Raw genomic sequence first — 72,089 nt, 5'->3', positions numbered from 1 at the left:
CTGCACACAAGGTGCAGGGTGTAGTGTGAGTACAACCAACTCAGTAAGTAACATGACTAAATAATGAACTGAAAGTAGTGACGAGCTTCACAATTATAGTTCAATTATAGTGATTTCAACATAGGAAAGTAGGCATGCTCTCAAGTTCGATAAATTAGATCAAACTGTTACACCATGACAAGTTTAAGTTAAACAGAGTGTAATATCTATCAGAAATTTCAAGACAATGATATATGGTAGCTAAGTGCAATGAAATCAAATGCATTCTCTCAGGGCCAGAATCACTCAGCCCACCCATTCCCTCAGCACTCGGCACTCGCACTGAGTAGGTACCTGCGCTCACTGGGGGTGTGTGCAGACTCCGGAAGGGCTCCTTCAGCCCAAGCGCTATAATCCACACAGACAACTCACATGATGCACGTACAACTCATGTGCTATAGTATAATATCTGGATCTGCACGGGTAGCTCATGTGCTATACGGACAACTCACATGCTATAGTATAATAACTGGATCTGTACGGACAACTCACGTGCTATAGTATTACTATCTCACAATCAAGCCCTCTTCCTCACTCAGTCATAAATCTCTCTAGTCTTCCGGGCTCTCAGTAGTCATGAAAGTCAGCCCCAACAGAATTGATATAATGTATCAGTAAGGAACAATAAAGAATGAGATCTAATAAACAAGTAAAACTGTGACTGAGTACAAAACAACAATTTAGCAGATAATTCAACATGTACACGACCTCTATGGGTCCCTACAATGCCAACACATAGTCCAAACATGATTTCTAGCATGATTTTGGTTCAATTTCTCTACTACATGGAGAATGTACAGATAACAACAGATTATACAACTACACGGTTCCACGAAATTTGACCAAGTCATAATTTCCTACGGGGCACGCCCACACGCCCGTCACCTAGCATGTGCGTCACCTCAAAACCAAATACATGACACGTAATACGGGATTTCGTACCCTCATAACCAAATTTAGAACTATTACTTACCTCAATACACCCTTGCCTCGTGAAACAGCCCCTAAATGCCTTGAATCTAGCCATAAACAATGTGTTATAATTAATACGGGCTAAAGGAATCAACTCCATAAGAAAATACTAAGCTATTAATCAAAAACAAAAATTTGCTCAAAAGCCGGCCCCCTGGACCACGTCTCGAAATACGATAAAAGTCACAAAACCTAAAAGTCGAATCAACCACGAGTCTAACCATACCAAATTTATCAAAATCTGACACCAAATCGTCACCCAAATCCCCAAATCAAACTCTCCAAATCTCTAGCCTCAAGCTCCCAATTTAAACCTTTAATACACACCAACTAAGTGGAAATACTAATGGGGAAGCAAGATTATTGATCAAAAATGAGCACAAGGGACTTACCTTAAGAATCCCCTCGAAAACCCTCTCAAAAATAACTTAACCCGTGCTTGAAATGTTTGAAATGAAGCCAAAATCACGAACCCTTGTATTTAACTTTCTGTCCAGCCTTTTCGCTTCTATGAACACTTAACCGCATCTGTGGTGTCTCAGAGGCGACAAAATTCCGCTTATGCGGTGAACCACTGGAGCTGGGCCTCCGCTTTTGCGGTCCTCGCCTCGCATCTGCACAACCGCAGGTGCGGAATTCCTAGTCGCACCTATGAGCCCTCCGCTTCTGCGCCCCTAACGCCGCATCTGCGACCACGCAGGTGCAGAAATAACCTCGCACCTGCGACCTCTGCTCACTTCCTCCCTGGCCTCTTTTGCAACTCCCTTCTCGCTTCTGCGAGAACGCACATGCGATCCCCACTCCGCAGGTGCGATTGCGCCAGAAGCTAGTGAGCTTCAGTATTCCCTCAAACTTCAAATCGATCCGATAACCATCCAAAATCAACCCGAGGCCTACCAACGGATCCTAAAACACTATACGAATTTAGTAGAGCCCTCAAATCACCCCAAACAACATCAAAAACACGAATCGCACATAGATTCAAGCCTAATGAACTTTGAACTTCCAATTTCTACAAATGATGTCGAAACCTATCAAATCATGTCCAATTGACCGCTAATTTTTCACACAAGTCACATTTGACATTACAGACCTACTCCAACTTCCGGAATAAGAATCCGACCCCGATATCAAAAAGTCCACTCCTAGTCAAACTTTCTAAAAATTCCTACTTTTGCCATTCCAAGCCTAATTCCACTACGGATCTCCAAATCACAATCCGGACATGCTCCTAAGTCCAAAATCACCTAACGAAGCTAACGGAATCATCAAAACTCCGTTCCAGAGTCGTTTACTCAAATATCAACATCTGGTCAATCATTTCAACTTAAGCTTTTAACCTTGAGACTAAGTGTCTCATTTCATTCTGAAATCTCACCGAACCCGAACTGACTACCCCAGCAATTTACATAACCGCTATAAAGTACAAAATGAGCAATAAATGGGGGAACGGAGCCACAACTCTCAAAACAAACGGCCGGGTCGTTACAATTTCAATAGTTCCACTGAAAAGCCCAACCAACACCCCACACATTAACTTTTACAAAGTTCATAACAAATTCAAGTGCTCGCAAGAGGTACAAGGTTCAAATAGATGGTCAATTCAAACAATTTGGTAAGGTTGGTAATGTGGTTGCCAAAGAAATAAGATTACAGGCTCAACGGGGTTAACTAAGATACATAACAATTAGGTAGGCGAAAATGAAATGCCTAAATCACATAACAATGCTCAACAATGAAATGCCTAAATCACATCCAAGATTGAACAAAACTACCATTTCGCTTTTCAAACACATGGGGAAAGTTCTATACATCATATGCAATGCACAGAATACAAAAAACCTCACACACACATGGCACATAACTCACTCAAGCTTGGACTATCAAGACACTCTAGTTAAAGCAGTTAAGCAAAGTTAAGATCAAACAATTTAGGGCACTTATACAAGAGTCAAAAACTGAGCCTAAGCGTCACAACTAAATCACTCACTATTCTCAAGGCATAATAAAGTCAAGAGACATTTCTTTCAATTCAAATCATAGCATAAGGTTTCCTACTCCTTAAAAAAATAAACTAACTACACCTGATTCAAACAAAACCCTTGGAAAAGAACAAAACCCTTGTGAAAGGTGAATTAATACATTTCCTAACAAAAGAAAATCTTTTTGTCTTTTTCTTTCGACTTCAATCCCTCAAGAAACCTGTCGAATGATATCCTTCGTCGGGAAAAATCAAAACAATTTCACTTTTTATGGGTTTTTTTCAATTTGTTTTCTATCTCTAACTAGTACAACTAACAAAAAGAAAACTAAAACTAATATAAATACATACAAATATCCCCCACCCCACACTTTAAGTTGTGGCATGTCCCCATGACACACAATTAAAAAGCATAAGGTAAAGGAAACATCCTTGAACATCTAGTCGGGCTCTGATTCGAAGTCGGGATCCATTCCTCACCTTCGAGCTAATGCACACATCCATACACCCCACACTTATCTTTATCAGTCAGTGCAGCCTTCTCTTTTGAGCCCTTCACTTACCACTCAACACTCATAGCTAGTTTTACTTTTGCGCCCCCTTTTCTACATTCATATCAAAAGTCATCATCTCCTCACCCACTCTAAGCATGTGTTTTCTCTTATGTATAGCCAATATTGCTCTACCCGTTGTTAAGAATGATCTTCTTAGGATGAGGGGGATCTTCTTGTTCTCCTCCATATTCACCACTACAAAGTCTACAGGAAATACGAACTTGTCCACCCGAACTAACACATATTCCACTATTCCCTTGGGTATTAAAGTCGTCTGGTCCACCAGCTGCAAAGAAATTAGCACCGACCTTATCTCTCCAATCTCCTTCTCTAGTCTCATATAAATAGACAGAGGCATTAGATTAATTGAGGCACCTGAATCATATAAAGACTTATCAAAATGAATAGTTCCTACAAAGCAAGGTATAGTAAAATCCCGTGGATCTCCACACTTTTGTGGGAGTTTGTTTTGTAAGATCACACTACAATGCTCTGTGAGCTTGACCACTGAGGTCTCTTCGATTTTCCTTTTCTTTGTAAGGATCTCTTTCAAGAATTTGCATAAGCAGGCATTTGTGAGAGCACTTCTATGAATGGTAAGTTCACATGAACCTGTTTTAGCACATCCAAAAGTTTCTCAAACTGCTTGTCCAGCTTTTCTCTACATAGCTTTTGAGGGAAAGGTAAAGCAGGCATATGTTTGCTCTCCTCATGTTCCTCCCTTCTTGATTTTTCTTCCTTCTTCTTCTTCTCAGTTATCATCGGGCCTTTCTTCTTTTTATCAACATCATTCTTCAGTTGTTCCCTACTTTCTTTTTCAAGTATCACCTCTTTTTGGATCGGGGTGAGATCTTTCAACACTTGCCCACTTCTTAGAGTTATAGCATTCACTGTTTCTTTGGGATTCTTTTCGGTGTCAGCGGGGAGAGTGCCTGGAACTCTCTCAGATAATATTGTTGCAATCTGTCCCACTTGTCTCTCCAAGTTTTGCAAACTAGTGCCCAATTCTTTGATAGATGCTCCATGAGCGTCCAGCCTCTCATCTGTCTTGGTAATTAAAGCCATCATTAGATCCTCTAGACTAGGCTAAATGGGCTATTGAGGGTGAAATTGCTGCCTCTGCTGATTTTGGTATGATAGAGCTCATTGTCTCTGCGATCTAAACTTATTTTGCTGCCAAGCATTCACAGTACCTCCAGGTGAACTCTATGATAAACTGGGGTGCCTCTGACACATTACATTAAAATTATCGTTTCCCATAACATTAATTTCCTCAGTTGAGGCTTGACACTCATGAGTAGGGTGTCCTCTTCTACATATATCACATGCTGTGTGAGGCTCACTTTGTATTTAGGCTAAGGTCAACTTCCTTATCTGTCACGCCCCGAACCTCGGACGAGACCAGCACTCGGTGCCTCACCTATCCTCGCGTACCAACTTGCGACTAAGGGACTCTGAGCATATAGTGTCATACTTTAGCCATTGGCCACATTGCAAGATAATTGCGAATGCTGACTAAACATCAATATAAAGCTAGGCCGACAAAGCCATCATAACTACTACAGCTGGCAAACCAATAAAATATACAAATGATGTAACGACCCGGCCGGTCGTTTCGGGAGTTATACTCCTGTTTCCCCCATTTTTGCTTCTTTTATGCTTTTAAGCTATATTATGATATACCGGGATGGTTGGTTCAGGTCCGGAGTAGTTTCGGAGTGGAATGAGACACTTAGTCTCTAAAGTAGAAGCTTAAGTTGGAAAAGTCAACCGAATGTTGACCTATGTATAAACGATCTCGGAATTTAATTCTGATGATTCCATTAGCTTCGTTAGGTGATTTTGGATTTAGGAGCGTGTCCGGAATGTGATTTGGAGGTCCGGGGTAGAATTAGGCTTGAATTGGCAAAATTTGAAATTTGGCGATTTTTGGTCGGAGTGGAAAATTTGATATCAGGGTCGGAATGGAATTCCGGTAGTTGGAGTAGGTTCGTAGTGTCATTTATGATATGTGTGCAAAATTTGAGGTCATTCGAACATGGTTTGGTTGGTTTCGGCATCGGATGTCGAATTTGGAAGTTTAGAAATTCTTAGGCTTGAATCCGAGGGTAATTTGGTGATTTGATGTTGTGTTGAGTGATTCAAAGGTTCGACTAAGTTTGTATGTTGATATATAACCTATTGGTATTTTTGGCTGAGGTCCCGAGGGCCTCGGGGCGATTTCAGGTGATTAACGGAACAAGTTTGGATATTGGAGCATTGCTGAAGATGGAACTCAGCTGTCATAATCGCACCTACGGATGTCTCATCGCACGTGCGAGCCCGCATCAAGCGAGCGGGATATCGCAGATGTGAGGTTGGAGAGGCTGGGCAGAAGGCACAGGTGCGATGAAGTTCCCACACCTGCGAGGCCGCAGAAATGCACAAGAGATCGCAGGTGCGGACAATGTCGAGGTAGACAGGGTCCGCAGGTGCGTAGGATAGGTCGCATCTACGAGTCCGCAGATGCGGATAGGTGACGCAGAAGCGGAAGTGAGGAAGTCAGGCAGTGGCCGCAGGTGCGAGGTATTTTCCGCACCTGCGTGGTCACAGATGCTGAAATGGAGCACAGGTGAGGAGTCTGGGCGTTTAAGTGACTTACATAGGTGCGGTTGTTTGAACCGCAGGTGCGGTGGCGCAGAAGCGAGAAATTGTTCACAAGTGCGAAAAACCTGGGCAGAAACCATAAATAGAACCCTTCGCGAATTTAGTTCATTTTCACCATTTTAAAGTCGGTTTTTGGAGTTTTTGGAGTGATATTTGAAGGGTGATTCAAGGGCTATCAGTGAGGTAAGTTGCTTGAGCCCTTATACTCGTATGTATGGTGATTTCCCATTGTTTAATCATGTAATTAGTGAAAATGAGGGGTTAGGGCTTGGGATTTTGGAGAGGTTAATTTAAGGATTTGATAAATTTTGTATGTATGGACTCGTGAGTGAATGAGCTTCCTAGTTTTGTAAATTTTGTCGGATTTTGAGATGTGGACCCGGGGGCTGGGTTGAGCCAATTTTGGGTTTTAGGATAATTTGATAGTTTTTCTTGTGGAATTCATTCCATTAGCGTATAGTGATGGTATTGTACTGATTCTGACTAGATTCAGAGCATTTGGAGACCGAATCGAGGGGCAAGAGCATTCCGGAATAGGAGTTCTACACTGTTGAGGTAAGTAACAGTTTTAAATCTGGTTTTGGGGGTATGAAACCCGGAGTTTGGTATAATGTGACTGTTAGGGGGTGGCACCCATGCTAGGTTACGGGCGTGTAGCTGTACACCGTGGGGGATTGAGACTTGGTCCATCCCGGGAGACTGTGAAGTCTAATAGCCTTTATTTGTGTTTATGTGTATTCCTGTTTTTACTATAACTTGACTGCCTTTCATGTTAGAAGTCATACTTAGGCTATATTCCATTCGTGGTAGTTATACTCAATCATAGTGATTCTTGTACATGTTTACCTCAGTCTCTATTATTTGTTTTTCCCTGATGATATACTGTAACACTTTGATTTGGGCTGCTTTCCTTTTATTTATTGAGATCTATGAGACTAGAGAGGTTCATGACTGAGTAAGGCCAAAGGCCTAGTTGTGAGGTCTTGTTCTATGGCGTGAATTGTCTGTGTAGCACGTGAGTTGTTCGTGCGGATCCTTATGTTTATACTATGGCACGTGAGTTGTCCGTGCAGTAGGTGAGTTATCCGTGCGGATCCAGATATGATATTACCTTGAGAGGCTGTACATGCTTTATTTATTGTTGCACTTGGTTGTTATCTGTTGTTGTTGTGAAATTTCTGGAAGACTCATATCTGTCTTACATGAGCGCGAACTGTTTTGACTTATACCATAGGATTTGAAATCACGTTCACTCTTTGCTGAAAACTTTTAAAATGAACTGTACTGTATAGCTCGTCACTGCTTCTCAGTTCCTTATTTATTTTTGTTACTTGCTGAGTTGGTTATACTCATGCTACACCCTGTACTCCATGTGCAGATCCAGGTGTATTTGATTACGGAGGTCGTTGAGTTTGGGAGGATCGAGTACCGGAGACTGCGAGGTAGATGCCAGCTTCCGCAGGGTTTTATCTCTCCTTCTATATATTTCTTTCCATCTTGTATTGATACTTAGACACTGGTTGTATTAGTTTGGTTATCTAGATGCTCATGACTTAGTGACACCCCGATGTCGGGCTATTTTTTCTGCACTAATGTTTTTATTTGGGCTTTACCCCATATTTATGAAAAACTCTGGTTATTTTAAATGTCTTAATTCACTTGTGTTAAATTTTGAAAGAGTCTTGGAAAGGTCGGCTTGCCTAGTACCACGATAGGCGCCACCACGATAGGGTTAGTTTGGATCGTGACAGGTTGGTCAGAGACTAGGTTACATAGGTCTCACGAGTCATGAGCGGGTTTAGTAGAGTCTTGCAGATCGGTACGGAGATGTCTGTACTTATCTTCGAGAGACTACAGAACCTTTAGGAAACTTCACATTCTTGAATTCTTGTCGCACGAATCTGTTGATTCTAGTAACTAAACATCTTTTGTTTCATTCTCTCACAGATGGTGAGGACTCGTGCTAATGGTCAGGAGGGCCAGCCACCAGTACCGCCAGCCAGGGCCACGAGAGGTCGAGGCCGCAGTAGAGGCCGTGGTAGGGGCAGAGGTGCAACCCGTACAGCAGTTGGGGCAGTACCTGCAGATCCACCAGTTGTCCCAGATCAAGACTAGGTTCCAGTTGTTGATGCACCAGCTCAGGAACCACCTGTGCCTATTGTGATTCCAGGCCTTCAGGAGGCCCTAGCTCAGATTCTGACAGCATGTACTGGCCTTGCTCAGGCGGTCTCTATCTTGACGGCCGCAGCCACTTCTCAGGCTGGGGGAGGCACTCAAACTCCCGTCGCTCGCACACCCGAGCAGTTTGTTCAGGGACTTTAGACACTGGAGGCACCAACAGCCCAGCCGGTTACAGCTGCACAGGATTATATGGTTCCTGCTATGTCTGAGGATGATCAGCATAGGTTGGACAGGTTTGAGAGACTCCAGCTACCACCTTTCAGTGGCACAGAGAGAGAGGATGCTCAGGACTTCTTGGACAGGTGTCAGAGGATACTCCGTACTGCTGGTATTCTGGAGACTTGTGGGGTCTCATTCACTACCTTTCAGTTTTCTCGGGCTGCACTCAGATGGTGAGAGACTTACGAGAGGCATAGGCATGTTGCTGTAGCACCCCTTACTTGGCAGCAGTTCTCCGTGGTCTTTTTGGAGAAGTTTGTGCCTCAGTACCGCAGAGAGGAGCTGCGCAGACAGTTTGGGCAGCTTCGCCAGAGCGACTTGTCGGTGACACAGTCTGAGATGCGATTCTCGGAGTTGGCCCGTCACACTATCTGGTTGGTTCCCACAAACAGGGAGAGAATCATGAGGTTTATAGATGGTCTCACTTTTCAGCTACGGTTGCTCATGACCAAAGAGAGGGTGTCTGGTGCTACCTTTGATGAGGTTGTCGACATTGCTCGGCAGATTGAGATGGTTCGCGGTCAGGAAAGGGTTGAGAGGGAGGCCAAGTGATCTCGTGGTCAGGGAGAATTCAGCGGTGCTCTTTTTTGGGGTCAGTTCCAGCACGATAGAGGTCATCATTTCAGACAGGCTCAGACGGCTCGGCCATTTCACCATGGTGCATCATCTGGCCATGGTTCTCACAGTCATCAGCAAGGCCAGTCATCATTCGGTGCACTACCAGTGCAGAGTTCTCATCATACCCCGCCCGCTTAGTTATCCTCGGGTAGTTCTTTTGGGCATCAGGAGCAGCAGTTTCGTCAGAGGAGGGGTTGTTTCGAGTGCGGAGATTTTGGTCACATTATGAGAGATTGCCCTAGGCTATTGTGTGGGAATCCACAGCGGACTACTCGGCCGATAGCACCAGCACCAGTTCCTCCAGCACTCGCCCAGTCAGCTAGGGGTGGAGCTCAGCCAGTAAGGGGCGGAGCCCAGTCAGCTAGGGGTCGCCCTAGAGGGGGAGGCAGATCAGGGGGTGGCCAGGCATGTTTCTATGACCTTCCTTCTAGACCAAATGCTATTGCTTCAGATGCTGTGATTACAGGTATCGTCTCAGTTTGTCACAAAGATGCCTCCGTGTTATCTGACCCTGGTTCAACGTATTCAGATGTTTCCTCGTATTTCGCCCATCTTCTGGATATGCCTCGTGAGTCTTTAGATTCATCTGTTCATGTATCTACTCCTGTGGGCGATACTATTGTTGTGGACCGCGTATATCGGTCATGTGTGGTGATTATTGGGGGTCTAGAGACCCAAGTGGACCTTTTGCTGCTCAGTATGGTTGACTTTGATGTGATATTGGGTATGGATTGGTTATCTCCATGTCATGTTGTTCTAGATTGTCACACTAAGACGGTGACGTTGGCTGTGCTGGGACTTCCGAGGGTTCAGTGGAGCAGTTCCGTAGATTATGTACCAAGTAGGGTGATTTCATATTTGAAGGCTCAGCGTATGGTTGAGAAGGGTTTCCTATCTTATTTGGCTTTTGTGAGGGATGTTAGTGTAGAGACTCCTGTCATTGATTCTATTCCAGTGGTACGTGATTTTTCGGATGTGTTTCTTGCAGACCTGCCGGGCATACCGCTTGACAGGGATATTGACTTCGGTATCAATTTGGTGCCGGGCACTCAGCCCATTTCTATTCCACCGTATCGTATGGCACCGGCGGAGTTGAAAGAACAGCTTCAGGAACTCTTTGATAAGGGGTTTATTCGGCCTAGTGTGTCACCTTGGGGTACACCGGTTCTATTTGTGAAGAAGAAGGATGGTTCCATGAGAATGTGTATTGATTACAGGCAATTGAACAAGGTCACAGTCAAGAACAAGTATCCGTTGCCTCGTATTGATAATTTATTCGACCAGCTTCAGGGAGCGAGGGTGTTCTCCAAGATTGTTTTGAGGTCCGGTTATCACCAGCTAAAGATTCAGGATTCAGATATTCTTAAGACAACTTTCAGGACCCGATATGGCCATTATGAGTTCTTAGTGATGTCTTTTGGGCTGACCAATGCCCCAGCAGCGTTCATGCATTTGATGAACAGTGTATTCCAGCCCTATGTGGACTCATTCATTATTGTATTCATTGATGACATCTTGGTGTACTCTCGTAGCCAGGAGGAGCATGCTTAGCATTTGAGGATTGTATTACAGAGATTGAGGAAGGAGAAGCTTTATGCAAAGTTCTCCAAGTGTGAGTTTTGGCTCAGTGCAGTAGCATGCTTGGGACATGTGGTGTCCAATGAGGGTATTCAGGTGTACCCGAAGAAGATAGAGGCGGTGCAGAGTTGGCCTAGACCATTCTCAGCCATGTAGATTAGGAGCTTCCTTAGTTTGGCGGGTTATTACCGTCGCTTTGTGGAGGGATTTAAATCTATTGCATCGCCCTTGACCAAATTGACCCAAAAGGGTGCTCTATTCAGGTGGTCGGATGAGTGTGAGGAGAGCTTTCAGAAGCTTAAGACTGCTTTGACCACAGCTCGAGTGTTAGTTCTACCATCAACTTTAGGTTCTTACACCGTGTATTGTGATGCCTCGAGAATAGGCATTGGTTGTGTTTTGATGCATGAGGGTAGGGTGATTGCCTATGCCTCACGCCAGTTGAAGACCCATGAGAAGAACTATCCTATCCATGATTTTGAGTTAGCAGCCATTGTTCACGCCTTGAAGATTTTGCATCATTATTTGTATCGGGTTCATTGTGAGATCTATACTGATCACCGGAGTCTACAGCATCTGTTCAAGCAGAAGGATCTTAATTTGCGTCAACGGAGATGGTTGGAGCTTCTTAAGGACTATGATATCACTATTCTGTACCATTCGGGGAAGGCCAATGTGGTGGCTGATGCTTTGAGTCACCGAGCGGAGAGTTTGGGGAGTTTAGCATTTCTTCCAATAGCAGAGAGACATTTGGCATTGGATGTTCAGGCCTTAGCGGGCAAGCTTGTGAGATTGGGCATTTCAGAGCCTAATCGGGTATTGGCTTGCGTGATCTCCAAGTCTCCAGGTCTCCAAGTGTGAGTTTTGGCTCAGTGCAGATATCCACGCCTATTCGAGACTCCAGGTATGTTTCTAGACCCGTTCAAGGACGAACGGTTATTTAAGAAGGGGAGGATGTAACGACCCGGCCGGTAGTTTCAAGAGTTATAACCCTGTTTCCCCCATTTCTGCTTCCTTTATGCTTTTAAGTTATATTATGATATACCGGGTTGGTTAGTTCGGGTCCAGAGTGATTTCGGAGTGGAATGCGACACTTAGTCTCTAAAGTAAAAGCTTAAGTTGGAAAACTCAACCGTATGTTGACCTATGTGTAAAAGATCTCAGAATTTAATTCTGATGGTTCCATTAACTTCGTTAGGTGATTTTGGACTTAGGAGCGCGTCCGGAATGTGATTTGGAGGTCCGGAGTAGAATTAGGCTTGAATTGGCAAAATTGTAAATTTGGCAATTTTTGGTCGGCAGTGGAAAATTTGATATCGGGGTCAGAATGGAATTCCAGAAGTTGGAGTAGGTTCGTAGTGTCATTTGTGACGTGTGTACAAAATTTGAGGTCATTCAGACATGTTTTTGTTAGTTTCGGCATCGGACGTCGAATTTGAAAGTTCAGAAGTTCTTATGCTTTAATCCGAGGGTAATTTGGTGATTTGATTTTTTTTGAGTGATTCAAAGGTTCGACTAAGTTTGTATGTTGATATATGACTTATTGGTATTTTTGGCTGAGGTCCCGAGGGCCTCGGGGAGATTTCGGGTGATTAACGGAACAAGTTTGGATATTGGAGAATTGCTGAAGTTGGAACTCATCTGTCATAATCGCACCTGCGGATGTCTCATCGCAGGTGCGAGCTCGCAAAAGCGAGCGGGCTATCGCAGATGCGAGGTTGGAGGGGTTGGGCAGAATGCGCAGGTGCGATGAAGTTCCCACACCTGCGAGGCCGCAGAAACGCACAAGAGATCGCAGGTGCGGACAATGTCGTGGTAGACTGGGTCCGCAGGTGCGTATGATAGGTCGCATCTGCGAGTCCGCAGATGCGGATAGGTGACGTAGAAGCGGAAGTGATGAAGTCAAGCAGTGGTCGCAGGTGCGAGGTATTTTCCGCACTTGTGTGGTCGCAGATGCGGAAATGGAGCGCAGGTGCGGAGTCTGGGCGTTTAAGTGACTTATGCAGGTGCGATTGTTTGGACCGCAAGTGCGGTGGCACAGAAGCGAGAAATTGTCCGCAGGTGCAAAGAACCTGGGCAGAAACCATAAATAGAACCCTTCACGAATTTAGTTCATTTCCACTATTTTCAAGTCAGTTTTTGGAGCTTTTGGAGTGATGTTTGAAGGGTGATTCAAGGGCTATCAGTGAGGTAAGTTGCTTGAGCCCTAATACTAGTATGTATGGTGATTTCCCGTTGTTTAATCATGTAATTAGTGATAATGAGGGGCTAGGGCTTGGGATTTTGGAGAGTTTAATTTAAGTATTTGAGGGACCAAACAATGTCGGATTTTGATAAATTTCGTATGTATGGACTCGTGAGTGAATGAGCTTCCTAGTTTTGTAAATTTTGTCGGATTTTGAGACGTGGGCTCGGGGGCCGGGTTGAGCCAATTTCGTGTTTTGGGTTAATTTGATACTATTTCTTGTGGAATTCATTCCATTAGCATATAGGGATGGTATTTTACTGATTGTGAATAGATTCGGAGCATTTGGAGACCAAATCGAGGGGTAAGAGCATTCCGGAGTAGGAGTTCTACGTTGTTGAGGTAAGTAACAGTTTTAAATCTGGTTTTGAGGGTATGAAACCCGGAGTTTGGTATAATGTGACTGTTATGGGGTGGCACCCATGCTAGGTGATGAGCGTGTGGTTGTACACCATGGGGGATTGAGACTTGGTCCGTCCCGGGAGACTGTGAAGTCTAATAGCCTTTATTTGTGTTTATGTGCATTCCTATTTTTACTAGAACTTGACTGCCTTTCATGTTAGAAGTCATGCTTAGGCTATATTCCGTTCATGGTAGTTATACTCAGTCATAGTGATTCTTGTACATGTTTACCTCAGTCTCTGTTATTTATTTTTCCCTGATGATATACTGTAACACTTTGATTTGGATTGCTTTCCCTTTCTTTATTGAGAGCTTTGAGACTAGAGAGGTTCATGACTGAGTAAGGCCGAAGGCCTGGTTGTGAGGTATTGTTCTATGGAATGTGAGTTGTTCGTGCAGCACGAGAGTTGTCCGTGCGGATCCTTATGTTTATACTATGGCACATGAGTTGTCCGTGCAGCACGTGAGTTGTCTGTGCTGATCCAGATATGATATTTTAGCACGTGAGTTGTCCATGCAGCACGTGAGTTGTCCATGCAGCACGTGAGTTGTCCGTGCTTATAGCGCTTGGGCTATAGGAGCCCCTCATGAGTCTGAACACCCCCAGTGAGCACAGGTACCTATTGAGAGTGTGTATTGAGGGCTGAGAGCCGAGAGTGTGAGGTTGAGATGGGTTGAGTGACTGCTGCCTTGAGAGGTTATACTTGCTTTATTTATTGTTTCACTTGGTTGTTATCTGTTGTTGTTGTGAAATTTCTGGAAGATTCATATCTGTCTTACATGAGCGCAAACTGTTTTAACTTATACCACAGGATTTGAAAGCGCGTTCACTCTTTGCTGAAAACTTTTAAAATGAACTGTATTGTATAGCTCGTCACTGCTTCTCAGTTCCTTATTTATTTTTGTTACTTGCTGAGTTGGTTGTACTCATGCTACATCCTGCACTTCATGTGCAGATCCAGGTGTGTTTGATTACGGAGGTCATTGAGTTCGAGAGGATCGAGCACCGGAGACTATGAGGTAGCTGCCAGCGTCCGCGGGGCCTTGTCTCTCCTTTATATTTCTTTCCATCTTTTATTGATAGTTAGACACTGGTTGTATTAGTTTGGTTATCTAGATGCTCATGACTTAGTGACACCCCGATGTCGGGCTATTTTATTCACACTTATGTTTATATTTGGGCTTTACCCCGTATTTATGAAACACTCCGGATATTTTAAATGTCTTAATTCACTTATGTTAAATTTTGAAAGAATCTTGGAAATGTCGGCTTGCCTAGTACCACGATAGGTGCCATCATGACAGGGTCAGTTTGGTTCGTGACATAATAGGCCTACAAGCCCAACATACTACACTAACTGACAAGATACGTCTACAAGCCTCTACTGATGGATATACTGTGATCGGAACAGGACCCTGACCTACTCATAGCATATATACATATATACACAAGATATACATAAAGCTCTAGACCCGGCAACTCCGAAGGGCATGGAGCTTACCGATCAAGCTGAACTCGAGCAACACCTAATGAGGAGATCTACCCATCTATCTGTCTGAACCTGCACGCATGAAATGCAGCACCCCTAGAAAAGGGATGTCAGTACGAAATAATGTGCCGAGTATGTAAGGCAATATACTAAAAGCTGAAACTGAACTGATAATATAATAACTGAAAGAAACTGGGAGTCAAAGATAATCCGAAGATATACTCACCTGCCGATACTGACTCAACTCTCTCAATATAGTAAGTAAACTACTTGTCCGGCCTTATAAGGCTTGGTATATATATAACTGTTCTGCCATAGTAGGCTCGCTCATTGGCGCTCGGCCATACTAGGCTCTGTATCTCGGCCAACTAGGCTCGCTCATAGGCGCTAGGCCACAATAGGCTCGGTATAGGACCTACTATCTAATCAGAGGTTGCCCAATAGGGGCCTGCCCATCGATTATAGCTCGATGTTAATGAAAAAACTGTAATACTGTATATATAGGCCCTCTACTCTCTTGACTGGAAGAAGACAATATTCAATTAAATATGAAGTCCATTAATACTGTAATTTATGGGACTAGGATAATGTATATAAATTCGGGAGTATGAACTTCGCTTTATGCCTCGTTATCAAACACATGTAATTACGAGATCATGCCAAAATGAAGGAAGGGCTTAGCCTTTACATACCTGAGTCGGTTCTCTTGACAATCCATCTAACACATGTCAATTGTGACAAATCACATAACGGCGGATCGAAGTAGGGGAAAATCCGTATGATATTCTTTGAGAAAGATTGCACCGTACTCCCTTAGAATCGCAAAATCCCATTGCAATAACATTACATAGTTTTTGTATGAAAGATTGAAGCAGCTTCACATTGCTAAGATAATAAGGTATTTTGCTTGAATTCTTCAATTCTTGAATTCTTGAATTCTTGTCCGTTGCCTACTTTGATATAAGACCCTTCTTTTGAATTAGAGAGGTGTTAGGCTTGAAATGGTATGACTAAGCCACTTGTTACTCAAATATGCCACCTTTTCACTCATAATGTAAGAGTCATAATTTGGATAAGGTATTGCTGCCACGTTTGATTCCTTTGTCTTTATCGAAAGACCTTAATTAACCATATATTTACTCCTTAATCAGCTTATTAATTCACCACTAATCCAATATTTAACTAATTACCTACATAATTAAGAATTATCTCAAATTACTTAGAATAATACTCGCTTGACACACTTTATGTACCCTACAATCATGGTCATGTGGTACCTTGTGTGGCACTAGTCCATAAATATCGGGTATTATAGTTCGGACCGTATATTTTCTCAAAATATCAAACTTCGATGAAAACTCATTTCCTTCGATTTGCTTACCCTCTCACCTTCACGAATTTACTTATCACTTGTTTGAAATAGAATAATACTTATAATCCCAAAATAAATTTCATTCCCGAACATACGTCGATTAACTTACGACGAAACTTTAACACGTATGAAAATACGGAATGTAACATCTCATTTCCGAGCTTTCATCAATTTATTTATGGCGTACTTTCCCGTACAAAAACAAATATGGGGTGTAACATTATTCCCTTCTTTGGAACATTCGTCCTCGAATGTTGACTGATGCACTTATCATTCTCATAACCCATAGCTCTTGCGAATACTTTAGTACTCCTCTTGCCATCTAGACAATTGTTCTGTGAACGAATCCCAAAGGCCAGGGCATTCCCCCTTTTAGGCCTCTTTCTCACACCACGATTCGTGGTCGAAATCCTTCCAATCTTGTAACTGTTGCTATCTTTTATTATGCAGCCTGTACGACTCTAACTTTGTAAGTGCGCCTATGTGACACTTCTCTCCTTTTTCTTCCAGCTTTTAGCCAATCACTAGGCCTTATTTTGTGAACATATACATAGCTTAATAAGATGTCCCTCTAGGCATCTATAGGTATACTGAAGTTCTTCGCTCGGTACTTTATTGGACTTACGGATATTGCTATATCTTATTTCATAGGCCCGGTTATCTATCCGCATGACTTTACTGCATCTAAGTAGGTCATAATATACCATAACTCTTACCTCAATTTATCGTTACTGAGGTCTGCTACCAAACTCCTGGTTACGTTCGTTGCTTACCCCATATGTATAAATCTATGTCAATTAACGCTTCTTCATTACTGTTCGTCTTAAGACTGATGGCCCAATCTCATCTCATACTTTGTAACTTTTATCTATCTATTATTGATTCACCTCAGTGTTGATCTACAATCCACCACTGATAACTTGAATTTTCTTACGTAATACGTTGCCACTAGGGCTTACGTTGCATCGTGGAACATTTGAAGTGATTTTCCTGATCCACCTAGGGCGATACTATACTTCCATAATCATATTTCATAGCATCCCAATGTGATTCACTTTACGTGGGTATTTTCATCCTGTATAATTCAAGATATCCATTTTCTCTTTCGTCAAATCATTACTTAATCGAAGGCCCAAACGTCATCCTTTATCTTTCACAATTACACCTTTTTTCTATTACCGGGGCAACATTCCATCTCTTTTAAATTCTACTAGTCTTAGACTCCTTTGAGTATATTCAGGCTATACTGAGCTTTCTATAATTCTTGTTCTCATGGGCTTAATCCAGAGGACTTATCCCTTCTCGTCACCTTCTCACTTGCCTATTCTTATCCTTACTCATGTCTTCCTAAAACCTTGTCGCTTTACCATACTTTAGCTTGCGACCTACACATATCTATTTATATTACTCGCAACTTTCCTTCAACTTGCTTGCACCATAAATTTCCTTGTGTTATTCTGGAACATCAAATGAGACATCACATCGTCTCTAACTCTTCTTTACTCTCTTGACTAGGCCTCTCGATACCTAGAAACCATAGGCTGGAAGATATGCCACCAATGACGTCTCTATCATTCCTAGATACTGAATCCCAGCGCTTCTAGCCCTCTATCCGAGGTATGGACTATTCACAACCTTCTGTATTTGAGTATCTCGTACGTTGTTCACCTTTACCTTACTACTTTAAAATCTTGCATCGTATCTTCTATCTCTTTCATGACCTCCCTTCCACATAGGTATAATTCACGTCAATAACTTGAAGATCTATTATAATACTTGCAACTCTGGTGCATACACAACCTGGTGGGAGCTTCATACTGACTTCTTATGAGGCTGGTACTTTTCTAATTGGCTTTATCGTAGAGCCGTTATAAAATATGGCTATTGTACTTCTCTCTTGTACCTCTGATATTAAGAGTGATTCTGCAATGTTCTCAATCATAATGTCTATAATTTACTGGGTCCAATAATCAGAGTCCTGATTTACTTAGTTGATGTAACTCTTTTGTTTCTTCCTCCCCCTGATCAACCTTTATGTAGGCTTAAGTTATCTTCCGATTTGTGGCTCATGGTATTAGTTATTACTTTAGCCTTTCAGGGGCGCTATGGAATATCCATGATACAATCATCTAACAATTCAATCCTTTGTCTATGACTTGGACTCAATTCTTTCTTTTAACTTATACCAGAGTCTTCTATGGATGTATAATTGTCAACATATATACTGCATGGATAATGCTCTGAAACCTTAAGTGTGTTCATAACATAACTAACTATGGATCATTTATCGAATAATTTCTTCCATTCCTTCTCAGCTTTCCTTAAACGTAAGCTATTACTTCTCATGGTCGTTCTGCCACTTGTTGCGTACATACTTAGCTTATCTTAATTCCCACGCATATAGGAGTTTTCGTGCAACTCATATGATCTCGAATATCACTTTGGATTTTACTTCTCGTTCATTAGCCACGGTAGGTGCCACTCTCTTATGGAGTGCATAAAATGTTGTAGTGAGATTGTTTTTACATGACCATTTCTTCTTCAAGTTACTATGTTTAGGTTGAAGCTTCCTTCCTTATTTCCTCAGCTAGTCTTTCATTGTAGTACTTAGGGAGGACCCTCTAACTCCTGTGAAGTTGTGAGATTCTTACATTGTATACTCGATGGACCTTTTGATGTCCATCCGTTCCTATAATTATTCGTAGTTACTTACCTCCACGCCCTTGTGCTTGTAGGGTTGCTTTTGAACTGATATTTTGACTGTCTTCCCAGTGGCATTCTCTTTTATTTTCGTAAAACTTATACGATACCTTTTTAACTTCCCCAACTCCTATACGAATATATCTCAAATATTACAATGTCATAACTACGAGGCTGAATTCCCCATGTTGGGGTTCACTATGTTTATCATGCATTGTTTTGCTGATTTGTCTATATCCTCTTGTCTAGCCATAAACAGGCTCTTCCTGAATCAACTACTAATTACTCGTTGGCCCATTCTCACATCAATACTCTGAATAATTTTTCTTGGGTTATTCCTTTTGTCTTAACTTACCTCTCACACTAGCTCCTTATTTATTAAAGACATCCCGGGCTGGAACCCTTACTTCCTCTCCTTAACGTCGTGCTTGCATAATGTTCTAGAATCGTAGCATATCTGTAGGATTTGAATAAGTGAAATCTCATCCCACTTAATGCCATATTACTCCAAATTCCCCCACCCCACCCCCCACCCCCCTCCTTTTGGGGAGTACTATGATTTAATGCTACAATGATCTACGTATAGATGTTTTACCTCTTCATCTTTGGCTTCTTTTCACATCATAGATGACCCTTATTGGCCTCGCGATAATCCTTCTGTGCCAAGGATAATAAATTTCCTTACTCGCGAGGGTGACACTTAGTATAACTGGCACATACAATCCCTTAAGCTGAACTTTGCTCACATTGCTTGCTTTAGGGAGCATCTCCCTGAATGACCATTCTCTGAATTTCTCATGAATCTTCTTCTATTGTTCATTTTGTTATCGCCGGAACGAAATCTGAAATTCTCATGATGTCGACCATTATCAACTCACTCAGTCCCTAATTCATGTTTAGTTTATCTTGTTCACCAGCCCATATTGATTTCTAGTACTCTGGGTCTAACTTTTCCTTCTGGTACTTGCGTTGGAGTCACGAACCTATTTCTCGAAATGAGGATATGACTTTATGGCCCGTATTCTTTTGTTGTCTCAAGGCCTGTCATCTCTCGTCTTTTCCTTCACTTGACTATAGACACTGTAATACTATCATCTTTTTGTTTCTACCGTCATCATCCATATATCCCATCTTACTCATAATGCTTCATTAACTCTCTTCTTATTTTTCGCTAACATTTATGTCTATTACTTTATTCTAAAAACTCGAACAAGACATTCTTTTGCTTTTAGCTCCCCTTGCTCCATCTACTGGCTCTTCGGATTGCCTAACATTCTTTCTCTACTAGAGACGGGAGCCATACTAAGGTAATATTTATTCATTCAAGGCTTCCAGTGCCTATCTTTGTAGTACTCATATCTAGCTGTACTATTCTAGAGCGCACTATCTGGGTGTCTCACAGGGAGATCTATTAGCACATTTGCAATATCCTTTGGAAATGTTAACTAACGCAAATAATTCATCCACCATTTTGGGTCACTCTAACCCCAGCCGAATCCTGATATCCGTCCTTCTCTTAACTATTTCTGTTAGCCCCCATAGGGCATAACTGAGATGGATGTGGCCATTTGTACATACCTCTGTTACAGTTGAAGATAACACAAAATGCTTATATTTCTCTGCCTGAATGTAATACTGATAATCTTCATTAACTGGGTGCCTCGTGCCCTTATTCATCTTGCTTCTTTTACTTGTTGCAACTTGTACATACCTCTCATTGCTTTTCACCATATGGGTGGATAGATATTCTTGCCTTAAGGCTCCTTGTCAAGAAGCTTACGCATATTAGTACACAACTGATCTGCTGAAGACCTTACATTTACTCGTCATCAGCATGATGCAAAATCGAGTTCCTCTGACTCAACTCTTCCACAGCCACATTCAATCCCTTACCAACTGTCTTTCTAGATGTAGGCATCGTCGTATTATGAATAAGATAGAGTTTAGGAAATTGAGTTCTTACAACTGAGCTCTACCACACAATCTAGAGTAAGAAGAAAGAGTGACAGTCCTAAATGCCCTGTAGCCCCCTGCTTATAAGTGTGGTGCACAACACACCCATAAACAAGACTCTACTAGACACGGCTTGTAGACTCCCTAGGACAGAACTACTCTGATACTACTTTTGCCACGCCCCGAACCTGGGACGAGACCGGCACCCGGTGCCTCACCTATCCTCGCGTACCAACTTGCACTAAGGGACTCTGACTATACAGTGTCATACTTTGTCCATGGGCCACATTGCAAGATAATTGCGAATGCTGACTAAACATCAATATAAAGCTGGGCCGACAAAGCCATCAGAACTACTACAACTGGCAAACCAATAAAATATACATAAAATACCTACAAACCCAACATACTGCACTAACTGACAGGATACATCTACAAGCCTCTACTGATGGATATACTGTGATCGGAACAGGTCCCCGACCTACTCATAGCATATATACATATATACACAAGATATACATAAAGCTCTAGACCCGGCAACTCCGAAGGGCATGGAGCTTACCGATCAAGCTGAACTCGGGCAACACCTAATAAGGAGGTCTACCCATCTGTCTGTCTGAACCTGCACGCATGAAATACAGCACCCCCAGAAAAGGTACGTCGGTACAAAATAATGTACCGAGTATGTAAGGCAATATAGTGAAAGCTGAAACTGAACTGATAATATAATAACTGAAAGTAACTGGGAGTCAAAGATAATCTAAAGATATACTCACCTGCTGATACTGACTCAACTCTCTCAATATAGTAAGTAAAATAGATGTTCGGCCTTATAAGGGTCGGTATATATATAAATGCTCTGCCATAGTAGGCTCGCTCATAGGCGCTAGGCCATACTAGGATATGTATCTCGGCCAACTGTGCTCGCTCATAGGAGCTCGGCCACAGTAGGCTCGGTATATAACTTACCATCTGATCAGAGGTTGCCCAATAGGGGCCTGTCCATCGATTATAGCTCGATGGTAATGAAAATACTATAATACTGTATATATAGGCTCTCTGCTCTCTTGACTGGAAGAAGACAATACTCAATTAAATATGAAGTCCCGATAAAGAGAATACTGTAATTTATGAGACAAGGATAATGTATATAAATTCGGGAGTATGAATTTCTCTTTATGCCTCATTATCAAACACATGTAATTACGAGATCATGCCAAAATGAAGGACAGGCTTAGGCCTAACATACCTGAGTCGGTTCTCTTGACAACCCCTCTAACACAAGTCAATTGTGACAAATCACATAACGACGGATCGAAGTAGGGGGGAAATCCGTATGATATTCTTTGAGAAAGATTGCACCGTACTCTCTTAGAATCGTAAAATCCCGTTACTATAACATTACGTAATTTTTGTATGAAAGATTGAAGCCACTTCACGTTGCTAAGATGATAAGGTATTTTGCTTGAATTCTTGAATTCTTATCCATTGCCTACTTTGATATAAGACCCTTCTTTTGAATTAGAGAGATGTTAGGCTTGAAATGGTATGACTAAGCCACTTATTACTCAAATATGCCACATTTTCACTCATAATATAAGAGTCATAATTTGGACAAGGTATTGCTGCCACGTTTGATTCCTTGGTCTTTATCCAAAGACCTTAATTAACGATCCATTTACTCCTTAATGAGCTTATTAATTCCCCACTAATCTAATATTTAATCAATTACCTACATAATTAAGAATTATCTCAAATTATTTAAAATACTACTCACTTGACACACTTTATGTACCCTACGATCATAGTCATGTTGTACCTTGTATGGCACATGTCCATAAATATCGGGTATTATAGTTCGGACCGTATTTTTTCTCAAAATGTCAAACTTCGAAGAAAACTCATTTCCTTCGATTCGCTTACCCTCTCACCTTCACGAATTTACTTATCACTTGTTTGAAATAGCATAATACTTATAATCCCAAAATAAATCTCATTCCCGAACTTATGTCGATTAACTTATGACGAAACTTTAACGTATGAAAATACTGAATGTAACATCTCATTTCCGAGCTTTCATCAATTTATTTATGGCATACTTTCACGTACAAAAATAAATATGGGGCGTAACATTATCTCTTTGGCCATAGCATCAAGATGTACCTGCATAGATGTGTTAGCATCAACCTGGTGAACACCGGTTGATCTTCTTCTTTCTGCACTCTCAGAGGGCCATTGATTTGCATCTTCAGATACCTCATCTTCAGAGTGGATTTTGAAAGAAAATTCTAATTTCGAAAGCTTTAAGTTGGGAGAATTGACTAAGGTTTCACATTTGAGTAAACGACCTCAGAAACGGAATTTGAAGGTTCCAACAGGTTCGTATGATGATTTCGGTCCTTATGAGTGTATCCGGATGTTGATTTGGAGGTCCGTAGGTCATTTCGGCGTCAATTGGCGAAAGTTGGAAATTTAGATAATTTTTGGGAAGTTGATCGGCAGTGAACTTTTTGATATAGGGATCGGATTCTGATTCCAGAAGTTGGAGTAGGTCCGTAATGTCAATTATGACTTGTGTGCAAAATTTGAGGTCAATCGGAGTTGATTTGATATGTTTCGACATCGGATGTAGAAGTTTGAAGTTTTAAAGTTCATTAGGCTCGAATCGATACACAATTCGTCTTTTAGCATTGTTTAATGTAATATAAAGGCTCGACTAAGTTCGAATGATGTTTTAATACTGGTTGGTACATTTGGTTGGGGTCCTGGAGGCCCCGAGTGTGATTCGGATTGAATCCGGAATCGATTTAGACTTGGAGGAATTCTGGAAAATTTCCAGTTCTAGTTTAATCGCACCTGCGATGGGAATGGTCGCAGATGCGCGACCGAAAAAGCGACATATTGATAGTAGAAGCGGGCTGGAGCAGCGTGGGCAGAGGTCGCAGATGCGAGGGAAGTTCAGCATCTGCGAGGTCGCAAATGTGAAGGAGGCAGCGCAGAAACGGAAGGGACTGGCATGGGGGCTCCGTAGAAGTGGCCTTCGTCTCGCAGAAGCGAGTCCGCAGAAGTGGATTTAGGACCGCAGAAGCGGAAGTTTCGTAGGTGCGGAAGAGTTGACCGCAGAAGAGGTATCGCAGAAGTGAGTAACTTGGCTGCAAGTGCGAAAGCACTGGGCAGTATACAAAACAGAGGGGTCCGAGATTTTTTCATTCTTTGACATTTCAAACACGAGTTGAGGCAATTTTTTAAAGAGAGTTCACGGGAAAACTTGAGGTAAGTCACTTGTGATTATTATTAGTCAATAATATTGAATTATCATTGAGTATTTCGACTAAATTACGTGTTTCTGAGGCGAAATTCAAAGATTTGAGCCTAAGGATTTGAAAATAAGATTTGAGGATTTGAAGGTCGAGTGGATGTCAGAGTTTGGTAAAATTGGTATGGTTGGACTTGTGGTCGAATGGGTGTTCGTATTTTGTGACATTTACTCGATTCCGTGTCGTGGCCCCGGGTCGACCTTCTGGGCCGAGTTTTCAATTCTTTGCTAAAATCGTAGTTTCATTATTTAAATTAGTTTCTTGTAGTTGTATTCACGGTATGTAATTGCTTTTGGCAAGATTTGGCCCGTTCGGAGTCGGAAAATCGAGGAGAAGGCATCCTTATCGATTGATTGAGATTTTGAGGTAAGTGACTTGTCTAACCTTGTGTGGGGAAAATCCCCTTAGGATTTGATACTGTTGTAACAATTGGTGATATGTGAATAACGTGTACGCGAGGTGACGAGTGTGTACACGGGATAAATGTGAAAATTTCGGTTCTTGTTTAGTAGTATTCTTTTAACTCCTTAATTAAATTGCCTTAGCATGTGTAGTTATCATGTTTAGCTTAGTATCGCATTTCTACGTGTCTAACTTTTAGTTGAAATTTGTGCAACATGCTTAGTTGAATTACTTGCCTCCATGATCTTGTATTCAGTCTTTAACTGTATGATTTCTTGCTGTAAATTTGTTGTTCCATAGGTTATGAGTTGTGTATTTACTTTTGGGACTACGAGGTGGTACCTCGGGAGATCCCCCTGTCGCATATTTACACTTGGGACTACGAGGCGGTACCTCGGGAGATCCCCCTGTCGCATATTTACTTTTGGGACTACGAGGCGGTACCTCGGAAGATCCCCTTATTGTGTATTTATATTTGAAACTACGAGGCGATACTCGGGAGTGCCCCTGCTGTTTACCTCCATTTGTTGTGTTGTTACCTTTCTGTAATTTCTCATTGTTAAATTCTCAGTCATTTCATTATATCATTATATCTTCTGCCTTGTTCCCTTTTATTCTAGTAGGGCCCTGACTTGACCTCGTCACTACTCTACCGAGGTTAGGCTTGGCACTTACTGGGTACCGTTGTGGTGTACTCACACTACACTTCTGTACATCTTTTTGTGCATATACAGGTTCTTCCTACCAGGCCAGATACCAGTGAGATAGCATGTGCGTGGAGACTTCAAGGTACATCTGCCAGCGTCCGCAGACCTCGGAGTCCCCCTCTATCCTTGTTATGTTGTTTTTTCTTATTCTCTTTAGACTCTGATGTATAAAGAAACTTAGTATTTTCTCTTAGAAGCTTGTAACTTGTTTCTATCGGGTTTTGGGAGTTGTAACTATTTGAATCGCAGTTTATAATTATATATCATGTGTTAAGATTTGAGTTCAGTTTTATATTTAGTCATTCCGCAAATTGTTAGCCTTACCTAGTCTTAGAGACTAGATGCCATCACGACATCCTACGGAGTGAAATTGGGGTCGTGACATTCGAGGACGAAAAGGTTCGTGTGATCTCGACATTGCTTCCGAAATTGCCCCATTGTCGGACTATGATAACACTGGGACGTGAGTGTTGGATGATGGATAGATTGATTGAATGGATTTTGATGTGGATGCGGTCGGGCTCTGTGTTGAGTTTTCCTTCATATCTCGAATGTAACGAGAATCAGGCCGGTTGTAGTTCGAGAAACGATGGATGACTTGATTTTTGATTTTGAAAAGTTGCCCTAGCATCAAGCTATGATGACACCGAGTGTATTATGACTATGAGGGTTCGGATTGCCTACACACCTCATGTCAATGCGACGTAAAAACGATACATGAAGACATGCAGTCGATTGCTATTGGAAAGCCCGACGTTCGTCCTCAAAATATGCCCCAATTTATTTGTTAGAAGATAATCTCATGTTGTGTCATGTCTCTAATCAGTAGAGTTGATGATGTGTAGACTATGCTTCTGTTTGGCTTGATAAAATGGATTTGAGATTTTTGAGTGAAATAGGGTCGCAAGTTGGAACTCTAATTCAACAGAGATCCGGGCTAGATACCGGTCCGAAGTGATCGGAGCTTTTTTTGGATTTTTGAACGAAATCCGGGCTGAGTACCGGTCTGAAGTGATCAGAGCACTTTGATTTTTGAAGGAAATCCGAACAGTGTACCGGTTCGAAGTGATCGGAGCATTTTGATTTTTTGAAGGAAATTCGGGTTGTATACCGGTCCAAAGTGATTGGAGCATTTTGATTTTATGAAGGAAATTCGGGCTGCATACCGGTTCGAAGTGATCGAAGCACATTGATTTGAAGGAAATTCAGGCTGAGTACCGGTCTGAAGTGATCGGAGCACTTAAATCTAAGATACCCAAATAAGAAGGTGGGCGCCTGTAAAATTGAACTTGAAATAAAATGCTCATTGTTCAGGAGGGCGCCTGGAAAATTTTGACTTTAAAATGAAATGCCCCTTGTTCAGGAGGGCGCCTGGAAAAGCAAGAAGTTATTTGTTTGTTTGTTTTCTTATGTAGGAAAACGATGAAAAATGTTCTGTTATTAATGACTTAAGAAGACAATGGATGCAAATGATATAATTTTGAAATGATATGGTTGGGTCTGACTTAGACTGCCTACGTATCCCAATGGAATGAGGCCAAAACGTACTTCGATTGTAAGAAATGGATGACTGAATTCGATGTGGATTGCCTACGTATTCCTACCAAAGGAAATCAAGTCGTGGCATAGTTCCGAATGTATAGAAATGATTTTTGATGGTTTTTATTACAAGAGTGGGACCGGATCCTACATGGATTGCCTATGTATCCCACCATGGGAAGTCAGGTCGGGCGTAGTTCTGTCACAACAAGACATAACTCTACCGTCAATAAAATTTGACCCTTTTATTTTCTGTATTTTTTGTTTTTTTTTTAGAGAATACTGTAAAGAAAGAATGCGATTTTTGTAGTTCCAACAATTAGTTTTGTGCATAAGAATTTTCACCATATACTTGCCATCAAACTGATATCAGCTTATGGGTAATTCCTATAGCTTCGAGTGGTACCTCATGTATACCTAAGTATCGACAAGATTTGTTCATCTTGCTTCAATCAAAGGTTTTGAATTCTGCCTAACTCATGTTTCAAGTGCCCTTACCGAAAGAAAGTCCTAATTTGCATACATTTTTTAAAATATTTTGTATTTTGACTTTAGGACATTTTTTGCGAAGCACACTCACACTCGGAACGACATTCAATGCATGCGACTGAGATACTATTTGCTTGACCTTTATATGAGTATCCACTAATGTGAGAACACTTGGAATTGGATCATGTAGGGCTTTATCATTCTAGGCTTGGGGATGGGTAGGATGTTCACTTAGGGTAAAAGTGGTTAATCTCTCCTTATGCGTTGCACTGTGTTCGTGTCTTCAGAGCTCAAACCATGCTTCGGCGCCTGATCTTGTTCGGCTCGATGTCCCTTTTTTGCTTTGACTTCTTTTGAACTTGTAGGAGGTTCTTCTTCTGTTTTTGGAGGTTCTTTCCTTTTTTCCTCTTTTTTTTAGGCTTCTCCTGCTTTGCAAGAGTTTTTCCCTTCTTCTTTTTTCGTAGGGGTTCCTCCTCTTTGAATTTGTGGAGTTTTTCCCTTTTTCTCATTTTTTGATTTTTCTTTAAATTTGTGGAAATTTTCTACTTCTTGTTGGATCTCCTTTTGAATGGTGGAGTTTCCGCCTTCTTTTCCTGAAGTCATGTCTCTGGTTGTCTTGGACTTTGCATCTTTTGCCTTTTCATGCTTGTCGCCTCATCCAAAGTTACACATTTTTAGTGCGCGCAGGGAGGTTGGGCCAAGAGAGGGGTAGTGCTCTTAAGCACAAAAGGATAAAGGCTAAGATGTGGTGGTCCAAGAAAAAGGGCTTAAGGCTCAAAGGGGGAATGCTAGGGATTGATGTCATTTGGTAGTCTAGAAAGGCTCAAACGGGTCAAAGAAGGCCTATGATCCTTTCCCAAACTAAGTGTTACTCAGGATTTCGCCTCAATAGACATTCGGGCCAAGTTCTAGATATACAATGCAATGCAATGAATTTTAATCTAGGCCCACCACACAATGTACATGAAACGATGCGGTCGGCTTTATTCTTACCCTAACTATAAGCACGCAATTTTTCAAGCATCACTAAAGCAAAATTGAGAGGTACCACAAGTGTTTATGGTTTACCGGAAGCTGACCCTCTCCATCATACCAATTTTATATAATGACCCGGCCGGTTATTTTGAGAATTTAAGTCTCGTTCGACGGCATAAGGCCTTGAGCAACTTCGTATTATGTGTATTGACTTGCGTGCGTGGTTGGATTCAGTTATCGGATGATTCGGTGTGATTTGGGATATTTTGTCCCTAAAACGAAATCTTAAGTCTTAGGATTTTGACCGTAGTTGGAACTGTGTGAAGACGACTCCGAAATGGAGTTATGTCGGTTCTATTAGCTCCATTGGGTGATTTTGTACTTAGGGACATGTCCGGGTTGTGTTTTGGAGATTTGTAGCTCATTTAGGCTTGAAATGGCGAAAGTTAAATTTTTGGAGATTTTGACCGGAAGTGGACTTTTTGATATCGGGGTTGGAATGCGATTCCGGGAGTTGGAACAGCTCCGTTATGTTATTTGGGTCTTGTCTACAAAATTTGACATCATTCCGGGTTAGTTTGATTGGGTTCGACACGAGTTTTTGAAGTTGGAAGTTTTGAAAGTTCATAAGTTCGATTCGTGGTGCGATTTGTATTTTCGGCATTGTTGGATGTGATTTGAGACCCCGAGCGAGTCCGTGTTAAGTTATGGAACTTGTTTGTGTGTTTAGACGGGGTCCCGGAGGGCTCGGGTGTGTTTCGGATGGGTTACGGGCCATTTTCTTCTATTTTTGAACTACTATTTTCTGTCATCTGGTTTCCTTAATCGCGTTCGAGTCCCTTCCTTCGCGTTCGCGAGAGTAATTTTGGAGGAGGAATTCATTGTTCTTCGCATTCGCATGATCATGTTCGCGTTCGCGAAAGTCTGCTTTCTCCTTCTTCATGTTCGCATTTGTTCCCTCGCGTTCGCGTAGTAGAAATTGGGAGCTGGGGGTTGTTGGCTATTTCTTCTTCGCGTTCGCGTCATTCTCCCCGCGTTCGCGTAAGTTTATTTTCTTACCCTTCGCGTTCGCGCCCTTAGATCGCGCTCGCGTCGGGTTATCCTGGCAGCCTACATTTTTCTTCTTCGCGAACGCGATCCTTTCTCCGCGTTCGCGATGCTTTCAGACCTGGGCAGAATATAAGTTTTTCCAAATCGAGGGTTAAGCTATTTTTATCATATCTTGACGTATAGAGCTCGATTTTGAGCGATTCCTTGTGGGTTTTTCAAGCAAATCGATTGAGTAAGTGTTCTTCACCTAGAATTTATTATATTCCATAATTTTATATTTATTTTTATCATTTAATTTGTGCTTTGTGTTGGGAAAAATGGTGATTTTTGAAGAAAATTTTCAAAATGAAAAATCATGATTTGAGGGACGAATTGGCATCGAAAATTGATAATTTTAGTATTGTTGAACTCGTATCGGAATGGGTATTCGGGTTTTGTAACATTTGTCGGGTTCCGAGGTACGTGCCCAGGGGTCGACTTTTGGACCGATTTTTTTAGATTTTGATAAAGATTGAAGCTTTTCCTTTCTTGTTGAGTTGTTCTTATTATGACTAGCATTCTCTATTGTTGCTAGTCCTTGTGAATTAGCTCCTCCGTTTCCTTGAGTTCTGGAATTTCTGAGTTGACTTATTTGTCGTACCATTGTATTATTGTCATTGTTGCTGTTGTATTTATTGTGGTGATGCACGAGGTTTCTGCCATGCGGTTGTTGTTATTGTGATGCACGAGATTTCTGCTGTGCGGTTGTGTTATTGTAATGCACAAGGTTTCTACCGTGCGGTTGTTGTTATGGGGTTGCACGAGATTTCTACCGTGCTATTGTTACTATTGATATTTGCACATGTGGCGTGACAAGGCGGGATATATATATATATATATATGGGTTGCGCATGGGTTGCGCATGTTCGCAAGACAAGGTGGGAATATTATTATGCACGTGTGGTGAGACAAGGCGGGCACTTACTTTATTATTGCACACGTTGCAAGACAAGGTGGGCTGTGTCAGGGATTGATTTGTGATGGCCTGGAGGCATTCTTGCTGTTGATATTTGTGTAGCGGTGCCTGTGTGAGCTTTATCTTGTGAAAGCTATGAGAAAATATTTTACGTGTTGTCCGTTCTTTTTCCTTATGCTTATTTGCTGGTATGGACTATGTTAGGATACTTGCACAAGGATACACGTAGTTAAGCACTCTTATCGGATAAGAGGTGTTCTTGATATTGTTGAGCATAGATGCTCACCCTTGTTTACTTGCCTTCTATGTGAGAATGGCTCTATTGGCACGTGAGTCGTCATCGAGGTTATGAAATGTAATGAAGGCACATGATGCCAAGTGTTAGGGTTCAGGTATTGAGACCCGTAAGTTGTGATTTGTTCGAGGTTCGGTACCTCGTGGAGTTTGATGACTAAAACCTGATGTAAAAGTGGTTGTAGTTGCTGAGTTATTACTTGTTCTTGCTATATTTGTGATTCCGGATTTAGGTTGTGTTCCATTCACTTCCCTGTGTCATTTTTATGGTATTCCGCTGATACTTGTTGTTTCCATTCTTGTTGTCATTACTGTATTGTAAGCCATAATGTATAGTCTTTATGTAGATATCATATTTCTGCTGTTCATATACTTATACTTGTTCAGTTTATTATACCATTGGGGTGTCTTGACTGTTTTTCGTCACTACTCCACCGAGGTTAGTCTTGATACTTACTGGGCACCGCTGTGGTGTGCTCATTCTACACTTTTGTATATTTTTGTGCAGATCCAGGTATTTGTCGTTAGCAGTTGTTCGGGTCGTTGCTGTGGAGACTCAAGGTAAATATGTTGCTGCGTTCGCAGGCTTCGGAGTCACCTTCAAGTTTTCGTTTTGCACTGTTTTTTCTTATTTCTGAACATTTGTATTTAGAAATTTGTAGCGAACTCTGTAGAGATTATGAATTGTACTACCGGTTTTGGGAATTGTAAATTTTTATGAGATTTCTATTTCAAATTGTTAGATGTTATTTAAATAATGTTGTTGTTTCAATTAATGTTAGGCTTACCTAATCTCTAAGATTAGGTGCAATCACGATACCCAAACGGAGGAAAAATTGGGTCGTGACATTTTATACTTGTTCTTTTTCATGCACACTCCTAACTATGCTGGCACCAACCAAGCCAATACATTGATTGATTTTTCTTTGTCTTCCTTTTTTTGATTTTTGATAAATGGGACCAAACCAGAGGAAGGGTTCCCTTTTTTGGATTTTGACTTAACAATTTTTATGTTTTTCTCTTCCTTTTTTTTGTTTTGAATTTTTGACTTAATCAATTTTTTTGTGATTTTTTTTATTTTTGAAAAATGAGACCGAACCCAATGGGTGCCTACATATCTCATTGAAATGAAAATCAGGTCAAGCGTAGTTCAGGAAGGGTAGAAAGAAAATATTTTTTTAGATTTTCATGTCATTTTTTTTTATTTTGACTTAACCAATTTTTGTGGTTTTTGATAAAGAGAACTGAATGTAAAACGGGCTTTGTGGTTACCGTTCCGAAGCGCTATCGGGACATTGATTGTTAGACTGGCTTTGTTACCGTTCTGATGCGATATCAGAGCATTGAATGTTACACGGGCTTTGTAGTTACCGTTCCGTATAGGAGCATTGAACAGGAAAGTAAAATAACGGGTTGTATATCGTTACGTATGCGTTGACAGAAAAGTAAAATGACAAGCTGCGTACCATTCCATATAGGAGCATTGACAGAAAAGTAAAATGACGGGCTGTGTACCGTTCCGTATAGGAGAATTGTTAGTACGGGGATGGGTATCGTTCCGTTTACGAGCACTGACAGAAAAGTAAAATGACAGGTTGTGTACCGTTCCATATAAGAGCATTGTTAGTACGGTGCTGGGTACCGTTCCATTTAGGAGCGCTGATAGGAAACGTAAAATCTCCACGCAATGGGAGGGACAAGAAAGTAAATCTCCGCATGATGGGAGTATTTTTTTTATATATTTATTTTTTTTGAAAAATGAGATTGAGCCCGGAGAGGGTCCTTGATTGATGATTTTTGATTTTTGAAAATAAGATTGAACTCGGGAAGGGTCTTTGATGATTTTTTTTGTTTTGTTTGATAAAATAAGATCAAACCCCGAAAGGGTCCTTGATTTATTTAATTTTTATTTTTTGAAAATTGTGACCGAACCCGCAAGTTGTTGTATCTCGTCGAAACGAGAATCAGGTCGGGCGTAGTTCGAGAGGATCAACGATAAAGGAGAGATATTTTGGATTTTGAATTTCCTAAAGGAAAGAGGATGATATATTTTGGATTTTGATTTTGATGTCTCACGGAGAGATTTCTAAAGAAGAAACGGAGGAAGGTATATATGTTTAATTTTTGATTTTTTGGAAATGATCTTTTCGTAAAGGTCTTCGGTCAACTGTGACCCAAGTGGCCAGGCTTGACCAATTCGTCTACTTAAGGACGAGAAAAAACGGACCCATTACAAGCTGCCTACGTGTCTTGACACGATGTCAAAAATCAGGCACGCGTATTTCGTGAAGATTAGGGATAGAAGAAGATATTTTGGTTTAGTTTGTTGAATTTCCTCGGGGAGGTATTATGCAGGGATATGTTTTTAGATTTTGATTTTCCTCTGATATCTACAGAAAGATTTCAAAGCACCAGCGGAAGATATATACATTTTTACCATTTTTTCAGAGATGACCCTTTCGCAAGGATCTTTGGTCAACTGTAACCCATGTGGCCATACTTGACCGACTCGTCCAATTAAGGACGAGGAAAGACCGGACCCATGACGGATTGCCTACGTATCTTGACACAAGGTCATGAATCAGGCACACGTAGTTCGTGAAAATTGGAGAGTATGAGTGTATGGTTTTTAACACTTCTTTTACTCTCCTATTTCAAGGAATTACAACTAACAACATTAATTGCATCATAGATATGTATGAAGTGCAAGAGAATAGACAAACTCGGAGCAATACCTCGTTGTACCCATGATTGGGTGTGGTATCTCTGAAGTTGAGGAATGATTCCCTTCAGAAGATATGCCCCAGTTGCTCCTTCGAACAGTTGCTTTGATGCCCCCTGACTGTTTACGAGACAGTTGTTGTGGTTGTCTTCCAATTGACTGTAGGGATGTTTTGTTGTGGCTTTCCAGCTGTCCACCGGAACCTTTTGGTGATTATCCCCGACTATTAGCCAGGGCGATAATCTGATCAAGCTATAGAAATATTGTGAGAGTAGTGCCGTCACGAAATGATGGAATCAAGAATTGTAACTAACACTCCCCTAATTGTTCGGTTGATGTTACGCGATGTCCGATGTCGGATGCTATTTCTCATGCAGTTCCAAGATGATGCATCTTTTGGTTATCTGCATGAACCTTTTGATGATCGTCCCCGGTTGACAACCGGGAACGATATTCTGATCTGAATATAGAAAAGTGGTGAGAGCGGCGAAGTAATGAAAATTGATCAAGTTCATTGTAAATCTACAACTCCCCTGATCATCTTGTTGATGTTCCACCAAGTCCGAGACCAGATGTTATCTCTTGTGAAGTGCTCGGGATGATGTACCAGCAAAACTCAGAGAAGAAATGTCAGTCCCTCCAGAACAATATTACAGAATTGAGAGGGTGCAGAGTTAGGCCGTACAGCCAGTGGTGTATCCGATTATGATTGCGAATGCGATGTTAGCATTCCATGATGGTTTCGGAGATGATGTTGTCCCTCTTGCGTCCAAAAAAACATTCTTAGTTTAAGGGAGGGAAGTTGATTCATGTTGACTTAAGGCTTTGCTCGTTTTTTTTTGTGCGAGTCGTGCAAGCATGACACTTCTCAAAGGCTAGCTAACAATCTGCCCCTGCAGCAAAAATGGTTGACTTGTATCGAATCTCTAATTTTGGAAAGTGAAAGTGCGCACCATGACTCCATAGCAGATGTTTGAAGAAATGACTTACATCTCATATGTTGGGATTTAATTCGAGTGAGGGTCAGAGTAAGGTTGGCATGGTATTTTGATATTTGGATTTTGGGTGAAGTTTTGTTGATGCTCTCGGAGATTTCTGGGTTGAGAGCATCATTGCACTGTTCCAAAAGAACTGCCCCAGTTTTCCATATTGAGGAAATTAATTTGAAATAATGGGGAGACCGAACCCATATGTCGGGTTGCATACGTATCTTGCCAAACCAATAATCAAGTCAAAACGCAGTTCGAGCCAACTACTAGATTAAGAGATCTGTATAGTTATCAAGATTGAGTGACTGTTCTTTGAGAAGAATTGCGATGATGAATGAGAATTCTTGGGTGCGTGGGTGGAGACTGGTATCATCTGAATAAGAGATAGATGGTAGCATAGCGTATGGATCAGTTTCAAATGACGGGAGTCAATGAAAGTGTGAGGCGTGATTGAGAAGAATATGTCAAATTAGTGGAAGATGTACCAAGCTAGATAGACGTATCTTTGAGAAGGATGGCAGAGTCCAGATGATGGTATGATTATGAGAATGGTCCTGAAGACAGGAATGGGAATGTGTATTTGAAAGATCATGGTTCAACACAAGTCGACCAGAGTTAAGTCAGATAGAGAGCACCTAATAACGGATAACAAACTAAATGTACAACAACTAAAGGTTATGCAAGGATTAATTCAGCTAAATCAAGCTGCAAGATTGTGTGTACAACCTAGGAGTTCTAAGAGTAGATTTACTTATATTCGAGCATGAGTTTAGGATAACTGTGAGATAGTACGTAGTTAACCTCGTATGCCAATCTCTGAAACTAGAGAGTTTTGAAAGAAGGTTCAGAGAGGTGAAAAGACAACCCTCGCGTGACTTGTGTGTGATTGTGCACAACCAAGTGTCGACAAAAATGATGACAATTCAATAAGGCAAAACTAAAACATATGACAAAGAATATACAATACGGGCATTTATGAAAGCATATACAACATGTGCATGTGTAAAAGCATATACAATATAGATACGTGTAAAAAACATATACAACATGAGCACGGCAAAGAATATACGACCTGAAGCACGTAAAAAAGAATACATGACTTGAAGCACGCAACAGAGAATATGCGGCTTGAAGCACACAACAAAGAATATACAACTCGAGGCAAATGACAAAGAATATGCCGCTTGAAGCGCATGACAAGGAATAGACTACTTGAATCAAACGCATTACAAAGAATATACCGCTTGAAGCAGAGAATATACAACTTCAAGTAAAGAGGATACAACTTAAAACAAAGAATATACAACTTGAAGAATATACGACTTGTATCATGTGACATAAAGAACAGAAATTGGAGTATTGGAGAACCTGTAATCCCTCCAGCAATTAATCAAATCCGTTGTGGTTAAAACCTGAAGTATCCCCAGCAGAGTCGTCATGTTGTTGCACCTTATTTTGCACAAGTCAAAACAATGTAAAACTTATAGTACTCTACAAGGTTAACTATTGTTTAGAGTCGCCACATAGTATTTAAGGTATACTAGGACGCCTACAATATGCTACGTAATATACACTTTAACTATGATCTGCGAAACCATTGAGATTATAGGTAATAGTTTAAATTATCTCGAGGGGAAGGTGTTAGGCATCCCTCAAGTTCCACAAAAATGTAGTTCATGCGGACTCGATTAAATAAGAGGGGAGGTTCAAAAGAATGACTAATTTTGGAATGACGAATATCAAAAGTAATTCGGATGAAGAGTGACTAAACATGAGTATCAAAATAATAAAATTATGTACAAAGGATGTGAAATAAGTATGTGAAAATTATATTTTGATGACTTGGTAAAAAGTGAAGAAAATATGTAATAACAAATAGAGTATTTGTAAATTAACTAAATGAATTGTATTTAAAGAATGCACATGGAAGAATTTGATTTATATCCAAAGGAAAACTATTTTGAGTGATAGCCTAAATGTAAAAGAGAAGGAAAACTCACTTTAAAGCGATTTGCAAGAGTGGGAAAGAGGTGTCTTTAAATAGTTTTATATAGTAAATAGGATAAGAAAAGAGGATTTAATATTTACAAGAAATTATAAAAGTGATTTGAAATGAAAAGTAATTGAATGTGAATATCACATACCAAAACACAAATACCTATGTAATAGGATCATATAGAGAATGAAAGTATATGAAAATTATGCCTTTTATTGATTCAATAAATGTACAAAATATGTAGAAATAATTAAAGTATTTACAAATTAGCTAAATGAATTGTAATCATAAGAACAAACTTGAAAAGATTTGATTGGCGCCTAAAGGTCTATTGTTTTGAAAAAATGGATAAAATATAGGAAAAATTTGTTTAAAATAATGGAGAAAAGTGGGAAAGAACTATCTTAGAATATACAATATGAAGAACGGATGATTTCAAATGGGATTCGTTAACAAATAGGAACATTAAAAAGGAGTTATCAAAATATATATGGGAAAGTATTATCCACAAAAATAAGCCAATATATATATATATATATATATATATATATATATATATATTATATAGTCTTCCAAAACCAAAGAAATGACAAAGAATAACTTAAGAATGTTAGTTTTAAAAGAATGGCTAAAATTATTTCCAAATAACATAAAGAGATTCGGGGAATGTACCCTACTCAATAAAGTGTTCCGAATAAAGGGAATCCACAATATATGATAGAGAACAAACCCTTTATGTCTAGAATGATGAAAACGAAAACCATTTACAAATTAGCTTGAGTATAAGAATATAGTAAAGATATACTTTCAGGGAAACAACAACAACTCAGTATAATCCCACTAGTGGGGTCTGGGGAGGATAGTGTGTACACAAAACTTATTTCTATCCTGGGTAGAGTAGACCATCGGCTCCCTCCCTTCAAAAATTCTCCACATTGCTCTTGGGATGACTCGAACTCAGAACCTCTTGGTTGGAAGTGGAGGGTACTTACCATCAGAGCAAATACATATCTAATTTGGTTAGCAAGATGCATGAGTCTAAGTTATTTGATTTGATTGTAACAAAAGCATGTTTGAAATCTCAAGTATTATGTACTTAATTTAATTAGAATAAAGGAGATGCATGATTGAATTACTTTTGTTTAACTAAGCATACTAGTATATATCATTTACCTTAGGAAAGGATCATGTCGTACTATTATCTATGATCATGACTAACTTAATTGGCTAAGTATATACGTATCTAAACTAATCATATTATAATACATATACAATAACCTAAATATATGCACAAACTTCATGAATTTACCTAACATACAACATCACAATTCTAATCTGATTATTAATTATATGCGATTCACCCAAGTGTTTGGCAAATAGATAATATCAAAAGCAAGCAATTATAATATCTATCTATAACTTTACTATGTTTTGTGTTTTGAGTACATCCAAGAACGAGAAGTACGAAGCGGGAAGCTTGACGGAAATTTATCTTTTCATCTTCGAGTGTTGACTTCCAAAAGTAACTCCGTGCGATAGTGCCTCGCAAGATAAAAGAAGTAAAATTATTAGTAACAATAAAGAAATCAATAAACTAATTTAGATTTTTTGGAAATGATTTTATTTAAAAAATATTTTTTGGAAGATTGTTTTGAAAATAATTTGAAAATTATTTTTTATTGGAAATTGTTTTTTTGGAACTTATTTTGGAAAATAGTTTTGGAAAATAGGTTTAAAAATAATATATGAGGCTCATATACATGTAATATTCGATATTCGTCTAGACATGAGAACGAAAACCAACTGTATCGCCTCCCATAGGTTGTTGGTTCATGTTCTCGTCTTTTTCCTTTCCCGATGTTTACCATCATCGCCTCATTATTATATGGCCCAGTCGGAAAGGTCGTGGCCTCAATAATTTGGAGATTATTTTCATCGGTCTCGTGTATCATCACGTTCATACATAAATTAATAATATCAACAGTGAATAAAACCGGTGAAACAGTATCAACATACTATCCGAATCACAATAAATCGAACAAATATTCAAGAGCCACAAGGATGCTGGAATTGATCGTTTGGAGAAACAAGCAACAAACACGGATCCACATAGAATAGGGACAACAACAACGATGTTGGATAAAAGAATAGCAGCACAGTTAAATATTTCACAAAGGAATATTAACAATATCAACAGTCAACGAACGACAGTGAGATCATCGGACGGCCCCAAATTTATCAACCTACAACCAGTCATCCAAACATCTTAAGAAGAGGTCCAACAATAAACAGTAAGCACACCAGAACCATGTGATTCCACACCTGAAAAATCAGTCACCACAGTTAGCTTCGGAGAGACGGAGCGGTAACCGGGAAATTAAACCCACATAAAAAATGATTAAAAACACAAGCAGCAACAACAACTATAAGTAAATGCTCAAAAATCAAACTCATCGACAGTTCTCAAATCAGACCGGCACAGGAGTGCCGGAGTTTTTCCGGCCAGATCCATTTGCGATAGAAAAGACACAAGAAGGAGATAGAGTCGTCGGAACTCGTGGAGTTTGCCGGAAGTCGAGGTCCGGCCAGATCCAAATGGGACCAACCAGATATGGTCGTTTTGATGGCGTTTCCAGTGGTAACGGGGCTGATTCACAGGGGTGGTAAAGGGAGAGAGCTCGCCGGTCAACTGGTGGTCAGCTCCAGCTGTGGCGATGGAAACTAAAAGCAAGAAGGGTGCTAGGAAAAGGGAAAGAGCAGTGGGGGGAAGAGGACGCAGGCCATAGCAGTGGTATTGGCCGGATCTCCGACGAAATCGCCGGTAGTTGCATCAGATAATGAGAGAGAGATATATAGGAGGAGGAGGATGTATTCTCTCTAGATGAGAGATTGAGAATATGAGGGGTATTAGGGTTTCATGCCCTATAAAATCTGATGGTGTCCCATGTAAAAATGTGGGTACATATTATATATAACAAACAAGGTACAAAGATATGTTGTCCTCATTTAATCAAAAAGAATAAATGTAAAATAAAAGAATAATATGTGGTCAAAATAATTGTCACGATCCAAACCGATAGGTCGCGATGGGCACTCGGTACCTTACTCAACCGAGTACCAACGAAACGTATCTTTATATTTACTTCATCATATACACGTGACATACGGGCCTAATAGGCCAACATGATCATTTATAAACTCAAAACATAGGCCGACAAGGCCGTACAATCTTTCACGTACACGACATATATCTACAAGTCTCTAAGAGTACATAATTGTCATAAAGGTCGGGACAGAGCCCCGACATACCAAACCATACCATCTAAATCATACTGACGAAACAAGCAACTCCGGAGCAAATAGAGTGCACCAATATCTTTTGCTGAGCTGATCGCCAACTTGGAGGACTCTCGACCTGTCTATCGAGACCTCCGGGCATGAAACGCATCGTCCCCAGGCAAAAGGGACGTCAGTACAAATAATGTACCGAGTATGTAAGGAATGAAAATTAGTAAATAATAGACATGAGAGAAACATGGAGTAAAAGACTCGACATGTACGTCTGCATAGCTCTGTGAATCATTTCATTTTTATAATGTCATGCATATGCGTATAAATGTAATACCATGCATAGGTATATGTGTTCATAACATCATCAAGCCTCTGAGGGCATCCCATCATATCATTTCGGCCACTGTGGGCAAATCATCAACGTATACCAGCTGATCAGGTGGTGGTGCGTATATAACGACATAACATTTTCCCATATCCCATATACATATACTATACGCGTATATAACGTCATTTGGTCATGGGTCAATGTACATGTATAAATGAATGAAATGCATAAGAAATACGTTAATAAGATTTTCTCGGAATGTCATAAAAATAATATGCCTGTCAGATAAATTTTATCAAATACGTATTTTTCTGAGACCCATGAACAGAAGATATAATAATAATTCACATGGGGAATCAAGAATATAGACACCCCTAATATTTCTATGAATAGAGTCATTTATGGAAATTGTGCATTTGCTCGTTTCGTTTGTATCGTATTGATCATGCCAAAAGAAATAAGGGATAGCCTTAACATACCTGAACCGATTCTCTTCTTGCGAAAACACGTAACGGTGGATCGAAGTAGGGAAAAATTCGTATGATATTCTTGAGAAAGATTGCACCGTACTCCGTTATAATTGCAAAATCTCACTTTCATTTTGAATTGTTGAAGCCTGGCGTTGCTTTGATATATGCAGATGCATATGAAATCTCATATTGAATTCTTGAAGATTAATATTTTGGCATTTGACATATGCTTAAAGTTGAGATGCCTCACGTTGAAAGCATTGGAGTTCAAAATGAATTCTCTGAAGTTTCAAAATGAATTACTTTGGAGATTCCATCCGTATGAAATCTCTTAGCAATCAAGGTTTCAATTCTTAGCAACATAAGTATCTACATAGAAGATGTATTAAAATCTCTTATTTTTGAGATTTTGTGGGGCCCACCCTTTAGTGATGACTAGGCCACTAAATCCTCCAAATGTGCCACCTATTTTATGAACTTAAGAGTCATAATTTGGGCCTTTGTTGCTGCCACGTTTTTGGCTTATTAAGCTTATCCAAGATCTTGATTTATTTAATTAGCTTAATTATTTAGTTAATCTCCCACTAAAAAATTATAATTATCCAATTATTCACATAATTAAGAATTATCTTAAATTACTTATAATACTACTCACTTTTAACATACCTTATACACCTTACTTTCATGGCCATGTGGTACCTTGTATGGTACTAGTCCATAAATACCGGGTATTACAGCTCGAACCATATTTTATCCCAAATTGCCAAACTTCGACGAAATTTTAACGTACGAAAAAAAAATACGGGAAGTAACATCTCATTTCCGAGCTTATATCAATTTACTTATGTCGTACTTACACGTACGAAAATATGGGGTGTAACATTAATAGAAAGTCATGTCACATCATGTCAAATCAAATGACTTGTCACATCGTGATGTCTTGTCACATCACGTGTGTTGTCATGTCAGATATTGACGAGACAATGGGTTTGATTGTAATTGATCCGTATTTTGAGATAAATTCTATTGGCTTCCTTGTAATTAATAGAATGTGCTACAAATTAAAAGATAATTATTTAATTTAAAAATATCACTTATAATATTTATTAAAATGATAAATACTACGATAATGTGTACTAATTTTTTTTTTTTTGAAAAACCAATAATGTTGATAAAATATCCTAATATTTGAAAAATAGGACAATTATCAATAAATTGCTTAAAATTTAGAAAAACGCACAAAAATGGTAGTATTTAACCAATTGCAATAAAATGATAAAAATTTCTGTATTTTGTAAAAATGGGAATAATTATCAATAAATTGCATTACAATTAAAAAATGTGCAAAACACTACATTTTATCATTTTTTACAAGGAAGCCTGCAGAATTTAATTTTTAAATACGGATGGTCAAAATTGAGTGTCAACAATAGTCAATGGCTACCAAGATGAAACGATGCCCGTTTGATGCGGCAGGCTCTATATCCAATCAAGTGCATGACCCAAGCGGCAAACGACCAACGCGAACCCATTACATTTAGCTCATTAGGCGAAACCCGGATGAAATCCCCGTGGATATGGCACTGGTGACACTTCTACACGTAGCGGATACTATCGATTTCCATGGTCATCCAAAAGTATCCGGCTCTCAAGATCTTCTTGGCTAAGGTGAAACTGTTCAAGTGGGGTTTGCACGTTCCTACATGTATCCCTTCTAATAGTCTGGTTTCTTCAACGACATCCACACATCTCAACAAACCCAAGTCTGGGGTCCTCCTATACAGGGCATCCCCATTTAGGAAAAAGTGATTTTCCAAACTCCTGAGCGCTCGCTTTTGACTATTAGTAGCACTCTCCGGGTATTCTATTGTTTCGAGGAACCTCTTGATGTCGTGGTACCATGGTTTACCGTCTGTCTCTTCGTCTAAATGAAAATAGTATGCATGTTGATCCCTGATCTCTACCTCGATAAGGTAGATATAATTCTTATCTGGATGCTGAATCATGGATGATAGGGTTGCAAGAGCGCCAGCAAACTCGTTTTGGATCTTGGGAACATGCTTGAACTCAATCTTTGTGAACTTCTTGCATAAATCTTTTACACAGTGCAGGTATGGAAGGATCTTGACGTTCTTGGTAGACCACTCCCCTTGGACTTGATGTATCAATAGATCAGAATCCCTATGACCAAAAGCTCTTTGATGTTCATGTCAACTGTCATCCTGATTCCAAGGATGCATGCTTTGTACTCGGCTATATTATTGGTGCAAGGGAACCTTATCTTTACTGATGCTGGATAGTGTTGTCCTGATTCCGAAATTATAACTGCCCTTATTCCTACTCCTTTGAAATTCGTTGCTCCGTCGAAAAATATTCTCCATCAAGGGTATGACTCTGTGATATCTTCTCCGGCGAACAACACCTCCTCATCGGGAAAGTGCATAGTGAGTGGTTCATAATCCTTGTCCACTGGATTCTCTACAAGGTGGTGGGCTAAAGCTTGTCCTTTGATAGCCTTTTGTGTTATGTACAAAATGTGAAATTCGCTAAGAAGAATCTGCCATTTAGCTAACTTTTCGATAGGTATCAGCTTCTGAAAGATATACTTGAGCGTGTCGAGCCAAGATATCAAATGCGTGGTGTATGCTGACATGTAATGCCTCAATTTCTGGGTGATCCAAGTCAAAGCACAGCAAGTGCGCTCTATCAAAGTGTATTTGGCCTCGCATGGTGTGAACTTCTTTCTTAAGTAGTAGATGGTCTGCTCATTTCTTCCGGTTTCATCCTGTTGTCCCAACACACATCCAAATGCGTTATCCAAGACCGACGAGTACAGCAACGGTGGCTTCTCGGGCTCGGGGGGAATCAACACCGGTGGATTTGACAAATACTCCTTAATTCGGTTAAAGTTTTTCTGACACTCTTCTGTCCACTTTGTGGCATCATCCTTTTTTTAGCAGCTTGAAGATAGGTTCACAAATTACTGTAGACTGGGCTATGAAACGACTGAAGTAATTCAATCTACCCAGGAAACTCATCACATCTTTCTTACTATTGGGCGATAGCAACTCTTGAATGGCTTTGATCTTTGAAGGATCCAACTTTATCCCTTTTCTGCTTACGATGAAACCTAAATATTTTCTAGCAGGGACTCTGAACGCGCATTTTGCAGGGTTCAACTTCAAGTTATACCTTCGCAAACGTTCAAAAAATTTCTTCAAATCGTCCAAATGTTCTGAACTTTTTCGAGACTTGGTGATGACGCCATCCACATATACCTCGATCTCTTTGTGAATCATGTCATGAAAGAGGGTCGCCATAACCCTCATGTAAGTAGCATCTGCATTTTTTAGACCGAAGGGCATGACTCTGTAGCAGTAAACTCCCCAAGGTGTAGTGAAGGCTATTTGTTTTCCATTTTCTTCATGCATCAGGATCTGGTGGTACCCGATGAAACAATCCACGAACGACTACAGTTCATGTTTCACGCAGCTGTCGATGAGGATATGAATGTTTGGTAAAGGGAAATCGTCCTTCGGGATGGCTTTGTAGAGATCTCGATAATCCACACATATCCTGATCTTCCCATCTTTCTTGGGTACTAGGATGATATTTGCCAACCAAGTGAGATAATTGGTGACCCTCACTACATTCACCTCTATCTGCTTGGTTACTTCTTCTTTATCCTCAAACTCAGGTCACGCATGAATTTTTTGGGTTTTTGTTTGACTAGTGGTCTAGCAGAATCAGTAGGCAATCGATGCGAAACGATATTAGTACTTAACCCAGGCATGTCATCATATGACCATGCGAACACATCGATGCATTGTCGGAGGAGCTCAACCAATTCTTCCTTCAACTTTGCTTCTAGATGGATGCTGATTTGGGTTTCTTTTACGTCTTCCTGGCTTCCGAGGTTGACCACCTCTGTCTCTTCAAGATTAGGCTTTTTTTGGCTTTCCAGTTGTTCAATTTCTTGTGGGAGATTATCTGGCATCTTACTCTCGTCGTATTCCTCATAATTTGGATCATTTAGCTCGAGGGTTTTGTTACATGTCACAATTTTGGAATACGGGTTTTTATCATTTTGATTAATGAAAAGAAAAACTAAGTATAAATGAAGCGATAAATGAAGTTGCAATAATTTTAAGAAAGTAATTCTTTTATCTCATCCAAAGAGGAACGTCTGAGCGTTCAAAGAGGCAAATGACAAAAAGGTACAGACACGGTTCAGGCCTCAATTGACTGTGCATTTATTTTTCAACAATTTTACAATTCCACACTACCAAGACTCCAGGAGAACCAAAGACGGGCTGGCGGTCTAATTCCACAGGTCCTCTCCTGGTTCGGCATTCTAAATGGTCGGTGTATTGATATTGATTCCTTCACATGATTCCTCAATCATGGTCACGAACAACCTTCCCATACCATCGACGATATCGTCCTCTGGGCTGAGCTCTGGCCCATACCCAAAACATGCTCTGGCACAAAAGCCTTTTTCCCGGAGCTACCGGTACAAGTCTTCCCAGTCGGAGATTGATACCTTATGCCGGCTCTTCCTTTCTGCCCATTTAGCTCAATCGATTATGTTATCCCATCTGATCGGGCTCCCAGCCCGGTTCCTGGTCTGTATCCATATTTTATCATTTCCCTCATGGCCATCTTTGATATATATGGGACTGCATTCCCAAGTTTTGCTCAGTCTCTTCTATTTTGGTGGTCTGCATGATCTCAACTGCATGGAAATAAACCTTGTCTAGTCCTTCTATGAATGTTCCAGATAAGCTTACTGGCTCCATTCACCGTGGACTACGATCTCTTGACAACCCCACTCAAATTTCATGCACTGGTGTAGGGTAGATAGGACGGCCCCTGCCATGTGTATCCAGGGTCTTCCTAGCAGTAAGTTGTATGAAAAGGAAATATCTATCACTTGGAATAGTATGGGAAACTCAACTGGTCCGATCTGCAGCGCCAAATAAATTTCTCTAATGACATCCTTCTACGACCCATCAAAAGCCCTTACTCTTACATGACTTTCCTTGACTTCTCTCAGGTGGATACCCAACTCTCGTAGAGTAGAGAGCGGGCAGATGTTGACTCTTGATTCTCCTTCAACTAGTACTCGGGACACTACCTTATCTCCACATTTGGCAGTGATGTGAAGAGATTTGTTGTGTCCCACGCCTTTGATAGGAAGCTCATCTCTTCGGAAAGTGATCATATTTGCTTCGACCATTTTCCCAATGGTTGCTGCCAGTGCCTCACTGGTGGTGTTGCTCGGCACGCTCACCCCACTTAACACTTTCATCATGGCATCTTTTTGACTGTCAGAACTATCAGTAAATCCATGATTGATATTTGTGCTGGAGTTTTCTTCAATTGTTCCTCCACGGAGTATTCTTTGGTCGACATCCTCTTCCAGAATTCTGCGACCTCAGGATCTGTTATATTTATTCTCTGAATCTATTCCCTTCCTAGATTTCCTCGGTTTGCATCCTCAGGAGCATAGCACCTCCCTGACCTGGTCATACCGTGGGCTGCTGCGGAACTATCATCTTGGCTTTCCCCTTCTGCTGCTATGTCCACGGGACTATTTTGTATTCCCAATCCTCTTCGTCCCTAGTAGCAGTGGTGGGCTATTGTTGGTAAATCTGAACCATTACCGTAGGTTTCAAATGTACTGTGATTATCAGAGTCCTTTGAGGTGGGACTCTTGCGGCCTCAGCATTTCCTATCGTGACAATGGTTCCCTTCAAATCGTATTCTTTATCTAAGGTGATCATGTTAGCCACTTGATTATGGTGATTTGGCAACGGATTGCGGTTTATATTGGGCGGAGCCGGAGTGCACTGAATAGCTCCGCTTTTGATCAATGACTCAATTTCATGTTTCAACTTGAAACAATCTTCAGTATCATGCCCAGGTACGTTTGAATGGTACACATACCCTTTGGTTGCATCAAAATACTTTGAGGGATACTCAGGAACCCTTCCTTCTACATGATGTATCAAACCTGCTTTTCTCAATCTTTCAAACAGTTGATCTAGAGGTTCAACAATCAGGGTGCAGTTTTTGCGACCTCTCTCTTCAAAATTCGGGCTAGGTCGGGGTGCATAAGTGGGTCGATTTTGATGAGTGGTGGATTTGGTAGGAGCACATAGTCGTGGTGGATTCGGATTGTTATGGGTTCGAGGCGGGTTATATTGAGGTTGGAGATTGTAATATGGCTATATGTTGTAGAGTGGAGCATAAGCAGGTGGTGGTGGGCAATGGTTGTTTGGGTAATAAGAGGTGTTTCCATGATGTGGGTTAGGTTGATAATAAGGGATGACTGCTGATACCTCTTCTTTTTTCTTCTTTCCACTACCTATTGACCCTGATTGGATTGCTTTACTAGCTGCTTGCAATGTAGCCATAGATTGTACCTTGCCGGACTTTATACCTTTTTGTAAGAAATCTCCCTTTTTAACCACTTCAGGGAATTTATGTCCCATCATGCCATCATTTTTTCAAAGTAAATCCCTTCTTGGGCCCTGATGAAATACTTAGTCAATTCACTATCGTCCAACAGAAGTTATGCCCTAGCGGCCTCTGATCTCCATCACCGTACATATTCTTGGAATGACTCGGACGGCTTTTTCTGCAGGTTTACCAGTGCGAACCTATCGGGAGTGATCTCTGTGTTGAATCGGAAGCGATTCATGAAATCTTCCGCCATATCCTGCCATGTCCTCCAGTTCCGTAGATCTTGTCGAGTATACCAAGTAAGTGCTTCCCCTGTCAGGCTTCTTATGAACAACTTCATCCTCAGCTTCTCGTTTCTTCCCACTCCCACTAACTTGTCACGATAGGCTCTTAAATTTTCATAGGGATCACCCGTCCCGTCAAAGATGTCAAACTTTGGAGACTTGCACCTTGCCAGCATATCCACATTAGGATGGATACACAGATCCTCATAGTCTAGACTTTCGCTCCCGAGCGACTTGGAGGTTCTTCATTTGTTTCCTCAAGGATTGTAACTGCTCAGACACTGACTCTTCCTACTTATGCCTAGCTTCCCTTTCCATCTCGACATACAATTCAATTTCATAAGGCACACTGACCGTGACAGGTGCTGTAAAGGTGGGTTCAGAAATGACATATACAAGAGGAACATATCGCTCATGTGCAGTGGTATGTGCCCCGAGTATATGCTGGTTTTGGTGAGTGGTAAAGGTGACCCCGTCACGAGGAGGGGTGTGAATTGTATTGGTGGTAGCGGGTGGGTTTTATGGCGTTTGAACATAATGTGGTACGTAAGGAGTGTGGATAAGAGGCTTAGGTGGGTTTGTAGGGGTTACAAGAGATATGATCTGAGTGGTAGGGACCAGAGTCAGGGTGTTGTTAGTCTGGCGAATGGTAGAAGGAAAGTGGTTGGGGATTGAATCTAGAGAAGCAAAACAAGGTGATTGTGGGAGTGTTGTCACGACCAGATGTGCCAGTTCCTGGATATGTTGCACTTCCTCCCTTAGAGATTCCATCTCCTAGGCCATCCTGGCCACATTTTCATTATTCTTTGTAGCATCCTTTTCTCCTGATCGCCCCGGGCTATCGGCCAGAGCATGTTCAGTTGGATTATCTATCGCAGACATCTTTCCTTTCGATCTTAGGTTGTATGGTGGTTCCGCCAATTTTGGGTCGACACAAACCAACTTTTCTTTTGGGGAATAATGATAAAGTAAGAAAAGAAAAAAAGTAAAAGAGCAAAAGTCAATTTCATTATTTATACAAGGAACAGGTCACATAGAGCAGTTAGTTCACGTATTTAGGCAAGCGTGTTTTCCTAGAATTCGTGGGACCTCTCTTTGCCGGAGGAAGGCCTAAGTTGCAAATATTGACAAACAATCATATTTGACACATTCAGATTCGAAGCAAATTTTATTTTCATTGATAGTGTTTGGATTGAGATAAGCGGGAGCAGAGGTTACATCATGGTTTCCAACATTCACAGAATTTCATGGGCTCGAACAACTTTCCCCTAGGGAAATAAGAAAACTAGGGATAAATATACAAAGTGGAAAAAAGAAAAGCGGGGGAAATCAACCAACTTCTAGTAACCATCACCGGAATCATTCCCTATTTCCTTTTCTTTTTCCGGTTCTTCCTCGGGATCTTCTTCAAATTCTTCTCCATCGTCATCGAACTCAGATTCTTTCTCTGGGTCTTCCTCCGGTTTTTCTCGAATTCTATCTGGATACACTCGACTACTCAGTCATCATATTCAGCAGGTGGCATCATGTGATCAATGGACCCCAGGACCACTTGGAGGTGCATGGAGGTAGTCACAAGATAGTGTGACAGGATCTCATGGTAGATTTGCAAAGCTGCCACTGTGTCCTCTATCCAGGCTATACCTTCCCTTCTTCGTCAGGCTAGCTCATCTTCTTCATTGATCCAGACATAATATTCTGGAGTGCACCATGAGTTTTGACCCATTGGCATTGTGACCAGATCATTACACTCTTCTTGGAGCCTTCTTATCCTTGGTATTGGGATCTGTCTGTTGTACTCGTCCTCATACAGTGTTGTCCGCGTCTAGAGAGGCACATCCTGGATCAACCCGAACTGTCTAAGAACTCGTAGGGGCGAGTATGGCTGGATGCCCTCAAGTCTTATTAACTCAATAAAGTATTTCTGAGGAGTCCTTAGTATTTCAGCACTAACTCACAATCAGCAAACTTGAACACCACCTTGGCCGGGTCCCAGAACTCTATCAGCAAGCGAGTAAGCACTTTGTCAGCTCGGACATTTAGCAAAGCGGTCAGTGCTTTTAGGTGTGTCCGAATCTCGTCTCCATGTTCTCGGGGGATATTCTTCCACCATTGCTTCAGCTTTTGCGGTGCTCCCATCTCTATATTGAGCTCGGGGATGTTTTGGTTGATTTCCATTTTTGAAGTGGGTAAAGGAAGGGTTTGATAAGTGTTTGCTTCGAATCGTTAAGTGTCTCACCATGGTTTGTTCGTCTTTCCACAGAAGTCACGTCGTTGGGTGCATGACCCGTTGATATTAAGGTGTCTTTCCTAACTATGTGTCGATTCCAAGGATAGACTCACCCAAAGCTTATGCAATATGACTTATGTTTGTTAGAGCAGAGTGTTTCCTACTTTTGAATTGGACTGAAAACTGCGAGAAGTTATGTCAATTGACATGACAAAGCCATTCTCTGAAACTAAAGAATTTTGAAAGAAGGTTTTGAGGGGTGTAAAAGACAACCCTCGCGTGCCATTGTGTGTGATAGTGTACGACCAAGACTCAATAGGAAGAAGTGTGATGACAGTATATATATATATAAAGCGATAAGGTCAGAACCTAAGTGTGAATTCCCCAGCAGAGTCGCCATGTTGTTGCACCCTATTTTGCACAAGTCAAAACAAGATTCAACTTGTGATTTCTCTGTTGTTGATAAAAGAGAGTCGCCACATAATATTTATAGGTATACTAGGGTACCTGTTTAACTACTAAAATCTCATTCTTTATAAGTCTACTAACCGTTGAGATTTGGGTAAGGGTTCTTGTACTTCTAAGGGGAAGGTGTTAGGCACCTCTTAAAATCTACCTAAGATAGCTCCATAGGACTTAGACTAGGTTTAAAGGGTTAGTTGTTTGTATTCTTCTTAATTAGTATTAGAGAGGCATGGCTCACTGTCACACCTCCTTTTTTCCGAGGGGATAAGGGATATGGGAGTTTTTCTAATTTAAGTGACATTTTTTCGAAATGGGATTATTTATTTATTCAGAGTCGCCACTGGGAATAATTTATGGTGTCCCAAGTCACCGATTTATTTTAGAATCCCAAATCGAGGAAATTTGACTCTTATTTTTGGTCTGCGAACACAGAAGACCGGGTAAGGAATTCTGTTAACCTGGGAGAAGGTGTGAGGCACTCCCGAGTTCTGTGGTTTTAGCACAGTCGCTTAACAATTAATACTTGGCGTAATTATCTGATTTATTACATGTTTTAAACCCATTGTGCATTTTTGTCTTTTACCGCTTTTTAATATTTATGGAATTTATTTGAACAAGTCGCGATGTCGCACACTTGTCGTTTTGGTACACATTGCAAACCGCGCCACGTGAAACGCACCCGCGATTTACAACATGTTTATTTTTATTATTATTTGAAGTTATGGTCAAGTCGCGTGAAACGCGCACTTGAATTGGGGTTTACGTATCATGACTATGCCACAGGAACCGTACCCATAGTCACAATAATTTATTATTAATCGCGCCTAAATCAAGCTACGGTGTTCGACTATTATTCAATTACTAATTTTGACATTATTGTAAGGTCATGAGGTATGTATATTGTTATGGAGGAAATGAAGTAAATTAATTATGGAAAAGGTTGGCTAGCTTGTGAATGTTTATTTGTTTTTGGTCATGTGCAACAATTAGCCCATAAATACGCTAGAGAAGTTCAATTAAAGTGTTACACCAATCATGGCCCAACCTAATCTCTTATAATTTTACTGCTAACCAATATTTGAAATTAGACTAAATTTATGGCAGGAAAAGATAGATACAGGCAGGATCAATTTAGTCACTAAGATAGGAGATCAAAATGAAACTAAAGCATGCTAAAATGGAAAGCCATTACTTCATTGAATAAACAAAAAAAGTAATAAATTAATACATATTCATCAATAAAATTAACCGTATGAACTACTAAAAAGGACAATAAATTAATTTTAACAAATACTCAACATGAGAACAAATTAATCTTAGCACACTCAGATGCGAACTCGATCATATCATACTCAAAGTTAAATTAAAACAAAGTGACACAAAACATTAATGAGAAAAAAAAATAGAAAGAGAAGTGAACCTTTGTATTGATGATTGTGGATTTAAATTACAACCACTCAATGATCGAATAGCTCTCAACTGGACCCTTCGGACCAAGGAAAACTCGAGCGGCAAATCTCAACTTGCAACCTCAATTGACCTTGCAAAACTAACGATTTAGTGGCTATTTTTGGAGCTTTTTTTGGGGGGGGGGGAGGGGGAGGGATTAATGATGACTCAAAAGTGGTCAAGGGCTGGTGGTTTTGGGGTGGTGAAGCTGCTGGATTTTTCGAAAGAAAGCCGAAGAAAGAATGACACGAATAGAAATTTCCTTATCCTAGAAGAAGAAAAATAAATTTTTCTCAATTCCTTCCTCCCTATTTTTTCCTTTCTCTCTCCCTTTTTTTCATCACATTTCTCTTCTATTTATAGAAAAATATTTCGAAATTTTCAGATTTTTATTTATTTTTTATTTTTTATTTTTTATTTTTAATTAAAAAGAATTTCCACTTCCCATTTTTCTTATTTTTTTTAAAAAATAATTCCCCACTATCCTTTACTTTTATTTTTTAATTTCTCACTTTTTTTTACTTTTAATATATTTAAAATCCCACTTTTTTACTTTTCTTTTTTTTATTTTCCACTTATTTTACTTTTCTTTTTTTTTATTTCCCACTTACTTTTACTTTTTAAAAAAAATAAAAAATTAGATACCCTTACTTTTATTTTTTAATTCCAAATTTATTTTACTTTTCATTTTTAAAATTTTTACATTCTTTTACTTTTATTTTTTTAATTTTCCACTTTCTTTTACTTTTTGTTATTAAACAATTGCTTCCTACTTTTACTTTTACTTTTAAATTTTATATTTCTACTTTTCCTATTTTTTAATTCCCATCCGAAATTTGTTTTTTAAAAAAAATAATAATAATAACAATAATTAATTTTTATTTATTTTTGGTTTTTAATTAAAAATAAAGATAAAAATAATAATAAAAGTAATACTAATAGTAATAATTGACCTTTTAAATTATTAATAATTTTTTCTCTCTCTCTCTCTCTCTCTATATATATATATATATATATATATATAAGTGTAACAAAGCTAAAAAAAATATATTAAATTCTGAAAATATTTACATAGTAGAAGGTGATAAAAATTCAAATATTGTCAAAAATTAGGTGCTCACAGCTGCCCCTCTTTGCTTGGAAACATGAAGAGATTTCAGGCAAGGACTAGGTGAGCCACGTGATTAATTTTTGACCAAACCATTATTCAAAAGGAAAAGAAATAAAAGATAGGGTACAACCGAGTCCTGGTTTTGGACAGTCTATATATCCCGGGTTATAGGGGAATCAGGTCGCGTGTAGTTTAAGGAGAATGGTGGAATGATGAGTTGAGGAGTCGAGTGAGGCTCCGTCGAGGCTCCGGTCCGCGGTCCTGCTATTATATCAAAATAAAAAAAGAAACTAAACAAGCCTATCAATTATTAGTTACAAGATTCCTATCTATGAGTCTTCAGAAACTTGATCTTGAGTCTTGACTGGTTCTTCATGCAGACTCTGATCTAAACCTTGATGCTCGCTAGCTGTAGGTTCTAGTTCATTGTTCTATAGCTTCTTCTAATCAAACCGGAACTCCAATGCTCGTGGCTTCAGTCATGTCTTAGCATTCCACATCTTTTCAATTGCTTTTGCATTTTGGATTCACTTTCTTTTTTCTTTTCTTTTATTCTGAATTGAGACTTCTTCTTTTGGTCATCTCGAACCCTGTGCCTCGAGGTAAAACCTACTCAGACACCAAAACAAACAATCGAACAAAATTTTTCTGCCCCAGTTTGCACTAGGAAAATTTTGTGAGTTATTGTAACAAAATTCTAAACTACTTCTTTATTGAAAGCAATAAAAGGTTGGGAGTGGTGTACCCTGAAAATGTCATGTTTTTTTTTTTTTGGGATTGTGTTCTTTTATTGTCAAAAAGATGTCTCAACTAAGGATTGGTGTACCTTATGTTGGGAAAATGTGGCCAGGGAATGGGATACCCTATATTGGCAAAGATATCGGGGAATGGTGTGCCCTGCATTTAAGATCAAATCAACTAGGGAGTGGAGACCCAATGTTGGAAAAAGCGACTAGGTAGTAGAGACCCTATGTCAAAAAATAAAATCAACTAGGGAGTGGAGACCCTATGTTGGAAAAAACGACTAGGGAGTGGAGCCCCTATGTCTACAAAAACATCAACTAGGGAGTGGAGACCATATGTTGCAAAAGCGACTAGGGAGTGGGGACCCTATGTCTAAAAACATCAACTAGGGAGTGGAGACCCTATGGTGGAAAATAAACTAGGGAGTGGAGACCCTATGTCTAAAAATCATCAACTAGGGAGTGGGGACCCTATGTTGGAAAATCATCAACTAGGGAGTGGAGACCCTATGTTTGAAAAGAGACTAGGGAGTGGAGACCCTATGTCTAAAATATCATCAACTAGGGAGTGGATACCCTATGTTGGAAAATCATCAACTAGGGAGGGAGACCCTATGTTAGAAAAGAGACTAGGGAGTGGAGACCGTATGTCTAAAATATCAATCAACTAGGGAGTGGATACCCTATGTTGGAAAATCATCAACTAGGGAGTGGAGACCTTATGTTGGAAAAGAGACTAGGGAGTGGAGACCCTATGTCTAAAATATCAATCAACTAGGGAGTGGATACCCTATGTTGGAAAAGCGACTAGGGAGTGTAGACCCTATGTCTAAAATAAAATCAACTAGAGAGTGGAGACCCTATGTTGGAAAAGGCGACTAGGGAGTGGAGACCCTATGTCTAAAAATAAAATCAACTAGGGAGTGGAGACCCTATGTTGGAAAAATGACTAGGGAGTGGAGACCTTATGCCTAAAAATCATCAACTAGGGAGTGGAGACCCTATGTTGGAAAAGCGACTAGGGAGTGGAGACCCTATGTCTAAAAATCATCAACTAGGGAGTGAAGACCCTATGTTGGAAAAGCGACTAGGGAGTGGAGACCCTATGTCCAAAATAACTTCAACTATTGAGTGGAGAGCCTATGTTGGAAAAGCGACTAGGGAGTGAAGATCCTATGTCTAAAAATATCAACTAGGGAGTGGAGACCCTATGTTGGAAAAGCAGACTAGGGAGTGGAGACCCTATGTCTAAAAACATCAACTAGGGAGTGGAGACCTTATGTTGGAAAAGCAGACTAGGGAATGGAGATCCTATGTCTAAAAATATCAACTAGGGAGTGGAGACCCTATGTTGGAAAAGAGACTAGGGAGTGGAGACCCTATGTCTAAAATAAAATTAACTAGGGAGTGGAGACCCTATGTTGGAAAAGGCGAGTAGGGAGTGGAGACCCTATGTCTAAAATAAAATTAACTAGGGAGTGGAGACCCTATATTGGAAAAGCGACTAGGGAGTGGAGACTCTATGTCTAAAAATCATCAACTAGGGAGTGGAGACCCTATGTTGGAAAAATGACTAGGGAGTGGAGACTCTATGTCTAAAAACATCAACTAGGGAGTGGATATCCTATGTTGGAAAAGCAGACTAGGGAATGGATACCCTATGTCTAAAAACATCAACTAGGGAGTGGAGACCCTATGTTGGAAAAGAGACTAGGAAGTGGAGACCCTATGTCTAAAAATTATCAACTAGGGAGTGGAGACCCTATGTTGGAAAACGTAGCTAGGGATTGGAGACCCTATACTAATATGATTTTTTTTTCTTTTTAATTTCATATATTTTTTTAAGATAATGAGTAAAATGCGAGAAAGATTTTGGAGAAGACTTCCCTTTTGCAGTACTTGCTGCAAAACTGTTTCTAGCCTTTGCGTAATTTCGTTTTGGTTGCACCTGCTTCTTGCAAGGTTGCTTTTGGATTGCACCTGTTTTCCTATTTTTTTTCAAACAAAGAACAATTTGTCAGTTTGAAATGGTGGTTGGTTTTGTGGCCTTGATTGTTTCAGTAACTTGGTCTCGGTCCTTTCAGTTGCAACTGGTTGTTTCCTGAATATCGATTGCATTTCTAACCTCGGAGAACCTCTGGCTTTTCCGGATTTTGCCATGATGGTTAGTCACGTGGGACTTAACCTTTTCAACTGGTCCGATCTGCAGCGCCAAATAAATTTCTCTAATGACATCCTTCTACGACCCATCAAAAGCCCTTACTCTTACATGACTTTCCTTGACTTCTCTCAGATGGATACCCAACTCTCGTAGAGTAGAGAGCGGGCAGATGTTGACTCCTGATTCTCCTTCAACTAGTACTCGGGACACTACCTTATCTCCACATTTGGCAGTGATGTGTATAGATTTGTTGTGTCCCACGCCTTTGATAGGAAGCTCATCTCTTCGGAAAGTGATCATATTTGCTTCGACCATTTTCCCAATGGTTGCTGCCAGTGCCTCACTGGTGGTGTTACTCGGCACGCTCACCCCACTTAACACTTTCATCATGGCATCTTTTTGACTGTCAGAACTATCAGTAAATCCATGATTGATATTTGTGCTGGAGTTTTCTTCAATTGTTCCTCCACGGAGTATTCTTTGGTCGACATCCTCTTCCAGAATTCTGCGACCTCAGGATCTGTTATATTTATTCTCTGAATCTATTCCCTTCCTAGATTCCCTCGGTTTGCATCCTCAGGAGCATAGCACCTCCCTGACCTGGTCATACCGTGGGCTGCTGCGGAACTGTCATCTTGGCTTTCCCCTTCTGCTGCTATGTCCACGGGACTATTTTGTATTCCCGATCCTCTTTGTCCCTGGTAGCAGTAATGGGCTATTGTTGGTAAATCTGAACCATTACCGTAGGTTTCAAATGTACTGTGATTATCAGAGTCCTTTGAGGTGGGACTCTTGCGGCCTCAGCATTTCCTATCGTGACAATGGTTCCTTTCAAATCGTATTCTTTATCCAAGGTGATCATGTTAGCCACTTGATTATGGTGATTTGGCAACGGATTGCGGTTTATATTGGGCGGAGCCGGAGTGCACTGAATAGCTCCGCTTTTGATCAATGACTCAATTTCATGTTTCAACTTGAAACAATCTTCAGTATCATTCCCAGGTACGTTTGAATGGTACACACACCCTTTGGTTGCATCAAAATACTTTGAGGGATACTCAGGAACCCTTCCTTCTACATGATGTATCAAACCTGCTTTTCTCAATCTTTCAAACAGTTGATCTAGAGGTTCAACAATCAGGGTGCAGTTTTTGCGACCTCTCTCTTCAAAATTCGGGCTAGGTCGGGGTGCATAAGTGGGTCGATTTTGATGAGTGGTGGATTTGGTAGGAGCACATAGTCGTGGTGGATTCGGATTGTTATGGGTTCGAGGCGGGTTATATTGAGGTTGGAGATTGTTATATGGCTATGTGTTGTAGAGTGGAGCATAAGCAGGTGGTGGTGGGCAATGGTTGTTTGGGTAATAAGAGGTGTTTCCATGATGTGGGTTAGGTAGATAATAAGGGATGACTGCTGATACCTCTTCTTTTTTCTTCTTTCCACTACCTATTGACCCTGATTGGATTGCTTTACTAGCTGCTTGCAATGTAGCCATAGATTGTACCTTGCCGGACTTTATACCTTTTTGTAAGAAATCTCCCATTTTAACCACTTCAGGGAATTTATGTCCCATCATGCCATCATTTTTTCAAAGTAAATCCCTTCTTGGGCCCTGATGAAATACTTAGTCAATTCACTATCGTCCAACAGAAGTTATGCCCTAGCGGCCTCTGATCTCCATCACCGTACATATTCTTGGAATGACTCGGACGGCTTTTTCTGCAGGTTTACCAGTGCGAACACATCGGGAGTGATCTCTGTGTTGCATCGGAAGCGATTCATGAAATCTTCCGCCATATCCTGCCATGTCCTCCAGTTCCGTAGATCTTGTCGAGTATACCAAGTAAGTGCTTCCCCTGTCAGGCTTCTTATGAACAACTTCATCCTCAGCTTCTCATTTCTTCCCACTCCCACTAACTTGTCACGATAGGCTCTTAAATTTTCATAGGGATCACCCGTCCCGTCAAAGATGTCAAACTTTGGAGACTTGCACCTTGCCGGCATATCCACATTAGGATGGATACACAGATCCTCATAGTCTAGACTTTCGCTCCCGAGCGACTTGGAGGTTCTTCATTTGTTTCCTCAAGGATTGTAACTGCTCAGACACTGACTCTTCCTACTTATGCCTAGCTTCCCTTTCCATCTCGGCATACAATTCAATTTCATAAGGCACGCTGACCGTGACAGGTGCTGTAAAGGTGGGTTCAGAAATGACATATACAAGAGGAACATATCGCTCATGTGCAGTGGTATGTGCCCCGAGTATGTGCTGGTTTTGGTGAGTGGTAAAGGTGACCCCGTCACGAGGAGGGGTGTGAATTGTATTGGTGGTAGCGGGTGGGTTTTGTGGCGTTTGAACGTAATGTGGTACGTAAGGAGTGTGGATAAGAGGCTTAGGTGGGTTTGTAGGGGTTACAAGAGATATGATCTGAGTGGTAGGGACCAGAGTCGGGGTGTTGTTAGTCTGGCGAATGGTAGAAGGAAAGTGGTTGGGGATTGAATCTAGAGAAGCAAAACAAGGTGATTGTGGGAGTGTTGTCACAACCAGATGTGCCAGTTCCTGGATATGTTGCACTTCCTCCCTTAAAGATTCCATCTCCTAGGCCATCCTGGCCACATTTTCATTATTCCTTGTAGCATCCTTTTCTCCTGATCGCCCCGGGCTATCGGCCAGAGCATGTTCAGTTGGATTATCTGTCGCAGACATCTTTCCTTTCGATCTTAGGTTGTATGGTGGTTCCGCCAATTTTGGGTCGACACAAACCAACTTTTCTTTTGGGGAATAATGATAAAGTAAGAAAAGAAAAAAAGTAAAAGAGCAAAAGTCAATTTCATTATTTATACAAGGAACAGGTCACATAGAGCAGTTAGTTCACGTATTTAGGCAAGCGTGTTTTCCTAGAATTCGTGGGACCTCTCTTTGCCGGAGGAAGGAATAAGTTGCAAATATTGACAAACAATCAGATTTGACACATTCAGATTCGAAGCAAATTTTATTTTCATTGATAGAGTTTGGATTGAGATAAGCGGGAGCAGAGGTTACATCATGGTTTCCAACATTCATAGAATTTCATGGGCTCGAACAACTTTCCCCTAGGGAAATAAGAAAACTAGGGATGAATATACAAAGTGGAAAAAAAGCGGGGGAAATCAACCAACTTCTAGTAACCATCACCGGAATCATTCCCTATTTCCTTTTCTTTTTCCGGTTCTTCCTCGAGATCTTCTTCAAATTCTTCTCCATCGTCATCGAACTCAGATTCTTCCTCTGGGTCTTCCTCCGGTTTTTCTCGAATTCTATCTGGATACACTCCACTACTCAGTCATCATATTCAGCAGGTGGCATCATGTGATCAATGGACCCCAGGACCACTTGGAGGTGCATGGAGGTAGTCACAAGATAGTGTGACAGGATCTCATGGTAGATTTGCAAAGCTGCCACTGTGTCCTCTATCCAGGCTATACCTTCCCTTCTTCGTCAGGCTAGCTCATCTTCTTCATTGATCTAGACATAATATTCTGGAGTGCACCATGAGTTTTGACCCATTGGCATTGTGACCAGATCATTACACTCTTCTTGGAGCCTTCTTATCCTTGGTATTGGGATCTGTCTGTTGTACTCGTCCTCATACAGTGTTGTCCGCGTCTAGAGAGGCATATCCTGGATCAACCCGAACTGTCTAAGAACTCGTAGGGGCGAGTATGGCTGGATGCCCTCAAGTCTTATTAACTCAATAAAGTATTTCTGAGGAGTCCTTAGTATTTCAGCACTAACTCACAATCAGCAAACTTGAACACCACCTTGGCCGGGTCCCAGAACTCTATCAGCAAGCGAGTAAGCACTTTGTCAGCTCAGACATTTAGCAAAGCGGTCAGTGCTTTTAGGTGTGTCCGAATCTCGTCTCCATGTTCTCGGGGGATATTCTTCCACCATTGCTTCAGCTTGTGCGGTTCTCCCATCTCTATATTGAGCTCGGGGATGTTTTGGTTGATTTCCATTTTTGAAGTGGGTAAAGGAAGGGTTTGATAAGTGTTTGCTTCGGATCGTTAAGTGTCTCATCATGGTTTGTTCGTCTTTCCACAGAAGTCACGTCGTTGGGTGCATGACCCGTTGATATTAAGGTGTCTTTCCTAACTATGTATCGATTCCAAGGACAGACTCACCCAAAGCTTATGCAATATGACTTATGTTTGTTAGAGCAGAGTGTTTCCTACTTTTGAATTGGACTGAAAACTGCGAGAAGTTATGTCAATTGACATGACAAAGCCATTCTCTGAAACTAAAGAATTTTGAAAGAAGGTTTTGAGGGGTGTAAAAGACAACCCTCGCGTGCCATTGTGTGTGATAGTGTACGACCAAGACTCAATAGGAAGAAATGTGATGACAGTATATATATATATATATATAAAGCGATAAGGTCAGAACCTAAGTGTGAATTCCCCAACAGAGTCGCCATGTTGTTGCACCCTATTTTGCACAAGTCAAAACAAGATTCAACTTGTGATTTCTCTGTTGTTGATAAAAGAGAGTCGCCACATAATATTTATAGGTATACTAGGGTACCTGTTTAACTACTAAAATCTCATTCTTTATAAGTCTACTAACCGTTGAGATTTGGGTAAGGGTTCTTGTACTTCTAAGGGGAAGGTGTTAGGCACCTCTTAAAATCTACCTAAGATAGCTCCATAGGACTTAGACTAGGTTTAAAGGGTTAGTTGTTTGTATTCTTCTTAATTAGTATTAGAGAGGCATGGCTCACTGTCACACCTCCTTTTTTCCGAGGGGATAAGGGATATGGGAGTTTTTCTAATTTAAGTGACATTATTCGAAATGGGATTATTTATTTATTCAGAGTCGCCACTGGGAATAATTTATGGTGTCCCAAGTCACCGATTTATTTTAGAATCCCAAATCGAGGAAATTTGACTCTTATTTTTGGTCTGCGAACACAGAAGACCGGGTAAGGAATTCTGTTAACCTGGGAGAAGGTGTGAGGCACTCCCGAGTTCTGTGGTTTTAGCACAGTCGCTTAACAATTAATACTTGGCGTAATTATCTGATTTATTACATGTTTTAAACCCATTGTGCATTTTTGTCTTTTACCGCTTTTTAATATTTATGGAATTTATTTGAACAAGTCGCGATGTCGCACACTTGTCGTTTTGGTACACATTGCAAACCGCGCCATGTGAAACGCACCCGCGATTTACAACATGTTTATTTTTATTATTATTTGAAGTTATGGTCAAGTCGCGTGAAACGCGCACTTGAATTGGGGTTTACGTATCATGACTATGCCACAGGAACCGTACCCATAGTCACGATGATTTATTATTAATCGCGCCTAAATCAAGCTACGGTGTTCGACTATTATTCAATTACTAATTTTGACATTATTGTAAGGTCATGAGGTATGTATATTGTTATGGAGGAAATGAAGTAAATTAATTATGGAAAAAGTTGGCTAGCTTGTGAATGTTTATTTGTTTTTGGTCATGTGCAACAATTAGCCCTTAAATATGCTAGAGAAGTTCAATTAAAGTGTTACACCAATCATGGCCCAACCTAATCTCTTATAATTTTACTGCTAACCAATATTTGAAATTAGACTAAATTTATGGCAGGAAAAGATAGATACAGGCAGGATCAATTTAGTCACTAAGATAGGAGATCAACATGAAACTAAAGCATGCTAAAATGGAAAGCCATTACTTCATTGAATAAACAAGAAAAGTAATGAATTAATACATATTCATCAATAAAATTAACCGTATGAACTACTAAAAAGGACAATAAATTAATCTTAACAAATACTCAACATGAGAACAAATTAATCTTAGCACACTCAGATGCGAACTCGATCATATCATACTCAAAGTTAAATTAAAACAAAGTGACCCAAAACATTAATGAGGAAAAAAAATAGAAAGAGAAGTGAACCTTTGTATTGATGATTGTGGATTTAAATTACAACCACTCAATGATCGGATAGCTCTCAACTGGACCCTTCGGACCAAGGAAAACTCGAGCGGCAAATCTCAACTTGCAACCTCAATTGACCTTGCAAAACTAACGATTTAGTGGCTATTTTTGGAGCTTTTTTTGGGGGGGGGGGGGGGGGAGGGGGAGGGATTAATGATGACTCAAAAGTGGTCAAGGGCTGGTGGTTTTGGGGTGGTGAAGCTGCTGGATTTTTCGAAAGAAAGCCGAAGAAAGAATGACACGAATAGAAATTTCCTTATCCTAGAAGAAGAAAAATAAATTTTTCTCAATTCCTTCCTCCCTATTCTTTCCTTTATCTCTCCCTTTTTTTCATCACATTTCTCTTCTATTTATAGAAAAATACTTCGAAATTTTCAGATTTTTATTTATTTTTTATTTTTTATTTTTTATTTTTTATTAAAAAGAATTTCCACTTCCCATTTTTCTTATTTTTTTAAAAAAATAATTCCCCACTTTCCTTTACTTTTATTTTTTAATTTCTCATTTTTTTTACTTTTAATATATTTAAAATCCCACTTTTTTACTTTTCATTTTTTTATTTTCCACTTATTTTACTTTTCTTTTTTTTTATTTCCCACTTACTTTTACTTTTTTTTTAAAAAACAAAATACCCTTACTTTTATTTTTTAATTCCAAATTTATTTTACTTTTCATTTTTTAAATTTTCACATTCTTTTACTTTTATTTTTTTAATTTTCCACTTTCTTTTACTTTTTGTTATTAAACAATTGCTGCCTACTTTTACTTTTACTTTTAAATTTTATATTTCTACTTTTCCTATTTTTTAATTCCCATCCGAAATTTGTTTTTTTTAAAATAATAATAATAACAATAATTAATTTTTATTTATTTTCGGTTTTTAATTAAAAATAAAGATAAAAATAATAATAAAAGTAATACTAATAGTAATAATTGACCTTTTAAATTATTAATAATTTTTTTTCTCTCTCTCTCTCTCTATATATATATATATAAGTGTAACAAAGCTAAAAAAAAAATATTAAATTCTGAAAATATTTACATAGTAGAAGGTGATAAAAATTCAAATATTGTCAAAAATTAGGTGCTCACAGCTGCCCCTCTTTGCTTGGAAACATGAAGAGTTTTCAGGCAAGGACTAGGTGAGCCACGTGACTAATTTTTGACCAAACCATTATTCAAAAGGAAAAGAAATAAAAGATAGGGTGCAACCGAGTCCTGGGTTTGGACAGCTTATATATCCCGGGTTATAGGGGAATCAGGTCGCGTGTAGTTCAAAGAGAATGGTGGAATGATGAGTTGAGGAGTCGAGTGAGGTTCCGTCGAGGCTCCAGTCCGCGGTCCTGCTATTATATCAAAATAAAAAAAGAAACTAAACAAGCCTATCAATTATTAGTTACAAGATTCCTATCTATGAGTCTTCAGAAACTTGATCTTGAGTCTTGACTGGTTCTTCATGCAGACTCTGATCCAAACCTTGATGCTCGCTAGCTGTAGGTTCTAGTTCATTGTTCTATAGCTTCTTCTAATCAAACCGGAACTCCAATGCTCGTGGCTTCAGTCATGTCTTAGCATTCCACATCTTTTCAATTGCTTTTTTCATTTTGGATTCACTTTCTTCTTTCTTTTCTTTTATTCTGAATTGAGACTTCTTCTTTTGGTCATCTCGAACCCTGTGCCTCGAGGTAAAACCTACTCAGACACCAAAACAAACAATCGAACAAAATTTTTCTGCCCCAGTTTGCACTAGGAAAATTTTGTGAGTTATTGTAACAAAATTCTAAACTACTTCTTTATTGAAAGCAATAAAAGGTTGGGAGTGGTGTACCCTGAAAATGTCATGTGTTTTTTTTTTTTTTTGGGATTGTGTTCTTTTATTGTCAAAAGGATGTCTCAACTAAGGATTGGTGTACCTTATGTTGGGAAAATGTGGCCAGGGAATGGGATACCCTATATTTGGCAAAGATATCGGGGAATGGTGTGCCCTGCATTTAAGATCAAATCAACTAGGGAGTGGAGACCCAATGTTGGAAAAAGCGACTAGGTAGTAGAGACCCTATGTCAAAAAATAAAATCAACTAGGGAGTGGAGACCCTATGTTGGAAAAAACGACTAGGGAGTGGAGCCCCTATGTCTACAAAAACATCAACTAGGGAGTGGAGACCATATGTTGCAAAAGCGACTAGGGAGTGGGGACCCTATGTCTAAAAACATCAACTAGGGAGTGGAGACCCTATGGTGGAAAATAAACTAGGGAGTGGAGACCCTATGTCTAAAAATCATCAACTAGGGAGTGGGGACCCTATGTTGGAAAATCATCAACTAGGGAGTGGAGACCCTATGTTTGAAAAGAGACTAGGGAGTGAAGACCCTATGTCTAAAATATCATCAACTAGGGAGTGGATACCCTATGTTGGAAAATCATCAACTAGGGACTGGAGACCCTATGTTAGAAAAGAGACTAGGGAGTGGAGACCGTATGTCTAAAATATCAATCAACTAGGGAGTGGATACCCTATGTTGGAAAATCATCAACTAGGGAGTGGAGACCCTATGTTGGAAAAGAGACTAGGGAGTGGAGACCCTTTGTCTAAAATATCAATCAACTAGGGAGTGGATACCCTATGTTGGAAAAGCGACTAGGGAGTGTAGACCCTATGTCTAAAATAAAATCAACTAGAGAGTGGAGACCCTATGTTGGAAAAGGCGACTAGGGAGTGGAGACCCTATGTCTAAAAATAAAATCAACTAGGGAGTGGAGACCCTATGTTGGAAAAATGACTAGGGAGTGGAGACCTTATGCCTAAAAATCATCAACTAGGGAGTGGAGACCCTATGTTGGAAAAGCGACTAGGGAGTGGAGACCCTATGTCTAAAAATCATCAACTAGGGAGTGAAGACCCTATGTTGGAAAAGCGACTAGGGAGTGGAGACCCTATGTCCAAAATAACTTCAACTAGGTAGTGGAGAGCCTATGTTGGAAAAGCGACTAGGGAGTGAAGATCCTATGTCTAAAAATATCAACTAGGGAGTGGAGACCCTATGTTGGAAAAGCAGACTAGGGAGTGGAGACCCTATGTCTAAAAACATCAACTAGGGAGTGGAGACCTTATGTTGGAAAAGCAGACTAGGGAATGGAGACCCTATGTCTAAAAACATCAACTAGGGAGTGGAGACCCTATGTTGGAAAAGAGACTAGGGAGTGGAGACCCTATGTCTAAAATAAAATCAACTAGGGAGTGGAGACCCTATGTTGGAAAAGGCGAGTAGGGAGTGGAGACCCTATGTCTAAAATAAAATTAACTAGGGAGTGGAGACCCTATATTGGAAAAGCGACTAGGGAGTGGAGACTCTATGTCTAAAAATCATCAACTAGGGAGTGGAGACCCTATGTTGGAAAAACGACTAGGGAATGGAGACTCTATGTCTAAAAATATCAACTAGGGAGTGGATATCCTATGTTGGAAAAGCAGACTAGGGAATGGATACCCTATGTCTAAAAACATCAACTAGGGAGTGGAGACCCTATGTCTAAAAATTATCAACTAGGGAGTGGAGACCCTATGTTGGAAAACGTAGCTAGGGATTGGAGACCCTATACTAATATGATTTTTTTTCTTTCTTTTTAATTTCATATATTTTTTTAAGATAATGAGTAAAATGCGGGAAAGATTTTGGAGAAGACTTCCCTTTTGCAGTACTTGCTGCAAAACTGTTTCTAGCCTTTGCGTAATTTCATTTTGGTTGCACCTGCTTCTTGCAAGGTTGCTTTTGGATTGCACCTGTTTTCCTATTTTTTTCAAACAAAGAACAATTTGTCAGTTTGAAACGGTGGTTGTTTTTGTGGCCTTGATTGTTTCAGTCACTTGGTCTCGGTCCTTTCAGTTGCAACTGGTTGTTTCCTGAATATCGATTGCATTTCTAACCTCGGAGAACCTTTGGCTTTTCCGGATTTTGCCATGATGGTTAGTCACGTGGGACTTAACCTTTTCAACTTTTATTTTTCCCTTGTGGGCATTTGACTTTGAATTTCCTCTTTCAACAGTTTTTAATTTCAAAATATCGGCCAACATGGCCAGTTGGAGTCAACTTGATGCCCTTGCCGAGATTGGGTGCCTTTTCTTTTGCATATTGGCTTATATCAAGTGAGAACCCTGTAAATCAGTCCTGCCTTCCCTTCTTTGTCTTAGTTTTAAAACAGAGTTAAACCGAAAAGGATTCAAAGAAAAGCAAACAATGGAATATACAAATGAATTTAGACAAGAGGTACCCCTTTCGAGGAAAAGAAAGAAGGACTTATCTGGAGTGTATACAGACTTCAATGAATATGACATGCCTCTTGGACTAGATGCCTGATCTGTGTAAACCGTCCAACTCTCATAAATTCATCACAACTCTTGCTTTGAGACTGAGAAACTTTGCCTAGGACTGTGTCGATGCCAGTGACTGTGAGGATCCTCTTTTCGATCAGTGGCGCCCTTTGCGGGTTTTCACCAGTTGGCCTCTCTCATTTCTCTTCTCACCATCGCCTTATAGTGCTCTTTGTGAGTTTTGACTAACAAGACTCTCTCATTTTCGAATTTCACTGCTTACCATCACCTTATGATGCCCGTGAGGTTTTCACCAATAAGACTCTCTCATTTTATTTCTCTTATTTTGTTGTATCAGATCCGAGTAACTGTATCCTCCCATTTTGAATCTCTTTGCCGATTGATTGGAAGGACTTGAAAAGGATTTGGGTAAAAAGGATTTGGATTGAATTACAACTTTGGAACCTTTCAGACAAAACCATCGCCAAACCATTATAACATCTGCCTGAGTTTCACTTTTGAGGGAATTTGGGTTTTTGTTTTGGTGTGGCTGAACCCCAGAGAGAGGCTGCCTACGTATCCTTTCGGAATCAAGTCAAACGTAGTTCAAGGAACTTTGTTTTTTTTTTGTTTTTTTTTTATCTTTTTTTTTCGTAGTAACTTCCAGGTTCCAAAGAGGGTGATCAAAGAAACAAAAAAGGGTCAAACATAATACCTCTTGACCGCATCTGCATTGACAGCTATTTCGCGGTCATTTCCTTCAATGTCTCCCAAGTACAACGCTCCTTTCGGCAACAGTTTTCTTATAATGTACGGACCTTTCCAATTTGGAGCAAATTTTCCTTTTGCTTCCTCATGATGCGGGAGAATATGTCTCAGAACGAGTTGCCCCACTTTGAATTTCCTGGGTCTCACTTTCTTGTTGTAGGCACGGGCCATTCTTTGTTGGTACAACTGCCCGTGGCAAACTGCGGTCATTCGCTTTTCATCAATCATAGTTAATTTTTCCAATCGGCCCTTGATCCATTCATCATCCTCGATCTCGGCTTCAACAATGATTCGAACAGAGGTTGTGTGATATCCTAATAATGCGAAAGGCAGCTTTTCATGCCACTGTCTAGAACTTTGAATCATTTTCTTGAGGATCTTCTTGATATTCTTGTTTGCAACTTCAACAGCGCCATTAGCTTTGGGCCGATAAGGGGTAGAATTACGATGCGTAATCTTAAATTGTTCGCATACCTCTCTCATCAAGTGGCTGTTCAGATTTGTAGCATTGTCTGTAATGATAGTTTTAGGAATACCAAAACGACAAATAATGTTGGAATGCACGAAGTCCACCACCGCTTTCTTGGTGACGGCTTTGAAAGTGACTGCTTCAACCCACTTTGTGAAATAATCAATGGCAACCAAGATGAATATGTGCCCATTTGAAGCTTTCGGCTTGATTGGCCCAATGACATCCATACCCCAGGCAACGAACGGCCAAGGTGCTGACATAGGATGTAACTCTGAAGGCGGTGCATGAATCCGGTCATCGTGTATCTGACACTGATGACACTTCCGGACAAAACTGAAGCAATTCTTTTCCATGGTCATCCAGTAATAACCTACCCGAAGGATTTTCTTTGCAAGGACATATCCGTTCATGTGAGGTTCACATACTCCCGAATGCACTTCGTTCATGATCTTTTCAGCTTCTAGGGTATCTACACACCTCAAGAGATTCAGATCTGGAGTTCTTTTGTACAATATTTCTCCTCTCAAGAAGAAACCGCTGGCAAGCCTTCTAATGGTTCTCTTTTGGTCTCCACTAGCCTGTTCAGGATATTTCTTTATTTTCATAAACCTTTTGATATCATGATACCATGGCTGAACATCTGGTTCTATTTCAATTGTATTACATTAACCATGCCTCTCTCGAATTTGGATTTCTAGCGGGTCAATATGGACATTGCCCGGATACGGCAGCATTGAGGCCAAAGTAGCTAATGCATCAGCTAACTCGTTGTGGAATCGAGGAATATACCTAAACTCGACGGACTTGAATCGTTTGCTAAGATCTTCCACATATTGCCTATATGGGATAAGCTTGATATCTCGAGTTTCCCATTCACCTTGGGCTTGCCGAATGATCAAATCTGAATCGCCCATGATTAACAATTCTTCCACATCCAGATCAACTGCCATATTCATGCCCATATTGCAGGCTTCATATTCAGCGGTGTTGTTGGTACAGAAGAACCGAAGCCGGGTTGTGGCCAGGTAGTGCTGACCGGTGGGTGAAACCAAAATTTCCCCAATCCCGACACCTTTTGCATTTACAGCTCCATCAAAGAACATTTTCCAAGCATTGGTGTCTTCTGGAATTACTTCAACTGAATTTACTTCCTCGTCCGAAAAGTAAGTACTTAGGGGTTGGTATTCATCATCAATCGGGTTCTCAGCTAGATGATCCGCCAATGCTTGAGCTTTCATCGCTGTATGGGTGACATAGACAATGTCGAACTCAGTGAGCAGGATTTGCCATTTTGCTAACCTTCCCGTGGGCATTGGTTTCTGGAATATGTACTTCAGAGGATCCATTCTAGTTATGAGATATGTGGTGTAGGCCAAAAGATAATGTCTGAGCTTCTGGGCGACCCAAGTTAGGGCGCAACAAGTTCTTTCCAATAAAGTATACTTGGCTTCATAAATGGTAAACTTTTTGCTCAAGTAGTATATGGCCTTCTCTCTCTTCCCGGTCATATCATGTTGCCCCAGGACACAGCCAAAGGAATTTTCCAAGACTGTCAGATACAAGAACAAAGGTCTTCCTGGCTCGGGTGGAACCAACACTGGCGGATTTGACAAATATTCTTTGATCTTATCAAAAGCCTCTTGACATTCATCTGTCCATTTGATCACTGCATCTTTCTTCAGCAACTTAAATATGGGCTCACACGTGGTAGTAAGCTGAGCAATGAACCTGCTGATGTAATTCAATCTCCCTAGCAGACTCATGACCTCTTTCTTAGTTCTCGGAGGTGACAAATCCCGAATAGACTTTATCTTTGTCAGATCTAACTCAATACCCCTCCGGCTGACTATAAACCCCAGAAGTTTCCCAGATGGAACTCTGAATGCACATTTGGCTGGATTCAATTTCAAATCATACCTGCGCAGACGCTCAAAGAACTTTCTCAGATCTTGCACATGGCCTTCTTGTGTTCTGGATTTAATGATCACATCATCCACATACACCTCAATTTCCCGGTGCATCATGTCATGGAAGATGGCAGTCATGGCTCTCATGTAAGTTGCCCCGGCATTTTTCAAACCGAATGGCATGACTCTATAACAATAAGTGCCCCACGGCGTGGTGAAAGCTGTCTTTTCTGCGTCGTCCTCATCCATCAGAACCTGGTGATACCCAGCATAACAATCCACGAAAGACTGTATCTCATGTTTGGCACAGTTGTCAACAAGAATATGATTGTTTGGCTGTGGAAAGTTGTTCTTGGGACTTGCTTTGTTCAAATCCCGATAATCAATACACACTCGGGTTTTCCCATCTTTCTTTGGCACTGGGACCACATTAGCCAACCACGTGGTGTATCGGACCACCCGAATCACACTAGCTTTTAATTGTTTGGAGACTTCTTCTTTGATCTTATCACTGATTTCCGTTTTAAACTTTCTTTGCTTTTGTTGTACGGGTGGGTAACCGGGATAAGTTGGCAATTTATGTACTACTAAATCAATGCTCAAACCTGGCATATCATCATAGGACCATGAAAACACATCCTTGAATTCAAACAAAAGTTGGATCAATACATCCCTAGTTCTTTCATCGGCGTGAATGCTTATCATGGTTTCTCGGACCTCTTCTAGACTGCCCAAATTAACTGGCTCGGTTTCATTTAAGTTTGGCTTAGGCTTATTCTCAAATTATTCCAATTCTCGATTTATTTCCCTAAAAGCCTCATCTTCATCATATTCTAGATCTTGATTCATTATTTCACAGTTAGACATCATTTTAGGATCTGGGCATGAAGTCCGTAAGCATGTCATATTATTTAAGTCCGCATTATTAGAACTGAAAAGGAAAAGATAAGAAAAATAGCAAAATTAGAATAAAGAAAAAGGAAACATCCATTGATGATGAAATATTGATTTCATTTCATTGAATTGAAGATAAGAGGGTGTACATCAAAATCAAAAGACAATAAAATAAAAACATTCGAGTTAAACCCTGAAATAACTCGTAATGTAGAAAAGATGGCAAGACTGGACTACCGGGATTCCCGCCTGACAGGGAATGGGGTAGCTTTCCAATTCTGAAGCTTGGCATTTGGCCCCATGTATAACACCTCAGCAGTGCTCGTTCCTTCCCCCGGCTGGACCATGTGGGACTCATACAGCATTCGTTTCATGGCTTCACAAATATCCTCAATCTTTTCAGCCGTGAAGGTCTCTTCTTCTTCTTCTTCTTCTTCTACATATTTGGGATCAATAAATGGCTTGGTGAGATGCGGAACGGGCTGAGGGAGGACCCACCCATTTTTCTTGCGCTTATCAGCCCATTTTCTATCGGCCTCTGTAGCTCGGAAACCTACGCCGAAGAATTTCTCATTGGCGGTTGACGTAACGGGCTCTATGATGCCTTGTAGATATACCCTGAGCCCCTTTCCGGGCTTGTACCCAAGTTTAATCATTTCAGTGGCGACCATGACCGAGGCATTAGATAAGCAAGGTTGAGGGAACGGGGCCCCTTCTTTGCATTGATCAGCGATCACAATTTTGAAGGCTTGGTAGACAATGTGCTCACTTCCTTCTCTAGCTTCAAGACATGGGACTGAAGGGTCCCTGTAAATGGACTGTTCATCCTCCCCGTGGACAATAATTTCTTGGTTTTCATGTTCAAATTTGACCATTTGATGAAGAGTGGAGGGCACAGCTCCTACAGTGTGAATCCATAATCTTCCTAGGAGAAAATTATATGAAGTATCCATGTCCAGAACCTGGAAAGTTACCTCGAAATCCACAAGGCCAATGATCAAAATCAAATCAATTTCCCCTATTCTGTCTCGTTTGACACCATCAAAAGCGCGCACACATACAATGTTTGGTCGGATTCTTTCTGTTCCAATTTTCATCCTCTGGAGCGTTGAGAGAGGGCAAATGTCGACCCCAGACCCACCATCTAGCATGACTCTCTTCATATAATAACCTTCACATTTGACAGTCAAGTGAAGGGCTTTGTTGTGGGCGGCTCCCTCTTGGAGCAAATCATCACGGCTGAAGGAAATCCTATTAACTTCAAAGAATTGTTCAGCCATTCTTTCCAGTTGTTCAACTGAAGTTTCAACCAGGACATATGCCTCGTTCAATGTTTTCAGGAGTACATTCTGGTGTTCATTTGAGCTAATAAAAAGAGATAAAAGTGAAACCTGGGAAGGAGTCTTCCTGAGCTAGTCAATTATTGCATATTCCGAAGTTTTCATTTTTCGGAAAAACTCTTCTGCTTCCTCAGAACTCACATGCTTCTTAGGCGAAAACCGTTTATCCTTGCTCAGTTTTAACATCTTTTGTTCTTCTGAGTTGTGGTACTTCCTAGGTTGGTTCATTTCGTTCACCTCTCCCATAATCTCTTTCCCCTTGTAAGTAACCACTATTTTGCTATAATTCCAGGGGACTGCAGTGGGGTCTCTCATAGGGCTCTGTGGTGCGCGGCTAATAATCACGGGCTCATTCAGCCTTGGTGAAATTACCGGCCCCCGCGCCACATAAGTCCCTTTTGGCACATACAACTTTGGCACATTTAGCGTGACTTTCCTCTGCTCAAATCTTTTGGGAGTGTTCAACATGAGTTGTTCTTTCCTTGGGGCCCTAGGAACATAGAGAATTGGGTCCTTAGCTGGTGCTGCCCCAGTATTTGTTTCTGTAACTTGAGGAGTTAGAGTGATTTTCTTCTCATTTCTGGCTTTGTTTCAACGCCGCTTTAGGTCTTGTCTCTGAATCGACAATGGCGATGATAACTTTCAAAGCTGGATAAAACTCTTTATCATCACAAATTATTCCAATGACCGGCCCGTTATTGTGAGTCGGTAATGGATTGTTAGTCACATTGGGGACTTCCTCGTCCCTCAGCACCACTTGTTTTTGTTCTATCAAATTCTCAACAGCTCTCTTGAGAGTCCAACAATCCTCCGTATCATGACCCTCTACCCCTGAATGATAGGCACACCTAGTACCGGGCCGGTATGATGGAGATTCCAGATTTTGCCGGTTTGGAGGCACAAGTTGCAATAGACCCATCTGGACTAATTTTGGAAACAAGCTAGAGTAGGAGTCACCAATAGGGGTGAAGTCGTTTCTCCTAGGATGCTCATGAGGGCGTGTATTATGTTGGTAATTGTTTTGTGG

General features: G+C 40.4%; 3 protein-coding genes and 1 long non-coding RNA gene across 4 annotated transcripts; all 4 read right to left on the bottom strand.

Moving 5' to 3' along the window:
• Nucleotides 1–38,430: 38,430 nt before the first annotated feature.
• Nucleotides 38,431–39,329, bottom strand: LOC104119523 (uncharacterized). Its single transcript, XR_691476.4, has 2 exons — nucleotides 38,860–39,329; nucleotides 38,431–38,707 (listed from the first exon to the last, which is right to left on the bottom strand). It is a non-coding gene; the product is annotated as an uncharacterized lncRNA (long non-coding RNA).
• A 4,815-nt stretch (nucleotides 39,330–44,144) lies between these two features.
• Nucleotides 44,145–44,471, bottom strand: LOC138892576 (uncharacterized). The gene has a single exon (XM_070176313.1). It carries the CDS (start codon nucleotides 44,469–44,471, stop codon nucleotides 44,145–44,147), a length of 327 nt encoding a protein of 108 aa, XP_070032414.1.
• A 12,594-nt stretch (nucleotides 44,472–57,065) lies between these two features.
• LOC138892575 (uncharacterized) lies at nucleotides 57,066–57,389 on the bottom strand. Its single transcript, XM_070176312.1, has one exon. The coding sequence runs from the start codon at nucleotides 57,387–57,389 to the stop codon at nucleotides 57,066–57,068; it is 324 nt and encodes a 107-aa protein (XP_070032413.1).
• Nucleotides 57,390–58,549: 1,160 nt separating this feature from the next.
• LOC138892574 (uncharacterized) lies at nucleotides 58,550–67,526 on the bottom strand. Its single transcript, XM_070176311.1, has 3 exons — nucleotides 67,151–67,526; nucleotides 66,397–66,961; nucleotides 58,550–58,703 (listed from the first exon to the last, which is right to left on the bottom strand). Exons 1-3 carry the CDS (start codon nucleotides 67,524–67,526, stop codon nucleotides 58,550–58,552), a joined length of 1,095 nt encoding a protein of 364 aa, XP_070032412.1.
• Nucleotides 67,527–72,089: the final 4,563 nt, after the last annotated feature.

The sequence above is a fragment of the Nicotiana tomentosiformis genome, chromosome 5, assembly GCF_000390325.3.
Source record: "Nicotiana tomentosiformis chromosome 5, ASM39032v3, whole genome shotgun sequence".
NCBI classification, from domain to species: Eukaryota; Viridiplantae; Streptophyta; class Magnoliopsida; order Solanales; family Solanaceae; genus Nicotiana; species Nicotiana tomentosiformis.
The sequence above is the reverse complement of the archived record's forward strand: the minus strand, read 5'-3'. Positions and strand labels throughout refer to the sequence as shown.

Bases quoted from the DNA above. Each gene is read 5' to 3' on its own strand.
- LOC138892576 (XM_070176313.1), bottom strand. From the start codon at position 44,471: ATGCCAGATAATCTCCCACAAGAAATTGAACAACTGGAAAGCCAAAAA.
- LOC138892575 (XM_070176312.1), bottom strand. From the start codon at position 57,389: ATGCCGGCAAGGTGCAAGTCTCCAAAGTTTGACATCTTTGACGGGACG.
- LOC138892574 (XM_070176311.1), bottom strand. From the start codon at position 67,526: ATGAAAATAAAGAAATATCCTGAACAGGCTAGTGGAGACCAAAAGAGA. The intron at 66,962-67,150 runs GTATGGATGTCA...CTATCATTACAG, and splicing joins TTGGCCGTTCGTTGCCTGGG to ACAATGCTACAAATCTGAAC. The intron at 58,704-66,396 runs GTATTATGTTTG...ATGACTGAGTAG, and splicing joins AATGCAGATGCGGTCAAGAG to TGGAGTGTATCCAGATAGAA.